We start from the raw sequence: 72,089 nt of genomic DNA on the forward strand, positions 1-72,089 counted from the left end.
TTTATGTCCTCTCCGCTTGTTGTTTGCCACATCTGTTTTTGTTATCTCCCTTCTTTGTCAACTGCGCTTAGGTTGAATCTATAATTCTAGGCTAATCATAGATGTAAATCAGAAAAGAATAAAAGATGATGATGCGGGGGAGAAAAGTATATTTGTTTAATGACCCTGTAATTGGAAGTAAATTATTGATTTATGCATTGCAGTTGGTCCTTGACTATAATGACTTAATGAGAATTCCTGTTGTGAATGATCTTATTCGAAAAAGTGCTGATGACAACGGAAGAGTGAGGTATGTATCTACCTTTTTATGATTGCAGGCTTCTTCTCGTACTTGAACTTACCTCGACTTTTGCGAAATGATGCTTAATATCTCTACTTGATATATCTCAACTTTTGTTTCATTAAATATTACATTTTGTTAAAGCCTAGTGATCACTTATGCTTATTTTGAATTTCAACTCTTGCAGCTTTTTGGCCTTCAAATTGTTGAACAATGTTAAAAATCGAAATAGGTTTCATATTTCAAAAATTTATTATTATTAAGCAAACAGAGATCACAATTTTTTGTCTTGCCTCTAATTTTTTCAATCAATTATAAAGAACAAAATTTTGTTCTGCTCTCTTCTATTTTTATGGGACCCTGCAAAATGAAATTATCATTTATGTTTAATATTGCAACTTGCATTTTATTTTGATATACAGAACCAGTGATGAGGGGGAAGTTGGGAATGAAAACCTCTTCTTTCCTGGACTTTTGCCGAAAATACCCGGTCGCTTTTACTATCTTTTCGGTAAGCCGATTGAAACTCAAGGGAAAGAAGAAATCCTGCAAAATAGAAAGAGTGCAGAAGAAATGTATCTGCAGATTAAATCTGAAGTAGCTTCAAGTATAGATTATTTACTTAAGAAGAGAGAAGAGGATCCTTACAGAAATATTATTGACAGAACCATCTATAAGTTGTTTTCTACAACTGCACAAGATGTGCCATCCTTTTCCCCAGAAACAAAGAGGGAACTATAAGGTACTCATAATTTTGACTGTATGATATAATAATGTCTATATTCAATATTCCATTATTTTATAATATTTAATAGCATTTTTTTCCAAATACTATTTGTTTGCTTTGTTTATTTTTCCCCGAAAGAAAAGGTTATGGTTTGTGAAATTGTAGAATGCAGTAAATCACTGAACAAATTTTAAATGAATCAAATGCCTTGGAGCTGGTACTTCATGGGCTGCACATAGTACAACAAATTAGGGAACTAATCCTAGCCTACCAATTATACAAGAGATAATCAAGGATTATGAATCCTTGAGTTATTTACAGAATCAGTTATATTCTCTAACAACATTACATTATTCTAACAATCACCTCAATGGCCAAATCGTGAGTGTCGTTTGGCCTTGGTGTCCTTGCACCAGATAGAGTCATACTGTCATGGTGATGATGGAAATTCAAACCTCTTGGGAGTTGGGATACATTTGTAAAAATATCTTGAAAGAAGGTGGCTTCAATTTGAATTCTTCTGCCTGAGCTTCATTCGATGCCCTTTCTAAAATTCAGAGCGAGGTGTTCTAACAAGAACCAAAATTTTTGCTGCTGATGGGTCAATACAAAAGATGCAAAACTTTTTAAGGGGACTAAAGTGAGACATGCTATTGAAGATGCTCTATGAGATATGGTGATAATGCATGAAAGTTGCTGATCTCCTTTCATCTTTCTTCCAATTAGAAGAATCAGGTGGAACAGTTCTACTGAGAACCCATCTTACTGACAAGTTGTATGCTGTATTTGATTATATCATGTGTGACAATAGGAAATTAGAGAGATTCTTCAAAAATTCTGGTTGATCTACGTAGCGGAAGTCAGAATCTCTGTTATTTCTTCGAGTAAATATATATTTTCGAGCTTACTATTTAATGTAGAAACTTAACTAGCGCAGTAAGCTAGAGAAAATACACAGAAAATTGTCTCCCAATTAAGGAAGTATCCAAGAAAGATGGCTGGGTTCAATTATAAGAGTGGATAAGGCTGTGCTGAAGGCAGCCACCGTGATTATGTCTCAGGAAGGCCAATCATCAGTTATGATGCTACTCGCAGTAGTCATACATATGTCAGAAGAAGCGGGTTGCGTAGCTCTGCATAGAAGTACCCCACTTCTCAAGTGAAGGTGAAGTAGATCCCTTGATGAACAACTATAGTCGTCCTTGAGAGGTTGAGTAGTTCCTACAGCTGGTTCTTGATGAAGTCAATGGTTCGCCTGGTTTAGCCACCGGCACAAACTGGGTAGCATGGCTCTCAGTCTCCGGTGAAATGGTACCCCACTAACAACTATGTATCTGACTATGAAGCTCCTAAGCAGCGGGACAGGTCACCGCATCAGGCTGTTAAACTGTGATACTTTGTAAAGCTTTCGTAGTCACTTTGGCTCCTTTGGCAGGTAGAACTGTGAACTGTCCCTCTATGATCTTTGTGTATGCTCGAATATGGTATCACTTTTCAAGTTTTGATAAGAAATCACATGAATTCTGAGAAGACAGAAATGTAGATAAGTTCCTGGACATTATCGCTGAATATTAGTTCCGATGAAGCAAGTTTCCTTTTCCTGGTTTTGGAAGGGTACGCCGTATACTTTGAATTGTAGATTAGGTATTGGGGTAAAATCCATAAGGAAGAGCTCAACTGTGGTCTAATTTTGGTTTCAGGTCCTGTAGTCTCATTCATTTCATATAAGGACTTGCTGTAGGGATGTTGTTTATTATTGGTATCGTAGGAATATATAGACGCAAATAGCGCAATTTCAGGAAACAATTTCCTAACATCTATCATAGGATCGCAAACGCAATCAAACACATGAATAATTCGATAGAGATTAAATTACAAATTTTTGTAGCGTGATTTTCTTGTTGTATGCAAGCTTTCAAGATTCGAAAGCCTCAAGTGTTGCTCCTCTAATCAGTTCATGAGCATTAGTTGAACATCAACGTTTGCTATAATGGAAGAGAAGATATTTCTTGCTTTTAGGTGGTATATGCGTCGGTTAGAGAGAATAGATATGGGTTTTATTTCTCTATCTTGTGAAAAGAAACAAATTAATGAATTGATCGTCTAAATCCTGATATTATATCCTATATATAATAGAAAAGTAATAGGTTAGTTAGAAGAACTAATTCTCCTCTATCCCCTTTGGACCGGTCGAATCCTAACCCTAAATGGATTTGGATTGCTTTGTCCAACTTGTGCTACAATGTATGACCTCATAGGAATAATATATTTTAGTTATATGCCCAATCAATAGTGTTCTATTAATGATATTTATTCTCTAGCAAGAAAATACGATTAGTAAAATAATTAACTTTATTATCTTCATAATATAGTTCCTATTATTATTTAGTAACTGCCGGGATGTTAATGACATATTACTTCAGTATCCCACTTGTTCGAAGACAAGAGTGCAATGTTAAATTCCTTAAATCTATTAATGCCAAATTTGATAATACTATGTTATTATCAAGTTTTGTTCCTTGATCGTTGAGTTTGAACTGCTTAAATAAGGATTAACTTTTTAATCCTATTTCGCATGGCCATGCAAATTTCCAGTTCTCGCTCATCAAGAGGCTCAGATACCATTCCTATTTAATAGGATTACCATTTTTGTATGACCATAACTCTCACTCAATTCTTAGCCCACATGATCACTGCCTTTATAACCTTCTTTTACGGTACGACGTTTAACAATGTGAAAGTTAAGTAATTATATTGTGGTTATTAAGACATACTCATGTCTAAGCAATCCACTAACGGCCCGTTTGGTTAGTGGTCATATATAGTGGAAATGATAATGAAATATTGTGTAAATGTGTAAAGAAGTTATCATGTCAATGACCATAAGAATGAAACTTTATCACAAAACATGGGTTTCCCTTTATAAATTTTCATTACCATCCACCACCTTCCCAATTGGTAATGGATGGTAATGAGTTTTTAGAATGAAAATAGATATCTTGGGAATTTGGGATGAAGTGTCATTACCACAGGTAATGACATTGGATTTGTAGTACAAATTTACACTATAATGCATTACCATTCTCACCATTTATGGTCTCTTACCAAACGAGCCGTAAATGTAGTAGTTTGATTTTACTTTTAAAATCTAATTAGGTAAAGTTTCGACGTATCAACTATACATCCATATAATCAATTAGACATCTTTATGTCTCCATAGCCCATGTAACTGCGCTATCAATTAATTACATAATAGTCTTTTAAATAAATCACTTATGTCCAGTTTAGTGATTAAGACTAGGGAGTTTAAATAAATTGTGATTTATGTTCAGTTTATAGGATTCCATTATCAAAACGTCTTCGATAATCCTATTTGAAAACACAAATTATTTGGACATTTTATTTAACACTAAACCAAATAATTAAATAAGAAACGAATTTTTATTGATAAACATCCAAAGCATAATAAATATCTTTACAATTTTAAACATGAAGTAAATAACCTAAAACCATTCTCCCACATGCTTAAGCCCCATAGACCTAGTATGACACTCATGCTTAGGTTGAACAAGCAGTTTAGTCAGAGGATCTACTATATTATCCTCAGTATGAATCTCGCTTAATTTCACATCCTCTTTTCCAATGATCTCTCGAATAAGATGGAATTTCCTGAGCACATGTTTAGACCTTTGATGGAATCTGCGTTCCTTAGACTGAGCAATGACACCATTATCGTCACAATACAACTCAATGTCATTCTCAATGTTCGGAACTATACCAAGCTCACCAATGAACTTTCTTTTTGATACAAACAACTTCCTTTGCTGCATCAGCTGCAATATACTCAGCCACTAGCCACTAGAGGAAAAAACTATAGGGGTTGCGCTTAGCCAAAAACGCAGCCCTTCGTGACCGTAACCCTTTATGTGAAGAGCTGCAGTTTTTAAGGTGACTGTAACCCTTTATGTGAAGAGCTGCAGTTTTTAAGATGACCGTAACCCTTTATGTGAAGGGCTGCAGTTTTCCAAATAACCACAACCCTTCTTAATAAAGGACTGCAATTTAATGACGCCCGCAGCCCCTCACGAGATAGGAGGGCTACGTTTAGCCCAAAAACTGCAGCCTTTCACTTGAGAAGCGCTGCGGTGAAGGGCTAAACGCAGTCCTTCCCTTGACTAAAAAACTGCGCTCACACTAGTTACTAAAAACTACACTAATTTTCCTCGCTCACTCACTCACTTACTCCCTCTCTCTCACTCATTCTCTCCTCTCATCCTCTCACTCTCCTACACCACCGGAGCCTAATTCAACCACCGACGACAACGCACCACCACCAACGGTGCACTCACTTAGGGTTTCACTTACGCCACCTTCACTCTCTCCTCTTCTCTTTTCTTCTCTAAGCTTGTTGTAGGTTTCTAGTATTGCATGTGCCACCACCACGCACCACCACCACAACGTAGTGCCACCTTCACTCTCTCCACTCCTCCTCTTCCGGTAATTCCCCTATTTTTCATTTATTTTACTTTTTAAAACATTAATTATGCAAATTGTTCTTCCAAGCTAAGGGCGCTAATTATTTTTTGTACTTTTATTTTGATTACTAAAAATTGTTCGTTTAAGTGTGTTGAAGGGTGGGGGAGGGCTAGGGAGGGTGGGGGAGGGATGGGGAGGGTGGGGGAGGGATGGGGAGAGTGTGTGGGGGGGGGGTCGGGGAGGGATGGGGAGAGTGTGGGGGGGGGGGTCGGGGAGGGTGGAGGGGTTGGGGATGCTAGGCAGGGGGTGGGGGAGGGTTGAGGAAGGTGGGTATGGGGTGGGGAGGGTATATGTGGTGGCGGGGAAAGTTTTTTTTATATATAATTTGTTTTTCTTAATTGATATTATGTGATTAAATGTGCAATGTGGGTTTTAATTGTAGGAAAAGAAACTAAGCAAGACAAATAAAGTTCCAATATCTCTTCTCTATTCATTTCTCGTGACTGGTGTTAAGAGGTATAATGTTTAATTTCTTTAATTTGTTTGATTTGTTGATGAGCTAGATAATTGTCATGTATTTCAATTTGATTAAAGTTGTGATCATTTATAGATGTATGTATGTTTCTTTATATAAGATTGTATGAAAACAATGTAGTTAGCTATGAATCATCATCATATGCCTAGATACTCGTTCAAGACTTACTCATTAGGAATAATAAGTCTTGAGTAGTCCCCGGGTTGGGATTGTTCTTGGACGTTGATCTCACTTAGGTAGTGAATGTGTGTCTTTTTTTCAATTTTGAGGAAAGTCTTGACTTACCATTTCTCTACATTGTTCTCTGGGTACATATGTAGATAAGCAATTATCTACATTGTGTACTTGAAAAACTGTAGGGAAATGCTGTTCGATTTTCCTTAGAATTGAAAAGTTGGCATATATTTTCACTAGTGACATTAGACGTCCAAGGATGGGTTAGGTTGGAGTGATAAGGACCTTCGGCTGCATGCATACATTTGAACATGTCACTATCTTAGCTTGTATGCGTCTCTATGTGATTTGAATATCTGACTTTATTTCTTGCATGTGTATGTAATTAAATAATGATTGATACATTATAATTATTGGTTATGTTTAATTGTTAGAGGTCTTCTTGAATGATAAGATGGATCGTACTTGGATGTATGGTAGTCTTGAATCGATTGAGTTTGTGAATGAGGTCTCGAAATTCTGTAAATTTGCATTACAATATCAAGCATCCTCTGGAGCAGCCAATTTTTATTGTCCTTGTGTCGATTGTGGAAATGTGAGCAAGATTAGTAGTATACATTTGCTTAGGGAGCATGTCTTTTGTCATGGGTTCAGACCTCAATATCGCATATGGGTTTGGCATAGTGAGGAGAGGAGGTATATAGGGAGCTTTAGAGTAATGATCGATGTATGTGAAGAAAAGAAGGATTTAAAGCTCGTTGATGATGTCGAGGATGAGAATTGGGATGATGAGTATGAGAATGAAGATATGGATCAGGTAGACGAGATGATAAACGAGGTTAAAGATCAGTCTTGTAAACGACCTCTTTTTTTGAGTCTATGTCTAAGGCTGCTGAAAAGCCTTTGTATATAGATTGTACAAAGTACACCAAACTTTCCGCCGTGATTACACTCTTCAACATTAAGTCGAAAGCTGGTTGAACGGACTCTAGTTTCACATTATCGTTGTTCGAAATGTTAGATGATATGCTCCTTAATGGAAGTGAACTGCCAAAGTCATACTATTATGCTAAGAAACTCATGCGTCCTTTCGATTTAGAGTATGAGCGGATACATGTGTCCTTTTGGGCATAAACCGCAGCCCTTCTATATTTGAAGGGCATCAATTTATGAACAAACGCAACCCCTTTGATAATGAAGGGCTATGGTTTTTTTTTCCGAAACTGCAGCCCTTCAGTACTTGAAGGGTTGCGGTTCCTTAAGGATGTTTTTCGCTACAATCCAATGCGCATTTCCTGGATTTGACTGGTATCTGATGCATATACTCAAAGCATATGCAACATCCGGTTGAGTGCATATCATGGCATACATAGTGGATCCTACTGCAAAAGCATAGGGAACATTACTCATACACTTGACCTCATCAGGACTCGATGGACACTGAGTCTTGCCAAGTGTTATGCCATGTTGCATGGGAATGAAACCACTTTTGGAGTTTCCAGCTTGAACCTTGCAAGAACCTTATCAATATAAGTCTATTGACTAAGTCCAATCAACCTTTTTAATCTATCTCTATAGATATTTATTCCCAATATGTACTCTGCCTCTCCTAGGTCTTTCATAGAGAAACAATTTTTTTTTAATGTTAATTTGTTGACAATTGACCAGCAGCACAAGGCTCCACTCAACAGCCAACTCCACATCACACACGAAATATGCTCCCCACCATGTTAGAGATCTCAAAACTAGCGTTCATGATTAACGCTCCTACTGCTTGATGAAACCAACGAGCCACCACCCAACCAGTAGCCTAAATCAAAGCCACCGGTCATTACCCACCGCGTTGCGCACCATCGGCCGGGATTTTCAGTCCAGCTGCCAGCAAGGTCGACAACAACTGCCAGCAAGACTAACCATACGCGCCGACTATCCCAGTTAGCAAGGCCGACAGTTTGCGCCGCCCCTCTCCTGCCACTTTCCGATCCTTTTCCACCAGCCACCGTGGCTGCACTGTCATCGGTGGGCCACCCAACTATTGTTGGTTTTCCCTTTTAATCTATGTAACAATTTACAAAACATTAAACTAATCTTTATTCAACAATTGTTTAAAGATCTAGGATTTAGTTATGTTTTATAAAATCCGAAAATTATGGCAAAATATTTGAATCAATAAACAAATTTTAAACAAACTTTTAGGTTTGTTGAGGTTAGATTAGAATCTATAACCTATATTAAACAATAAATCTGATCAAGAATTCAAAATTAGGACAAAAACTCAAATAATATTAAAAAATTCAAAAAATTAACAATTAAAATCGGAAAAAATCGAAAAATATTTTTATCGTCATCTACTGAATTTTCACAACAAATAAAATCAAATTTTTTAATAGTTTTCCTTAAAATTCACGAATAATCAAATTAAATATAAAATTTAACCAAAATTCATTAATTATATGATAAAATTCAAATATTAGTGGGAAAAAAAATCAAATTATTTCAGCCATCATATCATTCTAAATCTATGTGGGTGATGAATATTAGATTTATTTAGCAAGTAAGAAATCAAATCTTTTAATTGTTAAAAATTCATATGAATGATTAATCAAATCAAACATTATATAATTTTAAATCTAATAATTTATGTATATAAAAATCCGAAAATAGTGAATTAAAATTTAATTTCTTCCATAATAAAAAAAAATTACGGACCTTTATAAATTGTTTTGAGCATAAATCACTAATAAATCAATTGTCTATAATTTTCAATCAATTAATATCAAATATCAATTATGGAAATTCAAGTCATAAATAAATCCTTCGATCCCTTAATTGAATAAAATAATAACTTCGCATACAACTACATGATCATATGAATATTATGAATTAGGAAAAACTGATACCATTGTAGGAACATATAGTTGCCAATAGCGGAATTTCAGGAAAGAAGCATAAGATCGCAAACATAATCAAACACACGAATCATTTAATAGGGATTAAATTTCAAACATTTGTAGCGTGATTTCCCTGTTGTATGCAAGCTTTGAAGATAAGAGAGTCCCAGGTGTTGCTCCTTCAATCATTCCACGAGCACAAGTTGAACACCAATGTATGCTAGAATGGAAGAGAAGAAATCTCTTGCTTTTAGGTGGTATTGGCGCCAGTTAGAGGGAACATATTTGGGTTTCACTTCTCTCTCTCTCTCTCTCTCTCTCTCTCTCTATATTGTGAAAGGAAACTAATTAATGAATTGATCATCTAAACCCTAATATTATATCTTATATATAATAGAAGAGTCATATGCTAGTTAGGAGAACTAATTCTCCTCCTATTCCCCCTTTGGACTGGCCCAATCCTAATCCCAAATGGATTTGGATTGCTTTGTCCAACTTATGCTACAATGTGTGACCTCATAGGATTAATATATTTTAGTTATATGCCCAATCAATATTGTCCTATTAATCATATTTATTCTTTAGCAAGAAAATACGATTACTAAAATAATTAGCTTTATTATCTTAATAATATAATTCCTATTAATATTTGATAATTGTCGGGATGTCTAAAGAAATATTAATTCAATCTCCCACTTGTTCGAAGACAAGAGCATAATATTAAATTCATTAAGTCTCTTAATGCCAAATTTATATGCAAGAATTAACTAGGATATATGTATGGATTAAATATTTTTGGTATATGATCCATAGAAGTGAGAGAGATTTATTGACGTAAAGTATGTTAGAGTTGACTTCGAAAGATTGTATTAGTTCTATGGAAGTAGCATTACAAACTATGTTCAAATATTTGTTATATACTCCCTCTGTATTTTTTTATCTTTCCTACTTTGACTTTGCACGTTTGCCAATGCACTTATTCTACATTAAATATCTTTCATTACATATTAGTAAAAATTATAATGATTGAATATTAATAAAGCAATGATTAAGATGAATCAAACAAGACCTCACATAACTATATTTTTTCTTATATATTGAGAAAATTCTAAAAGATTCTCTCTAATTGTGAATAGTGTCAAGATTCTAAGTAAGAAAGATAAAAAAATACAAAGGGAGTACTTCTTTATGACTTCGATGTATCTAAATTGCAAATGTCTTGTAACATCTTGATTACGATGGTTTCATAAGATAAGTTTAAATCTGTTCATACATTTTTAAGCCACTGAAAATATTTTATGGTTGGACAGTGTGTACTCAGTTTCGCTGATTTTGTTCTTGGAACCTGTCCTGGTGGGGGCAGAGTTCATTGTTAGTGACCTTGCAGGTTCGTGTGTGGAAAGCTCAGAATGGATGAAAGGAAGAATTTGGATATCACGGTTATAATTAGATTTAATAGTCCAAAGGTTGTATTTGGAAGTATTCTAGTTCTTAGTGAAAGATTTAATATTCTATTATTTTGGGAATAAAGTAAATTGTAATCTGTTATTGGTTGTGAAGTTATATTGTTGTGGGCCCATAACCCACAGGTCCAGGATCATTTTAAGGTTTATGTTTCCGCTGCGAGTAATTATTAACTCGAGGTTATTAAGCATTGATTGTGATTAGTGGATGTTAAGTATGATTAGCTAACAACTCGGAAGTGCGGGCTGTTACAAGAAAGTTCTCAAATAGCCATATAAATACAAACAACGCGTTTTGGCGATACGTAGCTCAGTCATTTTAATGACTTATACGACTAACATCAACCGATAAGATCATATCAGTCCACTGGGGTGCTATCCAAACTTTTAGCATGTACTATAACACATATTATAGTGACTTTATTTTAACAGGTATCTCAAGTTTTCCAACTTCCTTTGCTTTTTGTTAAAAGTTGTCAAATAAATCTCCTATCATGCACCCATGTATATTTGGAGAACGAAAGTGTTGGCGGCTCATTGATGGAGTTCATTTTGGACTCCAATAGTCGTATTTTAGTAAAGTATAAGCAGGTATCAAAGCACAGTCAAATTGGTACTAATGTGTAACTTTGGTATCAAGTAAGAGTCACTTTTCCCTTAAAAAAAGTCACTTTGGCATTGGTATATCATAGTGACTATTTTGGTACCAGCTTTTGAGTGATTTGGCATTAACTTACATTTACTTTGGTACTCAAACTTATGAAATTACTTTGGTACCCTTGCTGGATCCAAAATGGACTCCAACAGTGAGATACCTATATAAGCTCGTATGTTTGTTTATGCCAACTAGTTTACTTCGTTAAGTTTTAAAAGTAGGAGGAATGATAAACCACTATTGGATATGTTTTGCAAACATATATCCAGGGTAACACAGTAACTTTATGGGAGAAATAAAATCTGCTACTGAGCTTCTCTATTGTACTCTTCCTTATTTTATGGAACTTGAAAAGTCTAAAGTAGTATATTATTTTAGTGAAAAGAAAAATTTGATAGTGACGTATTAGAAAACCGTTGGGGACATTAAATGCCCTAGAGTGAAGGAAAATGAAAATTTTCAGCAAATGGTGAAGTTGAGGAAAATTGATAATAGAGAGAAAAGAAAAAAAATTACCAGTGAATTTTCGTGAGTTCAAATAAAAATAAGAGTATTTAATTATTCATGATTAAAGGAGGATTATCTGAAAGACAAATAGGGTTTATGGAGCACGGCCAGCTGGAGCAGGCCCAGGCCCATGTAAGAGTATAAATTTGTTGTAAATATAAATAGTTGTTAAAAGATTTTAGGGTGATTGTGAATTAAATTTTTATAACCAATGTATGAATTTGTTGACATTAATTGCACAATGACATTAACTGCACACTAAAAAGTCTATTTGGGAACTGTGTGGTAGGTTATATAGAGTTGAATGGCAATAACATTGAATGTGAAATACTTTGAAGTATTGTGGATGAAGTATAGAAAAGAATGTTCCCATAAATGCTGATGGTGGGATAATAAAAGAAACATTAATAAATTTCAAGTTGTGTATGAAGTATAGAAAAGAATGTTCCCATAAATGTTAATGGTGAGAACATAAAAGAAACAATAATAAATTTCAGGTGCGGGTAGTGGTGAGAGCATCAATAAATAAATTCTTAAAATGCAGTGTTAATACTCACGACTATTACATTATCCTGAAATTTTTGTGATGTGCAGGCAATTAGCCACATAGTGTAATTCCCCGTAATTTTATGGATTTTATAAATATATTTTAGTGTGTATATATATATATATATATATTTATATTTATATTTATATTTATATTTATATTTATATTTATATTTAAACATAATTTAGTTTGAAATGATTTATCTATTTAAAGAAGGTTGACTATTTTAAAAATTAAAGGAATTATTTTAAGAATTTAAAGAAGTTAATTAAAATATATTATTTAGGCATGCTTTCAAAAATATTTGAAATACTAATTGGATTTGAAACGGAAGTTTAAATGGGCTTGACGAACCCAATTTCTAGGTGGATTAGGCAAATGATCTCTATTGATGTTAGGAGTTTTAAATCATCAATTCTATTCATCATTAAAGTTTATTGAAACCCAATTACCTTTTCCTAAGCCCAAAAGGAAAAGCCTACTTCTAAATACCTTAAACCAATTATTTTACGTGGTTGCTAAATACAACATCACTTTACTACTACAACCCTACAAAATATCTAAAATACCCTTTACCTTAAAACCCATTTCTCTCTCTAACTACTCCTCTCTCCACTCCCCTGTCTCTCCTTCTTCCTTCTTCGTCCTCTTGAAGATGTTTCTGATACAATATTATTTTGTACCCAATTCTCCATCATATGGGGTGATTTCCCCATTTCTCTCTCTAACTACTCCTCTCTCCATCTTCCCTCTTCGTCCTCTTCAGATGTTGAACAAATTGGGGCTGATTCAAGAATAATTGTATCTAATTCTCCATCTTTTGGAGCGATTTGCATGAGTGATATGTTATCAGCTTCATGCAATGCGAATTGGGTCTTGATTTTTAACCAAATTTCACGACTTTGGCGCAAATCGGTTAGTTCTAGGGTTTATTTTTTTGAAAAATTCTCGCTGGTTGGCAAATTGATGATTTAATATTTCGTGCAAGGTGTACGAAACAGATTCAATTGTTTCGTGTAGTCTACACGAAACGGAATCATCTGTTTCGTGTAGTCTGCACGAAACGGAATCATCTGTTTCGTGTAGTCTACACGAAACAGACTAATCATGCATTACGAATTTGCAGAAAAAATTCACAACTTGAATCGTAATTGCGAAATTAAATTCACGACTTCAATCATAATTACAAATTTTTTTTTACAACTTACATCAGATTAAAACTCAAATGGATCAAAATTATGGTCCATTGAATATCAATTTAAAATTTCTAGAGATCTTCAATGAAGTTTTTAATATCTAATAGTTAGAGATGAGGAGAGAATATTTTTAGAGAGAGAAAGGGTTTTTAGAAAGAATATGATAATAAGGGTTTTTTGGGCTTTTTTTAAGGCTGCGTTAGTAAAGTGAGGTTGCGTTTAGCAACACCCTTATTTTACCCACACAAGGTTTTCTCTCTCCTCACAAACCCCAAGGCAGCCGGCCCCCTCCTTCTCTCTCTTCTCTTTCACGTGCTTTTGGTTTTCTTCCAATTTTCTTTCTTCTTCTTCAAGTAACACTTTCTTCTTTGCCAAGAAATGTCACAAACACCAAAAGTCCTCCCTTGTCGCTGCCTACTTACTGCCGTCGGTGCTGCTGTTCATTGTCGGCGCCCTTGTCTTTCTTGTTCTTTGATTCGTTGGTTTAATTCTTTTCTTCCTCCTCAAGTTTTGTTTAAAGATTATGTTTTTATGTTTTATTTTAGTACTAATTACGATTAATAACTTCAATTTACTATTTTTATGATGAATCTATAATTATATGAATTATCTATTGAAAGAATAAAATTTCAGATTTGATTATTATATTTAGATTCAGTATTAATTATCAAAGCATGAATTTTTAGGGTGTTAATTCTTGGAAAATCATAGTAGCATGTTATAACTATGAAATTGATTTAACTTATGAATTTAAGAATATTTAAGTATGTTTAACGAGAGTTTTAATATTATATAAGTTGCTGAAATTTTAGAAAGGGTATTAATAATGGAGTTTTATGGTTTTTAATGACTAGTATAATAGTACTATGCTAGGTAAAATAAGTAATTGAAGTTTTAATTATAAAGAAAACTTTTAAATATTTTTAGAGAGGATTTAAAGTATTTTAAAGTTGCTGGAATGTATTTGGAGTATTGACTTTGAATTATATTGGTTGTTTTAGGCGTAGATTTTTCAGTAGGCGATTTTTAAGGTGATTAAAGGTGGCCTACCAATTTATTTACACAAGGTACGTACGTACCTATGTGTTATGTGATGTAGTATCATGATTTTAGGAAGGAAAAGTTGTAGTATCATGTATAGTAACTTTGTAAGTTCATATGTGATTTCTATATTATTATGATTAGATTTTACATGTTCTATGCTTGTGTGCGAACATGTTGATTATGAGTTTATTATCATGTTTGTATGGAATCTTGATAAAATCATGTTGGTTGGGAACTTTGTTTATTAATTCACATGGGGGAATTAATATAATTATTGAGTTGAATCATGTTGAATCATGTGTTCCCATATATTATTATTTTCACTACTTTATGAGGACTGCGGGCCTTGTTTGGTAAGTTGATGATTTATGCCTTTGAAAGGTAAGTTGGATGTTGACTAGGTTCAATAAATAAGAAAGGTTGGAATAAAAAGGAATTAATCTTGGATTGTAAGTTGTATGATCACTTATTTAATCCTAAGATAAAAAAGGAAGTTCAGTTATAAATGTTTGATTATATATGTATGTGTTACTTGTGTGTGTCATAATAAGTAATAAATTGTAAATCACGTAAAGTGTAACTTGGATAGTAATAAACTTTAGACTGGTGCACGTCTGAAGTTGAACAATCCGGAGTTGGAGTACATGGTGGTATCCCATGGCTTTTTCTGGGAAACCGATTGATCACTGTTCATATTTTTCAGAGGTTCCTCAATATCGCAGGTCATTCTAGAATACGAAGTCGCGCCCGTATTTCGTCTTCCTAGGTGAAGGCATGTTTTGTTAGACAACTCGGTCCAATAACTATTCCATTAAAGTAATAAAAAAATGGTTAAAGTTTAGTTCAGTAAAAGTTATCTACAGAATGTTAGATTGTTATATTATTATTTATCCTCGCTTATTATTTATTAGTATCATGTTAGGAATGTTTATGTATTACTATGTAGTACTCAACTTTGCTGATTACGTGCTTTGTTAGTGTATGTTGATCATGGTTTTGCCTTATTGATCCTGTGATGACCCATTTTGGTGAGCAGATTTTTTAGAGCATTAATTGACATCTACAGGTTTGAAGATGTTGTATCATGGGGATCTGGGAATGGAGAGCTTGTGTAACAGATTGTTTTATCTATTGCTTTAGTAGGAACATATTATTAAGTTTGGTTTTGAAGTTGACATTTATAGTGTGTTGTTTTAAGTACTTTGTTTATTTATTATATTTAAAGTATGAAGTTTAGTTATATGTTTTTCACTGCAAAATTCAGAATAAGCCGATACGTTATCACACGGGCAATAATGCTTTGGTAATTCTCTATATTTCACATTGAAAAGGTATTTTTGAAAAGGGAGAAGTATGTGGGTGTTACACATAGACTTGAATGAAGTAATTGTGCACTTGAATGAAGTTACTGTGCACTTGAATAATGATTTATCCCTAGAAAACAATGAATCTGATAATGTGGACTTGAAGAATAAGTTTGATGTAAATGACAGTCAGTTAGTATGTGGGTTTGATTTGAGCAATGAAATAGTTGGAGATGAGGTTGAAGAGGGGCACTGATGTAGACACAATGACATCAATGTCATACAATAGTCCAGTTGCACCTAGTGTAGGTATGGTTTTTGGGTCTTGGGAGGATGTGGAAGATTGTTTTTCTAGGTATGCTAAACGAGAAGGTTTCGCTGTAATTAGGGTATCTAGGAATAGGCGACGTGACGGAGTTAATGAGTGGTGAAACTACACATGGAAGTGTGAATGTTTAGGAGAGGTTGACAACCATGCTTCAATAAAAGGAAAAAAGATTGTTATAGGTAGAAACAGTGTAGAGGTGTCCACTAGGAAGAGTAAAAAGTGTGGGTGGTCCTTTTATGTTGTTTTCTAGTATTAACGAAGAAGGTGCAAGGGAAATTAGAAAGGTTAACCTAACTCATCAGAATCATAACCCGACACCTGGGAAGACAAGGTATATAAGCAAGTATCGAAGAGAGGAGGTAAATTGTGCGGTGAGACAGAAATTGTTTAATGATTCGGTGTTAGGATTTCCAAACTACATCGTTGCCTTGCGAAGGAAAGGAATGGGATTAAAAATTTGTCTTTCACAGAACGGGATCTGTGTAGTGTTGCGAAGGAACGGAAGTTGAAATTTAGGGGAGGGGATGTAAATACAATGATGACGTACTTTGAGAGAATGACGACAGATAATAAGTATTTCTTTCACATGCATAGGTTAGATGAGTTTGGAAACTTGAAAGACGTAGTAAGGGTTGATGTTAGGAGCCGCATGGCACATGGTATTTTGGAGACATGGTTTGTTTTGATGCTACTTACCTAACTAATGATTATGCTCTTTCTTTTGTCAAATTTGTTGGAGTGAATCACCATGGTCAGTCCTTTTTGTTTGGATGTGCCCTCGTTTCTCACGAGGATGCGGAAACATATGCTTGGGTTTTTAGTACGTGGTTGATGTGCATGGGTGGGAAAGCTCCAACCGGTTTTTATTTTGACATATCAAGACGCAGCAATGAGGAAGGCAATGAGGCTTGCAATGCCAAATACTTTCCATCGGTGGTGTATATGGCACATTCTCTCAAAGTTGTATGTATGCTCGATATAAAGATTTTAACGATGTTCTCATTGAAGCCATTTATGAAAGTGTTTCGAAGGAGGAATTCAACATGCACTGGAGTGGTGCGATTGTGGAGTTTGAGCTGGGAGGAGAAGAGTGGTTAAAAGGTAAGTTGTCTAATTCCTCCTTCGTATCTCAATTTCACGCAATCCACAAGATCTTGCCGGTGATGTAACGGTGCTATCAACGACAAAGGCAGTTGCTATTAAACAATGTTCGAACTCGACGAACAAATGGGATGGCATTATAATCCATGAATGAAAAACAAAGGCAATTGTCTATGTAGTATATTGGCTTTTGGCCCTTCTGATTTGTGTTTTATCTATGTAGTTAAATGGTTTATTGGTCTATGAGGTTCCTTGGCTATTGGGCCTTTTCATTTGTTTTTATCTATGTAGTTAAATGGTTTTTTTAGGTTGGCCCATTAATCATTTTTTGATATATGAGGTTCCTTGGCTTGGCTTTTGGGCCTTTTCATTTATTGTTGTCTACGTATTTTAGTGGTCTGAGGTTCATTAGCTTGCCTTTTGGGCCTTTTCATTTTTTATTTTTTTTGCGTATTTAGTGGTTGTAGGACACTATCACTTGTTTTGCCTATGTTGTTTATTGGATTGTTGTTATTGTATTAAATTTCACTTTGTCTTCTTAATTAGGATATGAAAATATAAAATATTGGGTTATGAAATATAAAATATTTGGCTACGAAATATGAAATAACATATGGCTGTGTGCCTCGGCTGCGCAATAATTATAACTTACAACTTTAATTTTTATGTTCGAAGACAACAATGCCGTAACCCATACATCATTTACAAAATAAGCACATATCGATCCGATAATACAACTGACTGCCAACCTCCTTCAATAATAGAAGCGAACAACCTCCAAAAAAAATTATGCCCACCTCCATACAAAATAATACGGCCATAACTATATAATAGATGACAAATGTCACTGAAATTTGCAAGCATTCAACAATGCAATCACGTCCTCTCGTGCTTCATTTTCAGGTGACATAACATCCTCACAAAGAAGACGTGTTCTCTCCTTAGCCATATTTACACTAGTGGAAAAATGAAGAAGGGCTGCGCTGAAAAAGGCCTGTAGGGCTGCGCTTTTTGACAGCAGCCCTTCACTTTTTAAGTAGGGCTGCGCTTTTAAAGCGCAGCCCTTCAAGCACAGAAGGGTTGCGCTTTTTACCTAAAAACGCAGCCCTTCTACAAGTAAAGGGCTGCGTTTTTAGGTAAAAGCGCAGCCCTTCTGACCCAAAAAAAAATAATTTTTTTTTTTTTTTTTTTGCATTTTTTATGTCAAATTTGATACAAAATCAATTCCAAATTGATAAAATTATAACAAAATAACAAAACAAATATTCAGCCAGATAAATATATTATAAACAATAAATATCTCAGTTTTTTCTTTTCTGATTTCAGCATTTTAATTTTGTCGATTCATGATTCAACAATTTATGAAACTTACAAAATGTTAAATAAATTCTAAAACCCTAAAAAACTAAGAGAAACGAAATTAAAAAAAACAAGATCTAAATCCCTAAAAAAATAAGAGAAATAAAAACTAAAAAAACGAACAAAAAAAATCTGAATTACATACATCTTGAAGATATATAATATAGATAATGAAATGAAACCATAAACTTAAAACTAAGAAAAGCGTAACAAGATCTAGATCTGAAGAGAGGAAACGATGAACATGGTGATAAACGAGGAGACGATGAACACCAAGAATGACGTCGTGAAACAAGATATAACATTTCCGCTAATTCAATGCATCGTGCTCCAGCAACAGTTGAGGAGCAATTGATTTTGAATCTGCTATTCCAGCAACAGTTGAGGAGCAAAAATTAATAAAGATGAGAGACAAAGGTAGGAAATTATAGATATATATAGAAAGTTGTAAATGAGTTTTGATTATTCAAAGTTTTGAACAAAAACAACCTGCCGATGTAAAGAAATGTAGAGAAAAGGACCTTGAACTTGTCTTTAATTGAACCGGTCAACAATTTCATGCGAGTTTATGTGTATGCTTTTCTTCAACCACTCATGTACTCATGTACAAATGAAATCTGGGAAGGAGAGGAAAAGGGAGAATATGAGTGAAGGGAGAGAGAGGCAGGTGAATGTGAGGAGAGAGAGAGGCAGGCGATGAATGTGAGGGTGGAGAGAGAGAATGAGACTGAGCGAAAATAAACCCTAGCGCGCGCTCCTCTTAAGTGGCTAAATGTGCTTCTTTTCAAAAATAATAAAAAAAAGCCCATGAAGGGCTGCGCGTGTCCCAAAAAACGCAGCCCTTCATTTAGTAGGGTTGCGCTTGTAGAAAAGCGCAGCCCTTCTGAGTGTAAGAAGGGCTGCGCTTTTCTTAGAAGCGCAACCCTACAAAATGAAGGGCTGCGTTTTTTTAAAAAAGCGCAGCCCTTCTGTTATGTAGGGCTGCGCTTTTTAAAAAACGCGCAGCCCTTCACTAGTAGGGCTGCGCGTTTAAAAAAAGCGCAGCCCTTTCTTTTTTTTCCCCTAGTGTTACCTTGTAACAGAAGGTTAAAAATGATAATAAGATCAATGACATAACTCACAAGGTAGAAAACATGTTATATATACTAAAACATATTCATATTACCACGTGCACTTTATCAACGAAACGATCAACATACCCTTTTATGGCTATCAACATGTGAACACCACAACTCTGACTAAAACACATATATGATAGATTGATTTCTAATGTATAATACACAATTATATTTATATGGATATGTTAATCATACTTATCTTGTTGGATGTTCATTTCTAGTGACACTTTGGGACATTTGTGGATTTGTCCTACTTTTCATGTGGAATCCAAGTACTTGAACAATATGTCCATCACAAAATCTTTAAACAACAAGAAATAAGTTATTAACTTTCAGTAATATGAATATTAACGTACACTTACACTTGTTTCTACAAAATACTAACCAGTTTTGTGAGGCTAAGGTGATGATAGTCAACGGCTTGTCTAGGCTCCATGGAGTCAATAACCAGAACCTCCTCTCGATTCGGAGAATATGCCGCGCACCACCAGTGATTGTTCTCTAGTACCGGAACAAAAACATACACGATAATGTTATATACATTGTCAAATATATAATTTGTTTCTATATTTTTTCCTTGACTTTAAAAATAGAGACAACATTAAATTTATAGACAATACATGTGCAATCCTTTTGCAAGGTGTCCCACATATTGCTTTTGTATACGAACATATAAGCCGATAAAAAGAATTTCAAGTCCTCCTCCAACGACTCCGCTTGTAGTACTCGAATCTATGTCACCAACAATGATAAAGTATGTTAGGGCTCCCACAAAATAATATACATTTTATTAAGGCTGTCATGGAAGATTAATGGCAGAATAAACAGTCATTGCACACTTACCACAAATGTCGCATCAATCATGAAACACTTACTCCTTGATGCGAAGCGTTTTTCCCAAACCGTAACGAATATGAGACCCTCTTTAATCTGACATACTGCACTAAAATTCATTAATTATGATCACTAGCCAAACATATGAAGACGTACTTTATTAAACCAAACTCACATTTTCATTTCATGACCTCAGGGTCTTACCAAAGTGGAGCGACTTTGTAATGATGCGCAGTTTCCTCCACAAGACAACAACACTACCGAATTTAAAGCACTCGGACAATTATCTCTCACATACTTTGCCAATTTTCGATTATATTGCTTATATTCTAAATGGAGCCACATCTTATTGTACTCCATTTTCTTCATGGAAAACATTTTGTATTTTTCATCTCCACTCACACACCCATCCTTGTTGTTTAACACCTCACAATCTCCACACAAGTACTTTGACTCCCGAGACCCAGTTGGTATGCTCATCATATCACTCACCTCCAATCCATATTGACCGGGTAAGATACCAAGAATTGCGTTAACTGGCTCGTCTACAATCGGGTTTTTGATATTCATGACTACCCAGAGTTTGTTTCTCAACCATTTCATGACTACACTTCACTTCATAGGTACATTTGTTTATGTATTCATAGGCTCTCAAATGCAAATAAATCAAGGCCACTCCAAACATAATATTATTACAAATATTCGGTGGTCCTTAATTTTTTTACCAACAATTAACATAGTCAATAATTAATTCAAGCTAACCAACATGATCACATGATGTGAGGGTTGGTTCAAGTACATTACCGTGCAGAGGTGATCCAATCTCATCGTCGTAAACAAGTGAATGTATCGCATCTTCATGCCCATGATTTGCATCTAGCTTCAAGCACAAGTGAACCACCATCACCATCTTCGTGCGCAGGTGAACTTCCTTCTTCAACCACATGTGAATTGTTACTGCTCATAACCATCCTCATCTTCATGCACAGGTGATCCTATCTCATCCTCATAGGTGAATGCATCACATCTTCATGCCCTAGAATTGCATCTTCCCCATCTTCATGTCCAGGTGAACCTCCTTCTTCGACCACGGGCGAGCCATGATCTTGCTGCTCATCTGCATTGTTTGACAAGATATAATATAGGAAAACTTGACAATAGAGGTCTGAACTTCGGGTGATAATTTTTAAAAGGTCTGAACTATTGATTAACCTGTGTAGGTCCCAACTTTAGGGGGTCTTAAGCGGGCCTTAAAGACTTAAAACTGGCTTAATAGGTCATCACTTGTAAAACTTGGGTCACATCAGAAGGGTTAATTGAGGGAGGGATGTAGGAACTAGGTGAGATTTTAAAAAAAAGAAATCTTCAATTTTAAGTCGTCGAGGCCCGCTAAAAGTTAAGACCCCCTAAAGTTGGGACCTACACAGGTTAATCAATAGTTCAGACTTTTTAAAAATTATCACCCAAAGTTCAGACCTCTATTGTCGATTTTTCCTATAATATAAATATACTTATACCAATTAAAAAGAACTCATGTTTTATACAATTGTATAGGGATACGCTTCAGATAGATCACTCGTTTCGTCGTCGACACACCTTAATTGAATCCTTCTTCTCTTTATCCCTCTATGTCTCCCTTTATGTCCACGTCAATAATGATTCATTTCCTTCACATCAATGCTAATATTAATTCACCTTAATCACACTTAAATATTAACAAACATTTTTATTAAATTATTCGCTTACATACCGCAATAGCTTCCAACGATGATATTACACCATTTGCCTCTAAAGGATATGTCCCACCATATGCCACATCAATGAACTAACAAATTCCAAACTAACTATTTCATAAATACACCAATTATTAATTCATTTTGACAAATAATTATACTCAAATAATTATACTTATAACGCACCCCGATGTTGCCAAAATCCCCAGAATCCATTGGCGACCGACTAAGTCGATAAAGATATAATATCTGTTAACAACCATTACAACCTCTTCTTAAAACTTTCAATAACAGACTTCAAATGTAAACATATAATTTATAATCGTTCATAGGCTTACCTCTAAAAACAAAGTGTTGCCACCACACCCCCTTTGCAAAGCCATCAGAATAAAATATGTTTGCGAAGCAATTTAACGAAGTGAATACATTAGATGATCGAGCAAAAATGTGCACCAATCATACTTCTGCGCATTCTCAACAATAGCAATAGTAGGTAGCATGGTCACGGACACGCGCTGACATGTACTCGGACATATTATGTCGCTCAAAGCCATCAACAGAAACGCTTTCACATGTCAATTCTCCTTTCACTACTTTGTTAATGCTCCCACTTTTAATACCCCTAGACCTAGATAGGGTGGTATACCCAAATGTTTCCCACAATTTCCTTACCTCTTACTTCATCCACCTCCCCCCTATCATCCCCATCTTCATCATCATACAATTGGACTACTTTTCTGCCTATCGGAATACCTAAAACCCAATGAATTTGAGTTTTACTTAAAGGTAATTTATTTCCATCAGGTGCCAATAGAATTCTATTCTTCACATCCACCCAAGTACATAACCAATAACATAAGTTTCTTGGTAACCTTTTACCTTTCAAAAATAATAAACCCCAAATCCCATTTTCCTCACTATTTCACGCTTACGATCATCTAACTTCTTCACCACCTTCCCAAAAGCTTGTACTCGACAATTAACATTAAATTCCTATTTCAAAACATACAAAACATACATAAACTTTGATATTTCAATAACATACATAAACTTGCCTACTTCAATATGATACACAATATACTTAAGATTTCACATATTTACTTTCGCTAAAACCAAACCTTCACTTACCTTGTTGTGCATGAGTAATTGAGTCCACACAACCTTCCCAGTTTCTTTCAATTTACCGCCTTCACTTACACCATTATCCTAATCAATATATCAACTCATTACTTAGAATCAAATTATGCAATCTATCTTTACTTTTTTAGTCAACCAACATTAGTCAACCAACATTACCCAGTATACTATGTCCTCCACTTCCTTGCGCTGTCCACAATTTCCACGAGATCTAACAGATTTTGCCTATATTTCAGTATATTTGTAAATACCTTTCTCATCCAATTTTTTCATACATCCAAAATTTATATACATACCTCTTCTTCATCCTCCTCATACTGCTCTTCATCTTCCTCGTATGCTTCTTCATCATCCTCCTCATATTCTTCGACCACCTACATTACCATCAAATGCAGAGTAATTTTTATTTTATCATACAACCATTTCAAATGCAGAGTACTACTGTACATTCACAATTTTGGCTTACCTTTTTCTTCCTCGCCTGTCCTCGCCCTATTCCTCGCCAATTACCAATTTCACAGCAATTCAACTGCCATTCCATATTTATAGTTACTTTTAACATTTTCATGCGCTTAATTAAACGCTAATGGTATATATGAAAAATTTTAGTTTGACAAAATTACACTTTATTCCATTTTGTCACCCCCAATTTATATATATTAAGCATAAAGTTTAGTTTTTTCCTTTCTTTTGCGACTATTTTCACAACTATTACTACCATTTCAAAATTTGCAATACAAAATTTTAAATATTAATACAAAATTATACATAATATCTGGTTTTTTTTGTCGAAATACTTCCAACTTTCGGGTTGACAAATCTAATTTTTCACCTTCAATGACAGCAACTAGATCCTTCTTTTTTCTTCAATTTTAATTTTAGTTTTTCACCCTCAAATCTTCAATTTCCTTCTTTTTCTTCAACTCATTTTTCTCTTCAATTTCCTTCTTTTTTCTTCAATTCAAACCCCCCCTCTATTTTTCCCTTACTTTTTACACCTTTTCTTTACATATTTTTCTTCACCTCGACCTCCAAATTTTTCACCTTATTTTCATATGTATATTTTCCTTTTCTTTAGGTTGTGACAGAGGGGTACTACAATACTACATAGTACTTTAACTACACAGATATCGAAATCTTCTTCAAATAGGCTTTTTACTTTGTACTTTATCTCTCCCATTAATTACCTCATTATCCTGAATATATGTTTGCAAAATATATATCCAAGAGTTGTTTATCATTTTCCTTAAAATAGTATCCAAGACTTAAAATCAAATTTTATATACATTATTTAAACATTAATGATTTACCTTTGTGTCTCTTCATAAAAGGAAAAAAAACCACCCATGTTTTTTTCCTTTGGAGGACAACTCAAGGAAGCTAGCTCAAGACCTAAAAATGGGGCTTTGTTTTGATATGACGTTGATAGACCCCATCAACCTTATTCACCCATATGGCCATATGGTACGAATATTCTTTCTCATTGTATTTTTCTTATTTCATTTTAATTTTGTAACTTTCTAGCAAGCTTCTGTATATTGATTTTAATTTTGTAAGTTTCTACCAAGCTTCTTTATATTGGTCTGAATTTATACATATTTTTCATCAGATTATAAATTATTTTTCATTAGATTATACATCTTTTTTACATGTTTATGCTTACTTTATATCTTTTTATACATATTTTTCATCATTTAACAAATATCTTTTTTATTAGTTTGTACATATAATTAATAAGTTTATTGATAAACTTCATTGGGCCCACACATAAGCCCATGTTGGAGGAGAGAGTGACCACATACAAGGTTGGCAGGGTTCCATCTTAAAACCAATTGGTGATAGGTGGAGTAACCCACCAATCTATATGTTAGTCATTCTCTTTCTAATTCTTCAATGTGGGACAATTATTTCTAACTCACATGTGGGCTTTTTACTCTTAACACTCCCCCTCACATGTGAGCCACCTTTAATCTTGCAATTTGGATAGGTCACAACATCCTCGTTGGGTTCTCTCCGGACTTCCAACATGAGGTCAATTGGGCCCCTTCTTGGAGCCATTACAATTCTGTTGGGCTTATTTTGCTCCAAACAGATCTTCAACACCTTCCATCTTGCATTTCATAACGGGCCAAGATCGTCCGCTCTGATACCATGATAAACTTCATTGGGCCCACACATAAGCCCATGTTGGAGGAGAGAGTGACCACATACAAGGTTGGCAGGGTTCCATCCTAAAACCAATTGGTGATAGGTGGAGTAACCCACCAATCTATATGTTAGTCATTCTCTTTCTAATTCTTCAATGTGGGACAATTATTTCTAACTCACATGTGGGCTTTTTACTCTTAACACTCCCCCTCACATGTGAGCCACCTTTAATCTTGCAATTTGGATAGGTCACAACATTTATACATATATTTTAGATCATTTATGCATATTATTTATTAGTTAGGGTGCATTCTCTTCAACTTATTAGCCCTGAACTTATTTGAACTGAACTGATTAGAACTTATTAAACTTGATTGAACCTGATTCAACTTATTGGACCTGATTGAAACAAATTGGAACTTATTGGACCTGATTGAAACTTATTGACCTTATTGAACCTGATTGAAACTTATTGACCTTATTGAACCTGATTGAAACTTATTAGACCTTATTAACTTTTAGCAATTGAAACTTATTGGAACTTATTGTACTTGATTGAAACTTATTGAATCTGATTGAAACTTATTGCACCTGATTGAAACTTATTGCACCTTATTAGACCTTATTGAAACTTATTGTCCTGATTGAACCTGGTTGTAACTTATCTGAACTTATTGGACCTGAAACTTAATTTTTTAAGTTGAAGATAACGCACCTTTAATGTGCATCCTTCATCAGCTTAAATATTTATATCTATTTATGCATATATTTTGTTTGATGGTGCATGTTGCAAACCTGTCTAGTTCAAAAAGGGTAGGGACAAATGTCACATGTGGCCAACGTTACAACATAGAGTAGGTAGTTAAATACTTGAAGGAAAAGCTACACATCACTTGGCAACTCTCCACCAAAGGTGGAGAATCAGATCAGCATCGGCCATGTCTTTATCTTCAATACTACATCTACATCCCATTTATCAGGTATTCTTTCTTCCCTTTTTTGTCGTCTACTTGCTAATGATATTGACCCATACCAGAACTTTCTGTTCAATATTCAACACTTTCTTAATTCAATCTCATTTTTGCTTTTTATTTCACACCCATCAATTATTGTCTCAATCATTATTGGTCTCCAAATTTGTTTCACTCTTCCCAGAACATAAATATTTCATCTTTCTCTTGTTTGAATCTTCATCTTTCTCTTTCAGTGACATTGTAACATTAGATATTTCTAGTTTTGTAGAGAAACCATTCAATCTGCTGTAATATATGTCATTTTCAGTATATAGGCTTTTCTTGAATGGTAAGAAAAAGCTACATTTCTAGTGTGAATTGCTATTTAGTTGGAGAGGTGTAGAGAACTTGGTTACTATTAACTATTATTGTCTTTAGATTAGGCCATTTTTTTTGCAATAGTTGTAGTTTGTTCTTGGTTATTGGCTGATTGTATGAACCATGACATCAGTACTTTCTTTCCGGGTTTGTCCTAATTTTCCCAGAAACTTAGATTTCAAATCCAGGTTTGGAGGTAGGATTATGTGTAATTTAGATGGTGATAATCCAAGAGCCTTATATCCAGGTAGTGTTAGTGTGAATGGTGTTCCTGTTGCTAAGGAAAGTGAGAAAATTGGGTCTTCAGTTGCTGGAGTAAATGGGCATGTAGGCGGCATTGGTGGAGAGAAAGATAGGGATAAAAGAAAAGATTCCGCGCAATTAGAAGTACTATGGGATGATGGGTTTGGGTCTGCAAGCATGAAGGATTATCTTGATATTGCTAAAGACATGACTAAGCCTGATGGTGGACCACCTAGGTGGTTTTCCCCGGTAGAATGTGGGCGTCCTTTGAAGGGTTCTCCTTTGCTTCTGTTTTTGCCTGGTAATTTACACCTGACCCTAGCTGCGTTCGCACTTTGTTTAACTTCTGTTCAACACTTAGGTTGGAGCATGATATTTATTCTTTTGTTCTGAACACAATATTATTTTACTTTGAATGATATGGGCTTTCGGGAGTATGATGCAGATCATACTCCTTTGTTTAGGATCGAAATTGCAACTTTGGCATTTGACTAAGAGATAATACGTCTCAATATGACAGAGGGCTCATTTTTTTTTTTCTTGATTTATAATGCATAAATTTGTACATAGCTGTTGAGTAAATGGCTATATTCAGCTTTAGCTGATTCTCACAATTTCTTGCAAACAGGTATGGATGGTGTTGGGCTGGGTCTCATTATGCACCACAGAGCTCTCGGCAAGTAAGTCCCTGAATCTGGTTGTCTCTTGCAATTATATGAATGCTTTGAGTTTTCGGTGCAAGATAAAGATCAAAAGCAAAAGGCAATTAATTCAAATGATAAATCATAAATGCATCTATATTCATATTGGTTGAAATATTTTTCTGTATATATGCAGTGGAAAATGTGTAGATGAACTAATTATGATTCTTTAGTCCAGTTTGATGTGTAAACTTGTTGGTACATCCTGTATTTGCCTTCAAAGCAGAAATTCTGAGAATACTCACTTTTACATTCGTAAATCAATTCTGGAAAAGACCTGTATTTGTCCTGCTTCTAACTTCTGGTGTGACTTGCGTGGCCCCTCAAAAAATAAATATTTATGTTGTGTGCCTGTGTACTTTTCTAGTGTACTTACAGTAGCATTTTCAATTTTTCTGCTTCTTGTTCTAGCCTCAGAAAAAGACAGTGAAATATTTGTACTATTTAGCGAGATTTTAAACCTACTAAAGAGATCATTATGCTAGGTATTAAATTGGAGTCATGGTGAAAAAAACAAGACAAAGAAAAAACAATGCTTTTGGGGTTTTTCCGTTCAGGGTGCTTCAGTTCTGCTGCATATTACCCATTTTTGATATTCTTCCTGGTTGCAGGGTATTTGAGGTTCAGTGTCTGCATATACCTGTTTATGACAGGACACCTTTTGAAGGTATGTCTACATTCTTAGAAATTTGGTCTCCTTATTATAAGACGAACTTAAGTATTAGCTTAAAATCACTACTGTTATATGCCTTCCATTTCTAATATTTCCTTGGAACATGGGTTTGTTATGGAGTTTTCAAAGTATAATAAAAAATTTGAAAGTAAGATGAAGCAATGGGATGGAGGGACAAAAAGTGTTGATGTGATGGAGATAGAATTTTGGACAATATAATTCAACATGTTATCTTTCACAAAATAGAAGTGTGAGGGCTTATCTTGTTCCCTGTTCTTCTGCATATTGCTTCTAGCTACCTTGTAGCAATTGTATCTTCTTAGATCTTAGTTTTTTATCTCCTTTTCCTGTATAAGCAGTCATTGGTCAATTTTTACTTTCTTTGTGTTACCAGCCTATTGGTCTGGAATTATTATTACTTAGTGAAGGTCATTGTGTCTTTCCATGTTGAACATGTTTGACCTTAGTTTAACCAACACTTATAATCTATAGGATATGGAGATAAGACTTGTATTGCACGTGCTTGGATGCTATCTCATTTTCTTAGGGTTCATGAGGTACTTTCTTGTGTACTTGCGGTGTAAAACTATTAGTTTTTCTGGGGAACACAATTGATGGTTAAAGTAATCCAGGAGCTTTAAGAAGGAAATATGTTCTTCATCAGTGTTTAAAGTAAAACCATTTTAAATGCAGTCGTAATCTGTGACGGGGTTATGAAACTCTGATCGAAGGAGTTCATGATGAAAAATAAATAACTTGCAGCATTAGTTTCAAATTTTTGGAAGTTGTCAGGGATAGGGGAGGGTTATGACTTAGCAGTATAATCTGTAAAAGTCTGCTTAGCATGGTGCAATAGGCCATATTCTTGCTCTTGCCATTGCTCACATTCATGTCAATGCAAAACACTTTATGTAGAAGTTGTTTGCGGATACTGCAAGCTTGTGAAACTCAGATGTGCTTAACACGTGGGATACATCCTGTGAGCTGGAACATTTTTAGTTCTTAAAGTTTTCTCTTTTGTTGTGAAGTGCTGGTGGACATTGTTGAAGAAGTAGTTCGGAAGGAGCATGCTTCATCTCCAAATAAGCCTATTTATCTGGTCGGAGATTCCCTTGGAGGATGTCTGGCTCTTGCTGTTGCTGCTCGTAATCCAATGGTCGACTTGGTTTTAATACTTGCTAATCCTGGTTAGTCAGCAGGGATGTATGGATGCTTGCTAATTTCTCATTATTGCTTCTGTTTAAATACCTCTGATTGACAGCTTAATGTGTTCATGACATGTGGTACTCTATAGCAACATCACTGGAGATGAGCCAGCTTAAACCATTGTTTCCTATTTTGGAGGCATTGCCCGATGAGCTTCACAACACGGTTCCATATCTCCTTAGTTTTGTAATGGGTATGTCTCACTATCATTGACCTATCATACGTCCAATTTCCTAATTGTTGTAGATAAAATCACATTGTGGGCTAGTTTTGTCAATCATGCTTTACATAGAGCCATAGGGTCCTTAAGAACTTGGAATGTCCTTGTTTGCTTGTAAGGTACGACCTCATCTAGGTCCAATTTATGATAAAATGAAAAATCTCGTAACATGAAGAGAAAACCAAAATTCAGAGGGGACAAAGCAGAAAAAGATGTTGTCCAAACTCCAAGGGCTAATAGTTCAATACCAAGAAAATAGCAGAGTTGCTGCATGTTAGTTAGGAACTTAGGATAATATCTTTGTTGTTGCAACCTGGTTATGCTGTGTAGATTTCAGCATGCGGCAGTCTTTCTGAAGGCATTGGGGCGGTTGATATTAATGTTTCTCTAATCTATTTTGTTGTCATTTCCAAAATCTTATAGAGATACAGATACATAAATATAGTTGTAGAAGAAAAAAAAGTGACGCCTTAGCAGCTCGAGCATTTTTACCTAATCTTTAGTATCTTTGGGAGGAGAGGAATGATAAAGTTTCCTAGCTTAAATTATAGTGGCCTTGGTGGGGAGTATAGATTAGTCAATGTTTCGCTTTGTTGCTACTCTTTTGGGTGCTCCATATCCCCTGAGCTATTTTTAAACATAAAAAAGTGTGTTAGCATGCTATTTTCCTTCAGATCAATTTTTTTCTCTAACAAAAAACTATTGGAAAAATTGTTTTAAATAAGTTAACCTTTGCGTGGTCTTCCCATTTTAAGTCTATCTTTCGGTTATCCTTGATTGAGTTAGGATTGTATGTTTGTTTTCTTCTATTGAGTTTTAAGCTGTTTGTGGCTTGTTTAGTAGGTTCCTCATGATACGTGTTACAATGTCCCACCCCCACCCTCACCTGTTTTAGAAGAAAAGACATTGTAACACGTATCATAAGTAACGCAATAAACAATTCACAAACAGGTTAAAACTCAATAGAAGAAAACATTCATACAAGCCTAACTCAATCAACGATAATCGAAAGGCAGACTTAAAATGGGACGGGCAAAGGTTGACTTATTTAAAATAATTTTTCCAAAACTATTTCGACTTCTTACCCTGCAAAACTGTGGCTATGATGAAGATGTACATAGATTGAGATTAATGGTTTTGAGTGGGTAGATGAGGCTGTGTTTAAATAGTCTTTGACATCGAACTTAGAGAAGAGAGTAAGTCTTGATACAATGGGCCTCCACATGGCAATATAATGCAAATTTCCAATCAAGATATAGAAGTGAAGCTAGTTTTCTGAGGCATCATACATTAACTGTTGTATCTCCATGTAGGCAATAAATTACAACCTGTAGGGCCTAGCTTGTGTATGTGTAATAGGTATACTTTTTTTTAAACAATTATCGTAGTAAGGACTAAGGACATTATACATCGCCCAAGACATTCTCTTTTGGGGGGAGGGAGAGGGGAGGGAGAGCAGCATTTAGTTTTGGTTTGAATGATTGAAGTGGGGAAGAAAATTGTAATCCTGTTAACATGTAAGGCATTTGATACCAACTTACAAGGCCTATACTAATCACAATTAGTTGCTAAGTATGACTATCTTAAAAAGTTAGTGCTATGTGTTCCATCCTGCAATGAGGGAAAAAAGGTACCATGCTGAGTGTAATAGGTAGTTATTTTTTTATAAACAATTTTTAGAACATTTATCATAGTAAGGATATTTTTCTGATTCTCTTTGGTTTTAGTAGCTAACAAACCATACCATTAATCACAATGTCACAAATTTGGGGTGCAACTCTGATGCTAAATAGCATCGTCTCTCGTCATCTGTAGGTTTTGGCATATGGTCTTCCTCTACTACGTCTTTTTTCTTTCCTGCTCATAGTAGTGATAATTTTCTAGTATCATTCTTATCTGGGCCTCTGGTTTCAGGAACAAACTTGTGGCTTTTGTCATCGTTGAGTTTGTACAAATTGACTGACAATGTGTACATTCACTAATTTTATGTTAAACATATACATTTTAGTTAACTATTTGTACATCAACTCCAGGTGAACCTGTGAAGATGGCCATGGTCAATGTTGACCAGAAACTTCCTCCTAGTCGAATGCTTAGACAGTTGTCTGAAAATCTCACTGCTTTGCTGCCACGGCTGTCTGTAAGATTCTTTTGTTAATCTTTCTTAAGTACTGTTTTACTGGCCTCCTTATAGCCTTCCCACACATACCCGTACTTTGCTTGTAACATCCTGTAAGAATCTTCATGTCGATTACGTTGCAGGAAACTGATACAGGAAAAGAAGATGCAGAAACAAAAAACACTATCTGCAAAACTCATAGCGAAAACAAAAATAATACATCACTAGTTTTGCTGAAAAATATAAAAATCTTTTGTTTGTTACAAAAAAAAAGGTGAATACAGAAGTTACTAGAATGACATGAACCAGACATGAGATGAGCGAGTTAATGTTGAAATCTTTTCTGCCCATTGTTTTCAGCAGGTCAAAATGGGTTAGATTATTTAATAAATGGGTGAACTTAGTGTTGGCACTTTAAACCCAAATCTGGCATACCTATACCATATAGATTATTTTAAAATTTGAGCACAAAATAAACGTCAAAAGCTAGCATAATCTGAATTCCTTTTTAAAAAATTCCAATATATAATAGAATTATAGGTTATCTAACATTGTAAACCTAAAATGATAAAATTGTACAACAAAGTCACAGATTGAAGAAAGTTAGTTATTGTGAAATTTTCTTGATCTTGTACGTCGGTGAAATGGGTCAGCACCACTAATGTGTTTAATTCAACATGTTGGGCTAGTTTCAAGTGTTTTAGACCGTTTAACTAAATGGGCCGGGTTATGTTAAAGGTTTTCCACCTGTTTATTTTCTTACACAAACTCAAATTAGACATAGCATGGTTGCCGGCTCTACTTCTAGCTAGGACATAATAGAGTCCGACCTTTTACTGTATGAAGTTCTCTCCTTGCACTTTCTAAGCAATCGTTACATTGCAGAGAATAACCTATAATCCCATCAAGCACTGTGTTATACTGTTATATATACTGGCATGCTACAGACGAATATCTTGACTGTGAAACATCATGTGTTTAGAGAAACTTATTTTTAGATATCTTCTCTTTTAATTAGGACATGGTTATGTATCTTTTCATGATTTCAAATTAAAATTGTTGAAGAAATAATTTCGTTGTTTTCATTTTATATGGCATAGTGTATCTATTTTGAGTCAAAGTATCCCCCGAGGGGTTAGGGGTAACGTTCTGCTTAATAGGGGGGTCCTAGGGGGGGATTTCATCCGCAGCCGCCTCCCGTTCAATTTCCGAAAGGAAATTAAATGAGGGCGTCCCTATTAACATAGTTTTTGTTAATAGTGTTATTCTGATGGAACACTACAAAAAGGGGGGGGGGAATGAATTGTAGTGGGAGCTTGTAATCAAAATTCTTTGATTCTCTTTGTGGAAATATAAGCAATAAGGAACTGGGAACTCAAATGTGCAGAAAGGACTTTAGCGACGAAACTTCTGGTTTCAATATAAGAAGTTGTTCCTTACAGGAACTTGATCTGGAATTTAATACTTGAAATTGGTTTATCTTCGTGATACTTCAGATCTTTAACATGTGCTGGATTATACAATCAAGACGTGTTCCTTCTCTGGAACTCCAAGTGCTAGTTCCACTTAAGAACTTCTAATGCCAACCTTTCTTCTTGAATCAGTTCCAACTCAGGGACTATTAAGTCATAATCTCTTCACACAAACTGAAAACCATCAACTTATAAGTTTGTTTGTCATCATCAAAACATAAAGAGGAAACATATATTATGAGAGAAATTGGTAGAGTTTGAAATTGAGAAATGTGGATGCCTTGAACCTTATTCTCCCTCTGTTCTCTAATAGAAGTGAACTTTGACCTTATTTTTCTCCTAATATAAACCATATCGATCTTGTTAGATTCATTTCGATGTGTATTTTCAAAATATCAATTTTTCGTAATACTTTCAATTACAATAATAGAAATATTGATGGTTAGATACTTAGATATGTGCAATAGAGACCGTGAAAAACCAAGTGGAATAACTATTAGAGAACACAGGGAATATTCAATATAATGTAAAAAAGGAGTACCCAATAGTGACATATGACATGGCATACATTTAAGAGAAATATATGTTAAAACATATCAACTCATTCTTTTTTAAGAGAAACATATCAACTTATAAAACTGTACTACATATTGAATTGGAATTGCTACACTAAATCTTTCTTTGGCTATCAACTTCTTTCCAAAATTCCATCTCTTATTTGACCATCATCTCTTAACTTATTCTCAGGTCATATCTGATATCATTCCTAAGGATTCACTTGTTTGGAAGCTTAAGCTGCTCAAATCAGCTGCTGCATATGCCAATTCTCGACTGCATGCTGTCAAAGCTGAAGTGCTTGTGCTTGCTAGGTTCGTTGAACAATTATTCATGGAACATTTGTTTTACTTGAGAGAGACACTTTTTGAAAAGTTAGAGAAGGACCGTTTTTTTGTCTTCATCACAAATAATTTAATTATAGTTAATTAATTACTTATTCAAGATGAGAGACTTTGACGCTTTGACCCCCTGTAAATTGACAAAATGATCCCCCCCCCCCCCCAAACAAATGCTGGAAGCTACAGGGAACCTACACTGTGCCAAGTGGTGTCACTTGGCACTTAAAGAAGTTTTTATCTACCTTTCTATGGGGCCATTAAAAAATGGTGTTGATTGTAGATTCCGCAACTCCAAGTTACCAATTGCAAGACTGGTTGACAGCCTAAAAAAAAAGAACATAAGAACCACCACAGAAATGCTGGTAAAGTGAGCCGATGAGCCTGATCATAACTGAGCTGCTACTTAAACTTTTTTCCTGGTTTTTCACTGAGATAAGCAGTATGGGTTTTTCAGTGCTATCTTTATTGTATGTAATTGGTAGGTTACTGTTTATCAATTATTATTGAAAGAGGACTCTTGTTTATCACACGCCTAGCTAAGTAGCTATGTCATGTTCAGTTCTCTTATCAATTAAAATTTAAACTATACATATTTTTACCAGATTCCTATACTCAACTGTAAAAAGAACCATTTTGTACTGGTGCAAAGTTGCTAACTAGTTATAATGTAACTTGGTGCTTTGTTACATCTTAGCAATAACATGGGAGCCTCTTAAATACTTATACTTCAAGATGTGTAATAATTGTGGGTCTATTTGCCATTTCAGCTTAAAGGATAACATGCTTCCTAGCGGTGATGAAGCAAAAAGACTTTCTAGGATGCTGAAGAATTGTGAAGTTCGAACTTTCGTAGAGAATGGGCATGCACTTTTGCTGGTAGATTTTTACTATGTTGGCAAGCGAGATAATTTATTTAATGTTTGATTTACGGCTCCGTTTGGTAGGGCGTAAAACATTTTCCTAGAAAACTGTTTTCCTCTATTTACAGTTTTACATTGTTTGGTTCGCAAAGGAGTGTGAAACCATTTTCCCTAGGAGTAAAATTGCTCTACTAATGATGGAAAACCATTTTCCTTTCAAAATGAAGGGAAGACTATTTTCCTTCATTTTCCTTGTCTCTCTTGTACACTCCTCTCACTACCTCCTTACCTTCCCATTCGTTTCATCATTTTACTTACATGGAACCAAACAACGGAAAACTAATTTTGGAGTTATGTTTTTCATTGTAAATTGTTTTCCATGAAAATCATTTTACACTGGAAAGGTTTTACACCCAACCAAACGGGGCATACGTGCAAGATTAACACAAGCCATGTTGGAATATTAGGAATTTATCATACGAAAAGGAGCAAATTGATTTATGTTATTAGACTTAATAATTTGATCATAAATTATAGCCCTTGAATAAAATGGTTGTTTCGTAACACAATGTCCTGCTCCAAACTACACTGCAATTTAGTAAAACTTAATTCTGATTATGCACTTCTAAAGGTAATGTAGCTGGGCATTTTATGTTTGATGTATAATATCTTGCTTTAAACTAGACTGCAACTTATCTGCTCACTGTCATTAAATGTTGACATTAAGGTTTTAAATCAAGTTCGACATCGGCAGTACTGAAAATGCTGCATTAATAAAACAGGAAGATGGAATCAATCTACTCACTGTCATCAGAGCCACTGGAAAGTATCGTCGATCAAGGAGGCTGGATTATGTCACTGACTTCTTGCCTCCAAGTCTTTCAGAGTTAAAATTTGGATTCGATCAAAATAGTGGGTAATGATATTCAGATTAAACTTCCTATTACTCTATACAAAATGTAGTTATGTTTTGCTTAACATTCTTTTGTGGATCTTCTGGGAACAACCTCCTGTATTCTTTGACTAGTAGGGGCTGGGATGCACACATCATGATCCCCCTAGACTCTGCCTTGATGGAATTAATACTAGGTCGTTGTTATTTGTTATATATTTTAAATCAACCAAGATTGTTAACACTCTTTAGCTTGTTTGTTAATCTTAACTTAGAAAAAAAAATAGAATTCAAAGAAAAGTAAATGGTATGGGGGAATGGTGGTTAGATAAGCAGCAAGATAGCACTACAATAACACCTGATATGGATCCTGTAGCTTGTGACTGGGATATGATAAATCCTGTTGCATTTCCACCACAGCAAGCCAATAACTCTTTAAGTGTGGTTTTTTTTCCGCTTTGAAAGGTCTACATGAAAGGTATGAAACCACTCAAGAAGTCCTGATGTGCATGTGACACACATACCTGCATGCAAACACATGACCCCTTGAAGCTTAGTTCTGTTTGTTCGGATCAACAATCTGACGTTAGTGTATATTGTGTTCACGTGCTTTCATACACATACATAGTACATACAGATATCACATGATTCATATACAACCGTTAGAGCTTAGATCTATTTGGTCTTAGCCCTTAGGACCTATAAGCCATCAGTTCAGTACTCATAGATCCGGAGCTTTAGTCAATAGAAATGCTTCAATCTCTTGTGGACCTTTTATATTTATAGGAAAAATGAACAAAAAGGCAAGGTTTCGAACATCCTGCACCTGCCTTGTATAGATCTATCATGTATGTTATCCTTTTGGGGAAACATCATTATGCAAACTCTTCATGAAGTCTGTGCGCACCTGAGCGAACATTTGGGGGTCAGGTTTTAGGAATTTTACTTGGAGATCAAAGTTCCTATACAAGCCATCTCCTTGTGCAATTTGTGGTCAAGTTGAGACCTATCTTGGTATCCCTGTGGATCTTGTATATCCGAATTGACACTCATAATATCATGGAGGTGGCTAGGAGCTCATTTTGGGCATTTTTTGGGCTGAGGTGAGAATGTTTCTTTGACTGGACAACCAACCTTTTTGATATGGTATTCACCTTCTCCAAATTAGCCAATGGGTCTGTTTGGCAAGTTATTTAAGGTGACTTAAATGAATAGGTGCTAGAATTTTAAGCTAGCTTAAATGATTAGACTTGTTTGGAATACAACTGAAATATAATTTCAGTCTCTAAAACCAACTGAAATTGGAACGCTACTCAAAGTAGCGTCTGAATTTCAGCTACTGAAATTCCATAATTTACATGTATACATTTTTAGTTTATTTTCAAGCCAACACACATAATTCTGAGAGCCATGAACATTGATGACGCAAGCCGCAAGTGTATGTAATTGGCGCCACCAACCACACCTTCGAGGCTTTGACATTCACTTCCAATTAGTGATTACTGATTAGAAAAAGGAGCTAACAGGTTTAAAACATATCCTAACTAGTGATGAAGATTTTAAGGCATTAAAGTGATCATTTTTTTACAAGCATTATACGTATTTTAAAGGTTTCGTTCGTAACCGTATTGCTAGTCAAATATGGGACAAAAAATGATTTGTTATTATATTTTACAAGTATTGTATTTTTTTTTATTGTGACGGTTTCTACACATAATACAATAGTATAAATTTAGAGAAATTTGTTTCATATAATTCTTATGGAGAAGTAACGAAATAGATTTTGTTCAAGTAAGCTATAATTTCAAATATAAATATTGTTATTTTATTGTTTAAATACATCGAAAAAAATTAGCGTCGAAATATATTTAATAAAAAAAATTACAAAATTTAAATAATTAATAAACTCATGCAACTAGTTCTGCCAAACAGTTAAACTAATCAGTTACCTTATCAGTTTCAGCACCTTATCAGTTTCAGTTATACCTTATCAGTTTCAGCTACCTTATCAGTTTCAGCTACCTTATCAGTTAGTATTGCCAAACAGAGCCTGACATTGTTTTTTAATATATTGTTTTGTGATAGACAATGCCTTGCTTCTTTTTTTTTATCATATTAATTTCTGCTGCGTTTTTTATAGTGCTCCCTGCCTTTTCTCTTTCTTCTTTTTTTGTAGTTTTAAGTGGAAACTAAGAAGGGGACTACTGGAGTACTGGTTGTTCTTTTTAGATTTCTGCATGCATAGTCAGCATTCTCCTTTTTAGTTAAGCTTCTTTCTTGATGCTGCCTTGGCTTTGTCAAGGATTTTCTTGAAAGTCAATGCATAAATTGTCAGTCTGCGTAATCCGGAAGCGCTGAAGTTACTTCTGCCGCTTAATTCTTTCAGCTGCTATGAAATTACTAGCTAAAAAGTTATCTTCTTTACTTACTGGTTGCCTATGTGTTGCAGATTTTTCAGATGGGTTCCAAATTTTACCAGTCCTGTGATGCTGTCAACTTTAGGAGATGGAAAGATAGTGCAAGGCCTCAGTGGGGTGCCCAGTGAGGGTCCTGTCATACTAGTAGGTAATCATATGCTGATGGGTTTTGAGCTCCCTGGCCTTGTTGAAGCATTTTTAAGGGAGAAGGAAATTATGGTTCGAGGTTTAGCTCATCCAACGTTATTTGCTCCAAGCTCCTCAAACAATGAATTGTCATCTTTTGATTACGCAAGACTATTTGGTGCAGTACCTGTGACTGCTAGCAACTTCTTCAAATTGTTTTCAACAAAGTCACACGTACTTCTTTATCCTGGTGGAGCACGTGAGGCCCTACATTACAAGGTAAGTAGAATTCATTTATTTAATTTCTACTGCTTATTGGATATCAACCTCTTGCTTTGATATTTGTGAAATTTAGTTTTTTATCTTTCATTCAATTTTTGGTTTCGGTATATCAAGCTGCACTAGTGTACCTTGTTACTTTGTAGTTACCATAAAATATTTAGCATTATAGCTTTTGACTAGTTATTCACTTGCAGGGTGAAGAATACAAGTTATTTTGGCCTGACCGACCTGAATTTGTGCGGATGGCTGCAAAATTTAACGCCACAATTGTACCTTTTGGAGTTGTCGGAGAAGATGATTTAGCAGAGGTAACCTCTCATAAAAACTTTTAGAATCTCAGTAGAAATTCTTCCATAGAAGCTCTAGAGAGTTGAGGTTTAGGAAGAGAGAAAAATGTAGAGAGAAGTAATTTTATTTATGTATTGTATTAAAATGAATGAATTATTACTATATAGCTTCCTTATATAGTAGAGAAAGATTGAAAAAACTAATATGAAGTGGTCATAACACACTCTGATCTCATGACAAACTATGCTGACTAGGATCACAGAAAATCTAAAAGTTACTAGAAAGATCTAGACAGATTGCTTTACTTATAAGCTATCATCATCAGCCATTAGAACCAACTTGGAAGCCATATTGCTATGCTTCCCCTCTTCAAATTTCTTATCACTTATTGGATTTCTTCCTACTCCTGATGTTTTGAGTTGGTCAGAAGTATTACAAAGATTGGACTGATTGTAATGAAGGAGTAGGACACGAAACTATCGTTAACCTTAATCACTATGACTTCTATGAGCTATGATTGGGATTTTTTTTCTGGTCTGTTTTCTTCGTAGTTAATTTTGTGAGACTATGCTGCATTCTTTAGTACAGTGGATTTTTTTATGTCCTCCCCACTTCTTGTTTGCGACATTTGTTTTTGGTCTCTCCCCTTTAGTCAGGTGCGCTTAGGTTCCTGTCTAAAATCAAAATGTGTGCTTAGATTGAATATATAATTCTAGCTTACGGTGGATATAAATTGGAAAAGAAAATGATGAGGGGAAGAAAAGTATATTATTAGAATAATCTTGTAATTGGAACTAAATTATTGAATTATGCATTGCAGTTGGTCCTTGACTATGATGACTTAATGAGAATCCCTGTGGTTAATGATGTTATCCGAAAAAGTGTTGATGAAGCTGTAAAAGTGAGGTATGTATCTACCTTTTCATGCTAGCATGCTTGTTCTCATATATGGACTTATTTCAACTTTTGTGAATTTATGCTTACTATCTATACTTAATTTACCTTAACTTCTATTTTCCTAATCCATCTCGTTTCAATGAATATTACATTTTGTTGAATCCTAGTGATTGTGTATTTTCAATTTTAACTATTGCAGCCTTTTGGCCTTCTAATTGTAGAAAACTTTAAAAGATCAGAAATAGGTTTAATTTTTTAAAAATGTTTTTTTTTTAAGCAAACAGAGATTATAGTTATTATGTCCTGTCTCTAATTTTTTCGATCAATTATTAAGAACGAAATTTTGTTCTGCTCTCTTCTATGTTTTATGGTACAATACAAAATGTAATTGTCATTTATGTTTAATATTGCAACTTGTATTTTATTGTCATATACAGAACTGCTGATGAAGGGGAAGTTGGGAATGAAAACCTCTTCCTTCCTGGACTTTTGCCGAAAATACCCGGTCGCTTTTACTATCTTTTTGGTAAGCCAATTGAAACTCAAGGTAAAGAAGAGCTCCTGAGAGATAGAAAGAGTGCAGAAGAAATGTATCTGCAGATTAAATCTGAAGTAGCGTCAAGTATAGCTTATTTACTTAAGAAGAGAGACGAGGATCCTTACAGAAATATTATTGATAGAACCATTTATAGGTTGTTTTCTACTCCTGCACAAGATGTGCCATCCTTTTCCCCAGAAACAAAGAGGGAAGTATAGGTACACATAATTTTGACTGTATGATATGTATACATGTCTTGGTTCAATATTTCCTTATATTATAAAATTTATAGCATCTCTTTGTTTCTAAATACTATGTATTTTTGCATTGATTTTTTATTTCCGTCAAAAAAGGTTACGACTTGTGAGATTATAGGGTTTTAGTAAAGCACTGAAATGTTTTTATTAGAATCAAACTGGCTTGGCGTTAAATACTTCACATATGTAGCATATAACATCACCTTGATGGCCAAACCGTGAGTCCTGTTTGGCCCTGCACCTGATAAGAGTCATGGTAATGATAGAAATTCGAAAAGCTTGATATATTTGAGAAAATGTCGACTAAAAGGTGGCTTCATCTGAAGTCTTCTGCCTGAGCTTAATTCGATGCCCTCTTTAAAATTCACAGTGAGGTGTTGTAACAAGAACCAAAAATTTTGCGGTTGATGGATCAAAACAAAAGATCAGAACTTTTTTGGGGGACTAAAGTGGAGACTTTTCATTGAAGATGCTCTATGAGATATGGTTATTACGCATGAAAGTTGCTGATCTCCTTTAATGTTACTTTCAATTAGAAGAATCAGGTGAAAAGATCCTACTGGAAAGCCAGCTATCTGACAAGTTGTATGCAGAATTTGATTCTAACATGTGTGATAATAGGAGATAATAGAGAATCTTTAAAAATTCTGGTTGATCATCTTAATGGAAGTCAGAATCATCTGTAATATCTTCTAGTGAATATATTCATGAGCTTATTATTTAATGAAGAAACTTTACTAGTTCAGTAAGCTAGAGAAAACAGTTAACACACAGAAAATTGCCTCCCTAAGAAAATATCCAGAGTATATGTCTGGGTTTGGATATATGAGTGGAGCAGCCTATGCTGAAGACAGCCACCCTGATTATGTCAGAGGAAGGCCGATCATCAGCTATGATGCTGCTCGCCGTAGTCATGCATATGTCACAGGAACCCAGTCACAGTTAGCTACTGCATACAAGTACCCCACCTCTCAAGTGAATGTGAAGGTAGATCCCTCAATGGACAAGTACAACTATGGTCGCCCTCGAGAGGTTGAGGATTTCCTACAACAGATTCTTGATGAAGTCAATGGGCCACCTGGTCTAGCCACTGGCCCAAATCCAGGCCCGAACTGGGATCGGCATGGCTCTCCGGGGAAAGTGTATCCCAGAAGAGACTATGGATATGAATATGAAGCTCCGAAACAGTGGGGTAAGCCATCGAGTTATGTTTATGATCATGAAGCTCCGAAGAATCAATGGGGCAACTCTTCTCCCAAGTATGATACTTCAGATCATGATGTCCCAAAAAATCAATGGGACAAGTCATCTAGCTTTATTTATGATGATCGCTTTCCACAGTATCAATCTTCCAAGATGTTCAAGGACCGGGGAGGTACCAATAGCCAATCGGGAAACTCTCCTCGGAAGCCTCAATCTCCTAATAGCTATGGAATTGTTGGCAATCGTTGGGATAGGTTGTCATTGTATGATCAACCACCACCGAATGAGAATATTGGTGGAGCGCTAATGAGCTCCGGAAAGCCTCAATCTCTTTGGTATTATGGTGTTCCTAACAACCAGTGGAATAGATCATCGAGCCTCGTCGATGATCACACACCACCAACTAAGAACACTTATTATGGTGTTCCTAACAACCAATGGCATAGATCATCGAGCCTCGTCGATGATCACACACCACCAACTAAGAACACCGGGGGAGTTTCCGGTGTTCCAAGCAGCCGATGGAGTAACTCGTTGATGAAACCTAATTCTCCCAAGGGTTATGGATTTCCCAATAGCCAATGGGATAGATCATCAAGCCCTCTCCGTCACACACCATCAACTAAGAACGATGGGGAAGTACTTGGTGTTCCGAGCAGTGGCTGGGGTAACTCGTCGAGGTATCCTCAATATCACAATAATCATGGAGCTCCGATGAAGCAATGGGAGATATCATCGAGTCCTGTCCATGATCAACCACCGACTAAGAACAATGGGGAAGTTCTTAGTGTTCCGAGCAATCAGCGGGATAACTCGATGTATCCTCAATCTCACAATAACTATCATGGAGTTCCCATCAATCAATGGGAGGGATCGTCGAGACCAGTCCATGATTACCCACCACAAAGCAAGAACAACGAGAGAGTTCCTGGTGTTCCGAGCAATCGATGGGGTAACTCCTCGATGAAGCCTCAATCTCCACAAGACCAGAGAGCTCCCAACAATCAGTGGAATAGATCATCAAATACTAGTCATGATCTTCCACCATCGATAATAAACACTGGTGGAGTTGCAAACGATCAATTGGATAGCTCTTTTGTGAAGCCTCGGTTTCATGAGGATCATGGAGTTCTTAACAATGAATGGAATAGGTCACCAAGCCCTATCCGTGATCACCCGCCGCCAAGTGGAAACACTATTGGAGTTCTAGATAGCAAACGGCCCAACTCTCTAGTGAAATCTCAATCTTATAAGGATTATGGAGCTCCTAACAAGTGGGATAATCCATCAAATCTTGTCCATGATCACCCTGCACCAAGTGAGAATTTTAGTGGAGTTCCAAATAGTAGAGGGAGCATCTCTCCTCTAATGCCCCAGTCTCCCAAGGGTTATAATCACGAGAATAGTTCATCAAGCCCTATCCGTGATCATCCACCACCAAGTCGGAATACCATCGGAGTTCCAAACAGCAAATTGGGCAGCTCTTCTGTGAAGCCTAAATATTCAGCTAAAGTTACAAGCAGCCCTTATGATGAGTCAATAGGTAACAACAATAATATACAGGTTAATAAGCCAGTTGATTATTCTTATGGTCACCAACCAGAAGAGTATGGAAGCAGCAACGATACGAAACCAATTAGATATACCTCCAGTTCTCCTAGTCATACAAACGCCGCACTGGGCAAGGTAACTAATAACATAGAAGAGACTCTGCAGAAGCCTAAGATTGGTGCAGGAGATTTACTTGAAGGTGCAACTCGTAGGTCATCAGCTCATGATAATCTTGCAGGCCCACAACCCAGAACTTCACTTCCCGCTTCAGATGTGCCTGTGTATATGGATAGTGCAGAAGGTGAAACACGTTATGGTGTTAAAAAATTACCAGCAAGGCCATCCACAGACGAGGTCCTGAAAAGCTATATCAAGCGATGAGACAACTGAGAATAATTCTGGCACTATGATCCCTAACTAGTAGAGTGTGATGGATGCATTCTTCAATTTCTTGAAGTTCTAAGAAGAAGAAACATAATGGATGGAGAAAAAGGAAAAAAAGGTTAACCCTTTTCAAGTGTGAGTTTTGAGTTATGATGTTGCATGATTATGAAACTACATACAGTAATCTTATTGTTGTGTGTGCATTTATTTAGAAGTACTATATCTCTTCATATTTAGTTATTGCTGAGGTAGGGGAACAACTTAAGAAGATCTAGAATACTCGATTGAAGTTGCAATATCAAGTGTTATAGTGGTTCATAATCCAAGTTCAAGATGAATTCAAACTATTATCTTTTGAAATTACTATCTCCTCTTTTTGTTATGATATTGAGAATGGAAGGGCTTGAAAAACTAATCTCTTTGATTTTATGGAATGTGTTATAATGGTTTATAATCCAACTTCAAGAGAAATTCAAACTATTTTCTTGCAATCTCCACATTTTGTTATGATATCGAAAATGGAGGGGTTTGGAAAACTAGTCTCGTTCATTTTTATGAAAATGTTGAATGCAAAGACTATAAATTTCATGGGTACCAATTCTTGAAGGCAAAGTACTATATAGCCTCTACGTACATAAACAACTTCATACTATTTGAGAAAATCAAACAAATGTGAGATTCTATTATTTATGTCAATTTTTCCTAAACTCTAAAGCAAATTATGAATGCAACGAGACTCTTATCGTAATGGCTATCGAGATGTCCACAGTAAATATTGGAAATCTTAATGTTACCAAATTCAATCTTTTATAGATCTCAAATGTCAAAGTCTATCTTAGGGAGACTCAAAAGTACAAGGATGGTTTAAAAAATGGGTAATGTTATATGTAGCCCTTAGAGTATGTACAATGGGGCTCTCCAACTAACTCTCCAACTAGCTCTCCAAGGAGAGAGAAAATGGAGAGTCATGTCTTACCCAACAATGGGGCTCTTGGGTGTGTCTTGGGTGTCTCTCCATGGAGACACTTTGCAAAGTGGCTCTTGGGGGAGATACCATTTGGGTTGATGGAGAGATAGCTCTCCATTGTGTGGGACCCACTTCTTCATACAATTACTTAAATTCTATTTTCTTCATACAACCATTTAATGATCTTTTTTATAAAAATAAAAAAAAGATGGTAATAATTATTATGCCAACCACTATAATTTTCCTTTATCTATAAAATGAGCCTAATATTGGATATTTTACCATCTTTTTTATATCCCACCCATCTTTAATTTTTTTAAGTGTTTAGGAAAAAATGAATACCAACTCAAACCCAAATTTTAGAAATACCCAAGTGCTAGCAAGAAATCAAAGGAATCCAAATGCTAGAATGTCCATACCTTGTGTCAATTATATTGATGATTATTCACAAAATAATTATCCAAGAATTGTTAATAATCCTCAATTTCGACCCCACATTCAAACCCAAATCCAACCACAATTTCAACCTCAACAACAACCTCAATATCAACCCCAGTACCAATAAGTATGAATATTAGCTTTTCATGTTGTATGAACGTATAAAAGTGTTGTATAAAAAATTAGTTTTTCATGTTGTAGGTTAATTTTTCATTCCAAATTTATGAAATTAATTATTAGCACTCATAATTAATATTGTTTTTTAAAAATTCTACATTGCATAAATTATGAAAAAGATTAATTTGTAATTATATTTAATTTACATGAATAACTTTATTTATATAACTTTGATCATAATATGAAATGAGGTTCATTTATTGACATGGGGACCACAAAATAATGAAAAGTTGAATGGAGAGCCCTTTAAATAGTTTTATTGTTGTTGGGTATTTTTAGACATGGCTCTTGAGAATAGCTTGAAGAGAGATAATAGGAGAGAGAGTATGGAGAGCTAGTTGGAGAGACACCAACCATTGTACATGCTCTTAGGGCTACATATAAGCATTAAATACATTTCTTTAAATGGAAATAGTTTAAGAATTCAAGACACATTTTCACATCAACTGAGGTAATAAATGTTTGATTCAATATTTTATTTCCATTTTAAGCACCTCATACATAGCCCTAAGGGCTACATATATCATTTTCCTTAAAAAATTCCTAAAGTTATTGCGAGGTGCGAACCTAGATAATAGATATGATCTGCAAAGATTTTAGTAGTTCTTTATAGGAATTGGCAAAGCTGAGACGTTAGTATTGGACTTCCTCTACGCCTCATTGCTCAAAACATAAGATGAAAGAAATTTTCACACTATTAATCTCAACTATGGTTCATATACTTTAATAGGTCTCATATTCTAAGTATCTCACATCAGTTCCAATTTTGGGAATTCACTTAGTTTCCTATAATGATCCTTCAGCTTAATTAACCTACTAGATTGGCTAAATTATGATGCATTAAACTCTTTATTCATTGTAGTTATTTAAATTAGGGGTTATTTGATGAGTGTCGTGTTTTTTTGATTAACTGGTTTCACAAATTAATTAAGTTCAAAGATTGTTATGAGAAGCGATCTCTCCAAAGTTGGAATTGTTGTGATATAATAGGTAGTAGGGACCTTTAAAATAAACTTATTGTAGTTGAGTGATTAATGATGTCAATTTTTCCTAAGATAAATGTCATGGATTTAGGTTAATTAGCTCTATGATTTTATTGCTATGTATTTTGATTGAATCTTATGGAGTTCCTTCTCTGCAACAACCAATCGAAGTATGATTTAATGGTAAAGATTTATATTTCGCAACTTCAAGCTTATAAAATTAGTTAGACCGACCCTACTACGGCCCCTTTGAAGATGAAGGCATGAAGCCGAGGTTCTCCTTCTATCGGTCCCGCTTGCAAGGGGGTTGGGGGGGGGGGGTTTGGTGGGGGGTGGTGTTTACTAGTTAAGTTGGGTCAAATTAATTTGTAAAAGGTTCACGTATAATAAGGTCTATTCTCCTTGTTAACTTAGATACAAAAGCAGGGTAGAATTTCTTTCTTTTATTTGGACCATTGCAACTTCATCGTAAATCATCGTCATAAATACAATTTTAACACTGCAAAATTTATAGCAATTCTAACTTGCATCTATACTACCTATGCTATTATATGCCACTATTCTATAATTGAAGATTTCCCAACTTAGAACCAACAATAGAAACATCTCTAGTACTTCTATTCCTCATGTCATCACTTGATTCTCCCTCCTGAGTCGAGCTTGTCATTCTTCTTGGCGGGGCTGCAGAACACACCGGCACAACAGACCTGATTTGTACAGCAGGTGCAGTAAATGTTGAACGGAAACCCCCAGCTTGCATTCGTCCAAACCTAGGTCTCACTGAAAACGAATCCATGCCACTTTGCATTCTTGGAGCACCGACGGGGTGTCTAAATCTTCTTTGGGTGGGTCCCACTGGAATACCTTGTGAGGCTGTTGGCAAAGCCTTTCCTGTATTTCCATGGTGGCTTGAAGTTGCAGCATGGCTAAATCTGAAGTTTGGTGGCCTTGAAGATTCAGAAGCAGATGATGCTCTTTCTTGGACTTGAACTGAAGCTGATGCGATATTTCTAGCTTGAGGTAGGTCTTCCTGTTTGGCTTCTTTTTGAAGCTTCTCAGTCAACACGACTTCAGCACTATTATTGCTGTGAACACGAGCTTTAGGAGTTAGTGATGGAGATAAATTTGAAGAATCTACAGATTTTTCCTCTTGTATCTCTTGAATAGTAACCATAGATCTAGTCCCCGTAGGATCTGGCACTAGGTGGTTTGAGAAGTAGAAGGGAGAATCGGCTGTACACATAGAGATCCCAGGAGTAAGAGGAATGGGATGTTGTTCCCCAGTCAAGCAGTACGGATGATGACTTGGCTGCAACATAGAATGCATCCAAGGGAGGACTTGATTGGGCACAGGAATGGATGGGATTGGAACTGGAAGTGCCATAAGACGTCGCTGCTGCTCTGCTGCCTGTTTCTGCAGCCACATATGGTGACTTGCCATTTCAGGAGAAATACTGGAAGATACCCAGTTTGGATAATGGATGCTGAATGAAGTCGGAGTTGATGGAAATGAGGTTGTAGATGCCGGTGGCCTATGAATCCCCTTGTGCTGATTATTTTGTGGGGAATTACTCGACTCTGCTGGATTAAGGCTAGCAAGAAATCGAGCAACAATAACTTGTTCCTGCTCTTCGAGACTTCCGGAGCTAGTGGTAGAAGAAGTTGAACTGCTTTGAGACACTGCATAAGCAATACTAAATTAAATTCAAGATAGAGGAGATTTTAGTTTAGAAAATGAGTATTTAATTGAGCAGAATAAACTTCAAGACCAACTATCATGGATTTCTATGCAAAGGCAGGGCCACAATATGTTTAGAAGCGGCAAAATTATGGCCATTACATACAAAAATTGTTTTCGAGTCTCATATGCAAACATAGAAGCATTGCCAACTCATTTTTAGCTTTCAGCACCCAACTTTCGTTTCCCAAACAGTAGTGCAGTACACTAATGAGTTCATGGTTGTGTTTATAGTTGACAAAGGTATGAATGTAGATTAAGATATGAAAGAATCTCAAAGTCAAAACCTGGGTTCATTTGACCTTATATTGGACTAAGACAGCATGCCGACATATTTGTTATTTGTTTTCCTTATTGGAATTTTGGTTGTTGTGGCTGTTCTTCTATCACTAAACGTTTTTAGAGTTTCAGGCTTTCAGCACTGATGAGGATAAGATTGAGCAAAATAGAGCCAAGAGGAGTAGGACGCACTAAAAGTTCCATATGGAGAATTTTAACTTGCATATTGAAGCATCTATATTTAATACATACAGAATATTTTCACCATGGTTCATTTTCTATTTTGTACCCACATTCAGGGCCTAAGTCATTTCTAGTCATTTCTAGTCTGCAAGCTCTTAACCAATCTTACAAGTCATATTTCTCACTGAATCCAGAAAGCACCCAGGTGCCCCTCTTTCTAATTACATGAAGTGAGAACACCAATTAACATGGTCATACGATCAATCACTTTGATGTAAAGCAGCTGGATAAGATAGATGAAGTGTAAAGAAAAAAAGTAATCCACATCTGCACCACTTGAAGTACAGCTTATTTTTCTTGCTTCTTAAAGAGCTACCTGCGACATGCTACTTAACGAAGCCAGCAACCATGTATTGTTTTGCACCAACATTAAGCCAAAGCCTTCGCTCTATGTTGGATTTTTCATTGATAGCTACTCGTGATCTTGCAGCACATTATAAACATTGGCGCACACATATTGACCAAGAACCCTAAATCTATGTCATGTGCCAAATACTCATTAACATAAAGCTAAATGAATAGAAATATGTACAGCGCATTTTCTATTGTGCTGCAGGTCCAAGTGAACACATGAGAATACAGGTGACTGGCCTGCCACAGAAAAGGGAATTTCATTTATATACTCAGAAGTAGAGGGCTACAGTCTCCAGTTTTCTCATAAAAAGACCTCAATCCATATTCAACGCAAACAGATTTCAGCAAAACAAATAAAATTTGAGATCATGCCTCTGATTCTCTTCTCTACCCCACATTTCTAGCTTTGCGCAGGAACGGACATTCTCATTATTTTTCACGTGGCTCAGTAATTTAATGACAAGGCATTTGGATACTTTAAGAAGGTCACGATTAATCTGCTGGGTAAAATTTCTTTGCTTTTGACAAACAGAGCAGTGGGTAGAACAAACTCCCTGTACAATGGCTACCCAGAAGGGCAGGACAAACTCACCATAACATATAAAGCCCCAATTCTTGTCTTCCTTTGGTATGGTCAGTGAGCTACCTCTCTTGCATTGGGTATAAGGACCAGAAATTAAGGGTAGGAATTAATTATTGTAACAGAATTTTGCTTATATGTGGTCTAACCTGAAGTTCCCCAAAAACTTTATCAATCTAAGTGCACGAGTGGAGAAGATAAGTAATTTGGAAGTAAAGAACCTAAAATATCCCCTGCATCCCATAATTAAGTTATCTTTCGTTTAGGGATGTCCGGATTTTACTATATATCTACTTTTAGTATGTTTTCTCTCTTTATATGGACAGTTGGAACTTATCCACCCAAATTTTCACTTCCATATTTTTACGCTCTTTACTCTCCATGCAAAGAGTGCATGTCAGCTTGAATACAAGACGATGTATACTTAATTCACACTCCAGCAAAATTTCTTGGGTCAAAAAAGCAGACCAATGCAAAAAAGTCCACATGTTATGACCTAATGCAAGGAATCGGAAAGAGAAAAGAATTCACACACTTTGTTTCAAGGCAGACCAAGCAGTCAGAGCTGCATTTTTCTGAGCTTGTTTCTTGGTTTTAGCTACCTCTCCTGTGAATGTCATTCCTGCTAATTCAACTGTGCATAAGAAAATAGGTATATGTCCTGGTCCAGAACGGATAGTGGTGTACGCAGGGAGGTTCAGGCCAGCTCTATGAGCAGTTTCTTGAAGCAAGTTCTTGTAAACTCCAGTTTCATCCTGCAGCACAGGAAAAATGACACATCTTCAATAACTTCGTACATATAACTGAATGCAAGCTGTAATGAAAGGTATAAACTCGTATAACAGAAGTAGAAGAAAGTAGAAGTAATCCACTCATTATGTCAGAGATCAATATAAACAGCCCATCTTTGTGAACCGTTGCATTCGTCAGCATATTATGAATAAATACCCTTTTAAAAAAATTCAGCTTACAAGAACCTCAACCCAGCAACTCGAAAAATCACATAAACAACAAGCATTTACTTTAAGCAAACATTTCAAAAGTTAGGTACCAAACCTAGTAATCCAGGTATCCTGGATACGGAAAGCAGGTGAATCACTATCATTGATACTCGATCCTTATCCGCCGACATAATAGATGTTTTCTGGAAATTAAGAATCTAAATAACATTCCACATACTCTGATCATATATCCTCCAATCCAGGGTCATCACAAAAATCCTACTTCTTAACTAGTCTTCCAATTAAATTATCATAACAGCTGTGTCATATTGCTCCATCATAATCATCATAACTGGGAAAACATCCATCTGCAATCTACAATGGAAAAAGAAAACCCTAATAGATGCAAGTTATACATAGGTTACATGAGTGACTCCTCCAATAGGAAATTGGAAGCCAAATATCTCCATCAAAATAATAAAAAAGGAAGAAAAGAACTGATAAAGGAGCCCAGAACAAAAGGGAGACTCTATAACAAAAAAATAATCTGAACTCAATCAGAGGAGGAAAAAAACAAAGGTGTGCTTACCAAAACTTTAGCTGCAAGTGTTTTTGATGGACCTCTTTCTGCCAGTGTGTTTAAAGCTACTTCTGCAGCTGCATGCTCAGCCTGCCTCAGAGTACAGAAGAAGGCTGGGCTTTCGAATTTCTCTCCGTTAAAGTTAACAGTAGCCTTGAAGCGTGGAGCGTGATCTGGTCCTTCACGGATACAGGCATAAGATGGCAGGTTGAAACAGCTGCGTTGAGCTAACTCTTGCAATTGGTTTTTATACATAGCTAGACCTGATGCTGAGGAAATAGATAGGCAATCCAGTGAGCATAATTACGCAATACAAGCATGTAATTTCCAATGGAGTATGCTATATCCCCATTAGAGAAGAAACAACATGAGGATGGAGGTGACTCAAGATTCATGAAACTAACTCCAGATAAACAGTTGAGAATATATAGCAAGACCAAAGCAGAAGTTAAAGCCCATCAGAAGAGCCTAATGATTTTCCCATTCAAATTGACCAACCAAAAGCTCACTCAAGTTAATGTTGGAAAAACCCTTGTTTAGATATAAGCTTATTACATGGACTCTTCAATTCACCTCAAGTACCAGTTACATATCCTTGACACTCAAACGTGGACACGGACACTTGGACACTTCATTTTGGGCCAAAATCATTGAAAATATAAAAAGATTAGCCGAGTCTGACACTTGGACAAGTACCCGTGTCAGACATGGGTATACGAGTCCACGTAACATATGATATAAGTCTATCAAGAAAATCAACTCATGCCCTTAACAAAAACAAATATCTTCCACGCATTCATCACCTCCAACACAAACTATAATGCTTTGTATAGTGAAGTGCAGATTACACCTTAAGAATCAACATGCAACAAGAATTGGCATGGTTAATTGAAGATGTTGATCCAAGCATTTGAGTGGATGCATTTTATGGTACAACACTACAACATATCTAAGCTGGGTTCCTACATTGAGGGCCCAAGACGCATCAGAGAAGATAATGTTGTCAATTTTCTGTTGCACTGATCTAGAGAGAATGAGAGGAAATTTTCCAGGGATATGAGAGAAGTACGAGCAAATTGGAGTTTCGTTGTTAACTCAGGTTGTAATGCATGTACTCATATTCTCATATAGTCAAGAGCTCAATTTGTTCCATATGGTTGTCAGGCTAAGCCGCTACACAGGGGATCCATGTTAAAGCTCTACCTTGTGATGACTTATGCTGCTTATAATTCTTATCCAGCCGACAATCTGCTCCCAATAACCTCTACATTAACGTCCCATTTGGTAGGCATAATATATGGAGGTAATTTCCATGAATCAATAGGTAATGATATGAAGAAAGTCCAATACCAATGTCCATAATAATGCATGTTTATATTCAAATAGCTATTTTTCTTCATAGATCTTCATTATCATCCATTACCTCTTTGAGGGTAACATTGAGAAGTAATAAAAATGTATAAAGAAAAACACATGTTTTCAGATAAAGTTCCAGTGTCAGGGGTATAGACATGGGACTTTCTTTGCCAAATTACATATAAAGTCATTCGCATTACCAAAAAAAAATAATCGACTACCAAACTGGCCTGAAGGACTCTCTCTTATATGAATTGAACGTTAAAAACAGACCTAATAAACAGCTGAAGCCAAATTACACCATGTCCAAGAGTCGAGAAATTAAATTATGTAAGAGCCACACATCAAGAAATAACTATTTAAACAACATTCTTGAATAGAACACAACATTTGGCAAAAAAAAGGCATATATACTATACAGGAAAGAAAAGAAGTACTATTTGAGCCCCAAATAAATCCAATCATATTTCTCAAATCCAACTCAAAACAATGCCCTTTTTTGGCTAAGACAAGACGACTTTGATACAGTAGAGGACTAACCTTCAGGACCTAAATCTCTCTGGCTTGATTGGTTAATGTCACACCTAACCAAATCATCGAATGAAGGATCCTTGATAGAACGGGTTAGGGAACCTAAAGGCCAAAGGGAAACTACTTGGTAGCGTCATAGGGAAGAAAAGTATGGAGGGAACTAATACAAATTTCCAAACAAGAGAAACAATTTTGCTTTCCCATGTATGAATATTTTATTACATGCCTTCTCAGGATGGATTTCCTCCAGTTAGGCCTTTAACACAGAAATCTCACTCACTCACACATCTAATGTCAAGCCATCGACAAACACCCGTGAAATGGATTTCACACAGATTTTAAAGCTTTTATAATCAAATAACAATTGGCCTTTATATGCCAATGAAACAACAGCAGACAGCATCATACCACCTGCAACAGATGCTCCATAAACCCTCCAACTTCCTGTCCTCCTTTTATCTACTTATTTCTTTGACCAAAGTGAGGGTTACATTCAGTAGCCAACGACTCGAATTCCTAGCACCAATGGGGACAAACCACTTACACAACATCATGAATCGCCAAAACTTCACTGCATTTCTTTTTCAATTTAGTCCAGACAACCCAATAACGCGATCACCATTCAGCATTGACCACCAATGAAACAGCCCAGTTGACACCATAAGTAATACTTCAAAGTTCAATCCTATTCCAACTCACCTAGAAAAAATATCTGATATAAATCACATTTACTGCCACCATTTTCATACCCAAACAAAAAATAGATAAATCAAGTAGAATAAAGAATAATTCAACCCAATATTATAGCAATCAATCTATATATTTCACTCACCAACTTAAACAGCACTAAAAGCTTCATAATCACAGACTAAAACCCACCAAAGCAATCATCATTTAACAACTCAATAAAATGAAATACTACAAATAACAAGTTAAACAACCTATATTATTCAAAGAAAGAATTACCGACATTCAAACCCCATTTCAATCAGATCAAACAAGACAAAAATGACAACAAAGAACACTAAAACATACCCACAAAACCAATTTAGCAGAAAAATAGAGTATTAATACCTTGAGTTATTGAAAAACTCCTGTGTAAGAATGAACTAACTGGCGGAAAAATTAAGCTATAAAATAAATGGAGATTAACCCAGAAAGCATAAATATTTAAGACAAAGGTTGTTGCAAGTTCACGTCATTCTAATTTTGTGCACATCACTTGTTCACTCACTGTTTCACAATTTTCCATTTTCTCTCTCCTTGTTTTTCACTTTCGTATCAACTTTCACAAAAGCATAGACTTGCTCTTACTTCAGGAGTTTTGATAGCAACACCTAACTTTTGGCCTTTGGGTTTTCAATCTTTCCAATTTTGTGTCTTTTCCCTTTCCTTTTTCTTCAACTCATGTCAAAGTCGCTTGTGCGTATCAAATATTATCAATTAGCATAGTACTACACTTTGGGATTAGATAACCTATGCACAACCTTTTTTTTAGGAGATCTTGTTCAAAAAGTGTTTGAATCATGTAGAGTTCTAAAATAACTCTACAAAGCAAAGTGTGAGCAATATTAACTATTGAATAAAAAATTAATAGCTCATATATTATCTTTTCAAAAAAATTCATATTTTTTCTCATTAAATTCACCCCCTAAATTCTCCTTTTCACCATTATGAGCCCTTATTCTCTACCATGTAGGATTGTATTATTAAAACTCTAGAGGATCCAAACTCATTCAAAACTTACTCACAAATTAGATTATAAACTCGTTAATAGGGTTGTGTGATGTATTTACATAACTTAGGGCGAAACTCGAGAATCTAGTAGTTGTTAGTTGTTGCGGTAGCTGTTGGGGGGTAGTTGTTAGCTGCTGGAGTGGTTGTAGCTGCTAGTTGTCTACTAGTAGCGATTAGTAATTAAATAGCTGTTTAATTAGAAGTGTTTGGCAAAAGTACCTCTCAAAATTGTAAAAGACAATAAATAAAATATATTCAAACATGAAATGAACTAAAACAATTTCAAAAAACTTATATAGTTTCAGGACTATATGACTTTTCAACAACTCAAAGTAATTTATAAATCTAAGATCATATTTAACACTCAGAAAAATAATTACCTATATAACTAAAATGCTTGTGGAATTTGGAGCATAAAATATTGTGAAATTTCAATTTTATCTTCTCTTTAAAATAAATATTAAAATTACATCCTTGCTATTATAAAAGAAAAAAGATATTGTCCTAAAAAAGCTATTAATAGATAGAAAAAGGAAAAATAATTAAAAACATTGATTCAAAAATTTACCTCATACTATTATATAGTATTTATTCGCTAGACCACTACCTATAAATCTCAAACGTTACTTGTAGTAACATTCTACAACCGCTACCCATAATCTACTCCAACCTCTATCCGCTACAACCAATATCTTACCAAATACTCGTAATTTTCTTAAGTACATCGTTTTGATCTTGTCCAACCGCTACCCGCTACCTAAAAGGCTAAAACGCTAGTGTCAAACAAGACTTTAGTAAAGGAGGAGATATCTAGAGTAGAACATGGTAAATAAATAACATCTTGTTCATTCATAAGAACATATATTTTACATAAAACTAACATCGGTAAATTTTTTTATTGTGGTATAGACAATCGCTTAATTATTATATGAGTGTACCATTATCAATTTTTTTTGGAAGGGAATAGGAAAATTATCATTAATTAATCGAGGAATCTACAATAACAATAACACATAAATAAATCTAAAACATCAATATGAGATTCTTCATGTAATTTACTAATATAACCGCTTCGTAACTGCTTCTTTGATACGGTAATATCCCAACCATAAGCGACATCCGATAACTCTACATCTTTACGCTTGAAGGAAGAGTGAATTAAAATTTTGTCTCCATCCCGATGTTCTTGATCTTTGACTAACAAATACGAGTTCCCACATTTTCAAACTTCGAAGCAAAACAATAAACCAGGACTATCAAGATGAGAGTATATGGAACCATCGGATTGATGGAGGCAACCATCACAACAGAACGGAGAGACAACCCTCACACTAGGAGGAAGAGTTCTTAAAAATAAACTAGACTAATATTAGAATTACGAATAAAGGGGTGAAAATAACAAAATTTAGGTTTTCGACCAACTTAGATACTGGCAGAAGCCCTTATTACAACAACACTAATGGAGTCTAGGGGGTCAGAAGAGAGGAAATTTTTTTATTACAGCCAATTTTTCTCGAATGTACAATATCTCATTGTATCATAATCATGTTTTTGATAAACAACGATGTTTATGATGCATATTAATGCATGTGAAATATATATTGTTATAAATATATATATTGTGAATGTCCATTATACCTTTGACTTATATACTCTTGTCCCTATTAAGATAACTACCATTTTTCATTCTACAGTTTCTCTCCCTTTGTTCTCTTCTCATAACACGTCGTTATCAGTACATTGCAAATTGATTGAACAGAAAAACAAAAGCAAATCCTTGAGAAAACAAAATATAACAACAAGAACGATGAAAGAAAATAAAAGAGAATAACTTACTCATTATTTGATTATTTAAATTTTTGGATTTGAGATAATTAGCATTTGACATATTTGCATCAAAGTAATTGAGTTGCATCAAAGTAATTGATTTGCCTGAAATTGTTCAAAAATTGAGAAAAATTCATAAAACTACCTTTTATAATCAAAAATTTTCAAAAAAATTAAACTACCTTTTAAAAAATTTCTTTCAAAAAACCACCTTATATAACAAATTTGTTTTAATATACTATCTTTTTATCATAATGGGGTTTAATCTAATTGATTTGCCTGAAATTGTTCAAAAATTGAGAAAAATTCATAAAACTACCTTTTATAATCAAAAATTTTCAAAAAAATTAAACTACCTTTTAAAAAATTTCTTTCAAAAAACCACCTTATATAACAAATTTGTTTTAATATACTATCTTTTTATCATAATGGGGTTTAATCACTAATTATTGAGTCACCGTACATTACTTTTGTTTCTTGCCCTCTCGTTTCTCTCTTCTTTTCTCGTTACCCCATCGGCAGCAACACCTACGACGACTGTCATCTATTGATTAGTATTAAATATAAACGTAAGATGGTAGTATATTGAAAGAAATTTGACAATTTGTTATATAAAGTATTTTTTTAAAATAAAATCTTAAAAAAGTAGTGTTTTTTAAATAAGTTGATTATACAAAATAGTTTTTTGAAATTTTCCCTCGAAAATTCTTCCATGTTTTCTCGTTTCGGTAATATCGGTATTTGTGTTGCACACTTTGGTTAGATTAGGTTATAAAAATGTCTTACACGATTTCGTTCTATTTCATTTTCCGTTCCATTTTGTTTTCTTCAGCCCCTATGAGCCTTCATAGGATTGTAGATGAGGATATCAGAGGTGTTGTTGTACCTCGCTTGTTCCTCCTTAGTATTTTGTTGCTTTTGGTTCAGTAGCTCTAGTTTTTGTTTGCGTGTTTTTCTTGCTCTTTGGCCTTCTGCCTCCTTTGAGCAAAAATAAAAAAAAAAAAACACTTTTGTTCTTATATGTATAGCTAGGTTCTTCTATGATTTACATGATAAGGAAGAAATAAAAAAAAATTCAAATTGTCTTGGTGCCGTGATTGTATTGCCTTCTTGTTGAATCATGTACAAGTGTGGAGAATAATTGTGTTAACCTGAATGCGGTTAACCCTGACATTCAATATATACAGGTTTACAATACATGCATATGACTAGTTAAAGACTATTCTATTCTTTTACATAAAATGTTATCTAATAGATCCCCTCGATCTTTACGGGGTGAAATAACGGATAGATTAGTACGATGTCTAGTAAACAAGTCATTAGAGAGACCCTTAGTAAAAATGTCTGCAACCTGACACTGAGTAGGAACATGTCGAACTATAAGACCTCCCTTGGCAACCATTTCTCGAACAAAGTGATAATCGACATCAATATGTTTGCTACGATCATGATGAACTGGATTAGCAGTGAGATAGGTAGCAGAGACATTATCACAATAGACGATCACAAGACGACGGAAAAAATGGTCAATGTTAGCAAGAAGTTGCTTGAGCTAAATAGTTTCTGCAGCTGTGTAGGCAACAACCCTGTATTTAGCTTCAGTGGAGGATTTGGAGACAGTAGGTTGCTTTTTCGAACGCCAAGAAATTAAATTCTTCCCCAGAAAAATAGCATAGTCAGTCGTAGAACGCCTCGTGTCAGGACATCCTGCCCAATCTGCATCAGAATAGGCAATAACAACAGTAGGAGAGCTGCTGCTATATGAGAAAAGACCAAAGTCCAAAGTGCCCTGCAGATATCTGAAATTCTTTTCACAGCATGAAGGTGAGTAGTACGAGGAGCATGTATAAACTGAGACACCATATTAACAGCAGACGAGTCATAGTTAAGTACCGCAATGCACCGATCATACTACGATAATCTGTGGGATCAGCAAGAAGTTCTCCATCAAGCATAGACGATGTTACTCTAGAGACAACAGGAGTAGCAACTGGTTTAACAGTATGAAGATGGAATTTACGAAGTAAGTCAGAAACATACTTATGTTGAGACAAAAATAAACCAGAGGGAGTACGCACAACCTGAACACCTAAGAAATAATGAAGATCCCCTAAATCCTTCATAGCAAATTGAGAAGAAAGAACAGAAATAAATTTGGCAACAAGAGGAGGACTACTACCAGTAAGGACAATGTCATCAACATATAAGAGAAGAATAATAAGATGATCACGATATTTGAGAGTGAACATATAAGTGTCACAACTGCTGCACTTGAAACCAATAGATAAGAGGAAGTTGCTGAACCCAGAGAACCAAGCTCGAGGATCTTGTTTCAAACCATAAATTAAAGCGTTATATTCATCAAGCATAGCTTGATGCCAACGTGAATCTTTAGAAGCTTGTTTGAAAATAGTAGGTTCAGACTCTACAATTTCAGTGTTTAATTAAGACGTGAGGCTTAGACACACCATCTTTTAGACGAGTAACCATGGGATGATTATTTAAGACTATAGGAGGAGACATCGGATCACTAGAGGGTGGGGACAGAGAGGCCAACGAGGAGAAGTGTGCGCGTTGGACGAGCCCAACATCAACATACGAGGACGGAGGGCGGGATATGGGAGAGTCAACCATGGGGCCTGCACTGGATCCAGGGCACGCTGGAATCACAGTGGGCCGCGTAGAAGTGGGTGTGGGCGAGAAAAACTGCCCATTTGTCGTGGACGGACCTGGCAGGCCAACGCTAGACCCAACGTGCGCTGGGTGCCCAGCAGGCCGAGCAGTGTAGCACAGAGGGGAAGGAGGAGAGCCAGCAGCTGCTGGATCCTCAATGCTGCGAGCCGACGCGGGGGACAGGGAAGACTCGACAGAGGTTGGACGAGGCGACGCGAAGGGCGAGACAGATGAGGGGTTGGGCGCAACATATGCCGCGGGCTGCGACAAGGCAGAAGAGCTGCGTGTGGTAGTTGGGGCCAACACGGACCGAGACATAGAAACCGAGGAAGTCTCACCGGCAATGTTAGTGAGATGCCAGTCAGCAGACAGGACCATATGTGAGGTGTGGGACACGTGAGACGCAGGACCAACAAGAGCACGATACGGAAAATTATGTTCATGAAAAAGAACATGACGACTAGTGAACACTTTCTTGGTAGTAGGATCAAAACACTGATACCCTTTATATTCCAATGCATATCTAATAAAAGCACAGGTTTTACACTTAGGTTGCAGTTTCTGATTTTTAGAGTTCAGAAACAAAGGAAAGCATTCACATCCAAATGTTTTAAAAAAATGATAGGAGTGGGGACGATGAAACAATTTTTCAAAAGGAGAAACACCCCCTAAAATCGAGCTGGGTAATTTATTGATAGTGTAAGTGGCAGTATGTGATGCAACAACCCAAAATTCAGTAGGAAAGTCAGAATGAATAATCATAGTACGAGCCATTTCAATGATATGACGATGTTTGCATTTTGCAACACCGTTTTAATTTGAGCTGGAGTATGGGGACAAGATTTTTGAAAAATTATGCCATGATTAGAAAAATGTTAGAGAAGAGGAGAATTGTCAAATTCCCTTCCTACATCACTTTGAAATATTTTAATTTTGCAATTAAATAGATTTTCAACCATCTTTTGGAACATAAGGAATTTAGAATAAGTTTCCTATTTGCGACGTAAGGGATAAATCCATGAATAGCGCGAAAAAACATCAACAAACACAACATAATAGCGAAATAATTGATTGGACAAAACAGGAGATTACCAAAGATCACTGTGAATTTTATATAATGGATATGTAGAAATATGTTCAACTGAATCAAAAGGTAAACGATGTATCTTTCCTAGCTTACATCCAACACAATCATCATGAAACTTAGAGGTACATGTGATATATTTATTTGAACATAAAGATCCTAAAATGCTAGAAGAGGTATGCCCCAGACAAGCATGCCAAACGTCACCCGACTCCTTAGTGGCTAGGAAAGCAGGAACTGAAGGCTCTGAAGAGGGTTGACACCTTGCTTACAGGTCCCCGAAGCAGAACCTCCCCCGTTGTCTGGTCCTTAACATAAACAGAATTTTTATCAAAACTCACAACACAATCATTTTCGTGACACAACTTTTTAACTGATAACAAATTATGTTTTAAGTTAGGAACATGACAGATGACAACTGGAGGGGACGACTTGTAGCTTTTAAGGTAAGATTTCCAGTAATTTTAATTGGGAGTAAGGTACCATTACCAACTACAACAGAACTAGACCCAGTATAAGGAGTTTTAACAGAAAACGTACCATCCTAAGAATTCATGTGAGATGCAGCTCCCAAATTCGGGTACCAGACTGAATCATTAGCTTCACCACCAACAGACAGTGTAGCTAAGGCTCGAGTGACACTTTCAGAGGAAGAGGCAACAAAGCTGTAATTGAATCGTTGAGGACAATAGGCAGCTTGATGACCTGGAAACCAACATAAACCACAAGTATCGGAAGTAGGGATAGAGGTTACATTACTACTTGATGGATTACTCCCTACAGACGACAAATCATTAGTAATATAATCTAGACAAGTTAGAATATTTACTCATACCATTGGAGCGTCCTCGATTAGCATTGTTGTTGTTGTTTCTAGAGCCACGAGAATTATTATTTCCCCCATTGCCATTACCACGATTATTCTGATTATTGTTACCCCCACGATTGTTGTTACCCCCTCGGTTTCTGTTTTTTCTTCCCCTATTTCTCCCTCCAGAATTAGACTTGGAGGAGGAATTCGATCCAGAACCAGTAGATTGAACATCAATTAAGGCATGATGGGAGGAGGAATCAGATCCATCCTTCGAGTTTATCAATCGTTGTTCATGAAGGAGCAACTTAGGACGTAAATCATCAAAACTAAGAGGGAAGGGATAATGCAGCAAGGTAGTAACAATGTGATCATACTCTGAATCACGATCCAAACCAAAAAGAGTATACTGTACTAAATCCTGGTTCGACACAGGACACTGAATGGCCAGAGAATCAGCAATCACCTTTATCTCACGTAAATAACCATCCATAGACTGGGAATCAGTCTTTTTAATACGAGACAAACGTCCCTTCAATTCCATAGAACGAGCCATACTTGCATGCATAAATTTAGATTGCAATCTATTCCAAATATCCGCAAAGGTTTGCAAATCATGGACATCAACAAAAACATCACGAGATAAGGTAGCAAAAATCCATGATTTTACTTGTTGATCAATACAAAGATATTCATAAAAGTGCACATTAAGAACAGTATTACCAGAGTCGTCAATCACAGTAGTAGGAAGAATAATAGCAGTACCATCAACAAGGCCAAGTAATTGATGAGAAAGTAAGAGGCAAGTAATTTGAGTTTTCCAAAGAAGATAATCCTCAGGAGAGGAGAGAGTGATAGTTACCAAGTTCGTGAGATTAGGGGCAGACAACTGCGGAAGGCTGAACATCTGGGAAGGAACATATTAACCGACCATCGTCGAGGAAGTCGACGGAAATTGTAACGCAGGATGCGTGAACCCAGGCGGGCATTGAGGGGTAGACCGGTGTTGTGGGCTGGGCGCCGGCGAGCTCGTAGCGGCAGCGAACGGCGACGAGAACAGCGGCGTGAAGGCTGTAAAATCGGCGGCAGCAGCCGTCGTGATCGCTGGCAATGGGCTGGGGAAACTGACGGCAACAACGAGAGACGTGGGCGTCGTGGAGTAGTACGACGGATGCTGCGACATGGCAGTGTGGGGTACCGCCGGCGAAGACAACGGCTGAACGGAGGTCGACGCCGGCGGTGGCTGCTGGACGGCGGCCGGTTGGGCAGAAGAGTGGGTGGAAAAATCCATCAGGAAAGAAATTTTTTATTTTTGGTGAGGGAAATTTTTTTTTTTTAGAAAAACCTAGGCTGTGATACCATGTACAAGTGTGGAGAATAATTGTGTTAACCTAAATGTTGTTAACCCTGGCATTCAATATATATAGGTTTACAATGCAAGCCTATGATTAGTTAAAGACTATTTTATCCTTCTACATACAATGTTATCTAATAAATCATTTATAAAGTAAACATAAAGAATCTGATGTCTACGATACTAATATTGCTTTGTTGCCGAAACATGTGATTGTAATTTCATCATATGATCGTTTTTTTTTTGTTGTTTTTCATTAAGTAATTTGATTTTAGAAATCTAATGCTATATGTGAGAATGTTAGATAGAAATTAATAAGATCGGATGAATATAATGTGCAAATATAAGTTGATGATATACAAATTATCTGTCAATTTCTTCTTCCCTTTTCTCTCTCGGTTTACAACTAAAAGAGATTTCACTATTGACTCTATATTATGATTTTGGCATGAGTAAGCCTATTCTCTTCAACATAAAACAGCTGAATTGAACTGAATTGAATTGAACTAAACTGAAAATAAGCTGGGGAGAACAAGCCCTAAGAGCATATTGAACATATTAGTTACTTCTATAATTATGTAACGACGATCATATTATTGTTTGCTTTGATATATATTTTATTTTTATTATTTAAGTTGGAAATGTAATTGATCTTCATTTTGTGCCTTTGAATTTGTCATTTGTGTGAATGTATGTATTAATATTTCGTTGATTAAAAAGATGGAAACAAAATGGTGAGATAGCATTGATAATAATTTATAAGATTAAGATCTTTTGTTAGAATTTTTATCAATTGTTTATATCAAATTTGATGCTCCTGAAAAGTAGATATTATATATCTTCAAGTATAATATGCTCTGGAAGAGCACAAGTTCTCCTGTAAGGAGTTAAGAATTTTCTAGAGGTGTCAATCTGGGTCATTGGCTGGGTTTGGGTTGACCCAAGCTGGGTCGGAATGATTTGGGTCGGAATAATCTGGGTGACACCGTGTCATGGGTCGAACGTGGGGGTCGGTGAACTTGGGTCGGGTGAAACTGGTGAGAGGAGTCGAACTGGGTCGGAAATGGGTCGGTGAGACTGGGTCGGCCGGTATCTGGGTTCGGTGAATTTGGGTCGGAATGGAATAAGGTGAAGTCGGTCCAAATCGACTTTTGGAATGACTTGGGTCGGAAAAATCGGCTTTCGGAATAACTTGGGTCGGAAGAAATCGGCTTTCGGAATGACTTGGGTCGGAAGAAATCGGGTTTCGAAATTACTTGGGTCGGAAGAAACCGGCTTTCGGGTTACTTGGGTCGGAAGAAATCGATATCGAATATACTCGGTCGAATAATTCGGCTTTCGAATTACTTGGTCGGAATAATTCGGCTTTCGGAATTACTTGGTCGGAAGAAATCGGTTTTCGGGTTACGTGGGTCGGAAGAAATCGAAATGGAATAACTTGGGTCAAGAAATCGGATTTCGGAATTACTTGGGTCGGAAGAAATCGGCTTTCGGGTTACTTGAGTCGGAAAAAATCGATATCGGAATAACTTGGGTTGGAATAATACGGCTTTCGGAATTACTTGGGTCGGAATAAATCGGCTTTCGGGCTACTTGGGTCGAAAGATATCGATATCGGAATAACTTGGGCGGAATTACTTGGAACGACTAAATATCGAACCGGCGGCTCCGTGCGTATTGATTTAGGTCGAGATTGTTATAAACTTATAACATGTGGATGTGGTATTGAGTATTGTGATATTGTGGTATAGATTATAGTCATTATACTTTATACTTATAGTGTATATTATAGTAATCTGTAATTATACTGATATTGTGAATTGTGATTGAGTCATTATTGTGAATTTTTTAATAATACATTGAATCATTAATACTTTGATACTTATATTACTAATTTGAAATTACTAAAGTAAGACTTATAACTTATAAGTTATACTTATAATCCTATATTATTGGGCCATTCACCATTATTGGCTATTGGTAATTGGCCTATTGCCTAAGTTACTAAGTATCACTCATTAGTTATTTACTTATTTAGTTATTCTCATTCATGATTGCATATGTATTCAAGTAACAAGTAACAACTAACATCTAACAAGTAAGTGAGTAACAACTAACAACTAACAACTAACAACTAACAACTAACAACCATAAGGATTATTGATTATAGACTTATAGTGTTAGGGTTAATAGACTATTAAACTTAAACATTTTGTTAGTTAGTGACTTACTCACTCTCAAGTCTGAATCAGTACAGTTACTATTAGTTATTCACTTATTTAGTTATTCTTATTGATGATTGCATAAGTACTCAAGTAACAACTAACATCTAACAAGTAACAACTAACAATTAACAATGATCAACGTTAATCACTTATCACTTAATCGAATATGTCAATATATCATATGAAAATGATACATAATCAAACACTATTTAGTAGAGATGAACATGATCGAATTTCATGTAAATGTGACTATGTTTTTTTAAGTTAATCGTCTCTAAGTTAATCGTATAACTTAGTAGATTGGTTCAATATAACAATGTTTCATTTAAGTTAATCGTCTTTAAGTTAAATTCATATTAAACTCAAAACATCTAATTTGAATAGAAACAAGTTAATATTGGATTAGATCGATGTATCGATGTAAGTCGATTAGCTAATTCAAGACGGCGTAAGTTCGTTTAAGATAATGGATATTGGATAATATCAACAAATGTATCAATGTAAGTTAAGTAATTAACTTAATAGAAGATAACAATACTCTATCTAAGGTAATCGTCTTTAAGTTAAATTCATTTCGAAACCCAAATCATCTAATTGAATTGAAACAAGTAGTTAATTATTGTTACTATGTCGTAGTAAACCTTATTGCTTATCAGTAAGATACTGATATGAAAAGCGAAAATTCGTATATGTAGTATACTATAAGCTACGGTCTAGTACTGATTAAGATTTGTTATAACTTATATAAGTTCACTTAACTGAATACAATCAAATTATAGCTGAGTAAAATAATTGTATAAGTAAGGTTATAAGAAATATACCTTAATAGAAGAAATAACCATATATTAATATAAGTTTATAACCAATAACTTAAGTATTAATGTAAGACCTATACAAGTAGTAGTAGTAGTAGTAATTGTTATTGTGTCACGTCTTACATGTTAACATTTAACTAATCCCTAATCACCGCATCTAACGTGTTCACATATTTCTAATTTATAAATTTAGAATAATAATTTCTTAAAAATCAATAATATTGGACTAATTGGAGTATTTAATTTCGAAAGTTTTTTTTTTGTTTTTTGAGGAGTATAATTTCTAATAATACAACTAATTTCTAAAGTTAGTAAACTAATAATATTAGAATTAGAAATTTAGAATACTCAAATTAAAATAATATCAAAATACAATATTAGTTCATTAGTAGTTTAGGCCATTGATTTTGAAAAGATGAAAATCCAACCATTAATTAAGTTAGCAATCCATGTGATTGGCCACTCTCAATTCTCATTGGTCAAAAAATAATGCCATGGATTCTAAATTAAGACCATTGATTTAAAAATAGATCAAAATCCAACCATTGAATCCCTCCCTAACCCTAAACCCTCCCTCTTTCTCTCATAATAATTCCTCACGCAGTCACGCCTCATAGGCTCATATCCTCCCTCTTCATCTTCCTCAATCATCTTCCATCTCTCTCGTACATCTTCTCTCTCCCCTGACTCCTCTCGCCCTCTTTCTTCACCACCACCACCACCACCACCACCACCATCAGTCTTCTCACCCAAAACTATCATATATGACTTTCTGTTTTCAAACTCCAACCCTCCAACTACTCTTGTCAGCAAATCACACGGATACTTCAACCTTTATGTTTCTCCTTTTCTGATAAAACTATCATATACTACTTTTAAGCAACTTTTATCTCCATTTCATGATCTTTGAGATTCTTGAATGATATACCATGGCTTGCTAGTGCTCGAATCGCGACTCGCTGCTCAAGTTCCAAGTTCCAACAGTGGAGGGATTACACCCGAATTTGCGGCTTTATTATATACTAGTTTCTGATATACAAGCCCGTGTTCATTGTTCAGTCAAGCTTCTTAGGCAGTGATTTGTTGTTTATCAAAATATATTTAATTTTCGCTAACTATAAATTGAAGTTTGTCGAGAAAAAATATGTGTAGTTTGTGCCTATTTAGAGGTTAAATTTGTCATGTATGAAGAACATAGTAGGAGATGTTTTCTGGTTAGCAAATTCTTTACAGTAGAATATACTTTGTGATGATGTGATATTGTGTATACTCTTGCTTTTTTTTTCCCCCTTTTGTGTTCTTATTTATTTTTCGTATATGGGAGACAAGAAAATATATTATAGGTTGAAGGTATCACCTCCTTGGAAGTGAACTGGCCATTGTCTAGTATCATAGCTGGATATAAATTGTAGTGATAGCAATTGAAGTAAGTATATACTGTATAGTTTCCCTTGTTTACACCTTTGTAAAAATTTAACATTACTTTACAGATATTACAAAATAGTAAGAATAATTTATCAGTGGTGAAGGATAAGGGAGTGGGGCGGTTGTTCGACGGCGGTAGGTGGTGCTGCTGTGATTTTGGGTGACTTGTAAAAATAATTGACTTGTGAATTTGAGTACAATTTAATCTAAATAATAATAAATTATTTTGGTTACAAAACAATTTTGGTTGAGTTAACTCAATTTTTGTTCATTTAATTCTAATAAAAATAATTTACAATAATTGAATTTTAATAATTTTATAGTGTTTAGTTGTCCAAATTGGTTGGTTTGAAAAATTGGATCAAATAAGGCAAATCTTATTTTATTTAGTTAACATGAATTAAAAGAGTAATGTACACAAATAATTCAAAAATAAATGAAAATAAAAATATAAATCAATACATGATATTGAAAGTGTAACTCTCAAATAGTCAAATTGAATGTAATTTAAATTTTTTATTTAGTTATTAAATGTAAGCAAATTTATAAACTAACATATTTAAATGATTTCGTAGATATAAAAAAATAATTGAATTTTAGTAATATCTTGTTGAGTACAGTCGGGTTCGGGTTTGAAAGCAGGTCTGTCTGATCAGGTCAGGATATAATCTTGCCGGGTGCCGGTCAGGTCTGGGTAATTCCAGGTCAGGTTTCGGTCAGGTCTGGAGACTGACCCTCACAGGTCGAACCAGGTTCAAGTCAGGTCAATATCAGGTTGACCCAGCGGTCAGATCTGTTTCTGACACCACTAACACCAAGGTCTTTTTTTTTGCTTTTACTCATTCCGTCCTATTGATCAATTTATCTAACGCTGCTATTGTTTTTGAGCCCTTCGTTGGGGATTAAATAGTCTGATTCTATCGTTATTGGCAGATAGAAAAGTTATTGCTTTGATTTTTTTTTCCTATTCAATTGTTTGATTTTGACCTTTGCACTATTGCTTTTCGAAACTGGGTCGGTGATAGCTGGGTTGGGTCACAACTGGGTCGGTGATAGCTGGGTTGGGTCACAACTGGGTCGGTGATAGCTGGGTTGGGTCACAACTGGGTTGGGTGGTAACTGGGTTGGGTGATAACTGGGTTGGGTGATAACTGGGTGGGTTTAACTGGGTCATTGGCGGGTGAAGTTGGGTGCGGGTCATTTTGGGTCGGAAACGGGTTGGGTCTGGATCGTTATTCACGGGTGCAACTGGGTACGGGTACAACTGGGTCGGCCCAACTCAGGTTGGGTTACTAATTCCACGGGTTAAACTGGGCATGGGTGAACACTGGGTCGGAATGGGTCGGCTTTCCAACCGACCACTCTCGGCTCGGAACAGGTTGGGTCTGGGTCGCATGCGGGTTCACCCGTGGGTCGGCCCAGTTTTTGACACCTCTAGAATTTTCTAGTCTTTAAAAGACACGTTGGTGGTGTCAGATGTCATATCACTATCTGGACAGATTGATAATCTATTGTTTAAATTCAAATGTTATCCGACTGGTTGGTTAAGGAGAAGTATGATCATTTGAAATTGACCAACCAGAAGTTTGGCATGTACAAAGTATTCATAATGAAATATCATGACATGAGAAATATTCTTGATGTGATAAAATAGGCCATTTGGGTGTAACTTATCCATTTTGAGAAATTTGAAAATTTTCTTATGGAAAATGTGCTGAAAACTCTCTCGTGTTGTAATTATTTTATTTTAAGGGCAAGACATGCACAACATTGAGATTAAACATGATATTGGAGATCTTGACAATCATTGATATTATACAAGGTTTATATAAGTGACCAAGACATATGAGTATGTTTATGAATAGTTTATGTATTGAAATTGAATTTATTGCATAAGTTAATTGATCTACCATTTGGGGTAATTCAGTACAAGAAAATCCAACTGTATAAATATATTTAGTCCTCAAATTCTTTTATTCTCCTGAAGAGAATCAATACAGAGAATTAGTCGATTAGAGTTTATAAAATAGGATATGAGAAAATGAATATTCTTGATTTATGACAAATGGCCCCGTAACTCTATCCATTGAAGATAGTTTTTACCATATTAGGGAACGAATGATGGGAGAAAGCTGGTAAAAATATATGTTTGACCCCCCAAATTAAACCAGAAGTTCAGAATTGTTATGTATATGAGATCCATCAAAAAGAGGTTCAGAATATCGAAGTAATATCGTATATTGATTTATTTGATGATGTATTAAATTATTTGATTATGTATCATACATACACTAGCTATATCTTTCAAGTTATTAAGCTATGTACATAATATTAGAGTTTCTTGCTGACATGAAGTGTAGTATGAAAGTTTGGGTCCACTATTGTAATCACATCGTTCAATTTATAGCAAGAAAGCTGCGATTGGTATATATCTTACAGTTTATGAAGTGTTTAAGAAAAGGACTAGATATAGGAAAGAAACTAGATAGCCTATATGGAAAAGAATGGTACCTCCCAAATAGCTATTCATATATCACTGAACAAATACCCATTATACATATTTGAAAGGGTTTTTTTATAATATTTACACTGGTACATACATGGAACCGATATGAATATATGTGCATGATACAATGGACTATGGATAGGGATCAGATACTTGAGTCCATTTTGGTGTCGATATGATTGTGATAAATACGAGCTCGTGGACCTGAAGTGCGATCGATCCATGAGTTTTAATTCAAATTATATAATTTGCATTACTGAGTCAATCTTCATGTACAGATAGATAATAGGTTTATCATGCATAATATTTTATATGGATCATATGCATTAGTCTAGTTTTATTTTCATATTACGTGTGCATGATTTATTACTAATACTATATTATGCAATACATGATCTTTATGAGTATCCCTACTAGATGAGATTTCTCCTATGATTTGATAGTCCTAAAAGGACTCCATAATTATATGATGATTAATCATATTTATTGGAATGAAAGTTCCTAAAGAACCTGTATTAGCAATACATGAACCTCTAACATGACTTATTATTATGAAAAATAATATTATATATGTCCTTTTCGATATGATTGTGGAAGTGCCACAAGAGTACCGAAGAGAACGATTAATATTAAACTCAACCTGAAGTTTGAGTATGTGTATTCAATTGGTAAAGTAATATTATGTAAATTGAATTTTATTTTATCCTGAAATACCGTGATAAGATGTCACTATGGACAAATGGTAATTGTATAGTCTTATTTGGGTGCTCAAAGTATTATTCCATGCACTTATAGCAAGCTGGTGAAGGCATATAACTCTATCCTATGAAATAGAAGGATAAATGGACATACGACGTATAATGATGTATGTGCGCATGATATTTCGATAGTAAAGTTTATGATTAATTGTTGCACTCTTTTTTCCTTCGACTAGGTTTTTGTCTCAGTGGGTTTTTCTTAACAAGGTTTTAATGAGGCAACATATTATGCAACATAAAGAAGTTATATGAACTTGAATAAAGAGTTTTCTTATGATACATTTGGTGTTCAAGATGATATATCACAAGCATATATAGAGATGTGCAAATTCTACAAATCCAGTCAAGTAGCTTACAAGATTGGAATATGTCAACTCAGAGATTCTAAGTGATGTAAACATCAAGGGGAGTTACTACGTTGTACTCTTTTTCCTTGGTCATGGTTTTATCCCACTAGGTTTTCCAGGCAAGGTTTAAACTAGGTCACATATTATGTGGATTGAGGCATTGTACGTATTATTTTAGATAATGAACATTCAAGGAGGAGTGCTAATTATACATATATATATATATATATATATATATATATATATATATATATATATATATATATATATATATAATATTGTTTTTCTACGTAGTGTCCCTCTATTTAATGAAATTCAATGTTATACCCGGCCTTTTCGAACTCTCCATGTTGTACCCGTAAACTTTCTAAACATCACACAAAATATCCTTACTAATAGAATATCCCACTGCAAACCTCACTTAGCCTCCAGTTTATCCCAAACACCAGTCAATTAACAAGGCTAAAAAATCCTACTTTACGCCTATAGGGTAAGAAAGTCCCAAAAATTATTGTTTGATACCGTGTATAAGGGTATTTTGTGTAACGTTTAGAAAGCTTAGGGGTACAATGTGAATATTTCAAAAACGTCGGGTACAACATAAAATTTCGTAAAACACAGGGGCAGTACGTAGAAAAACCATTATGCCTAGGGGTGAGCAGAAAAATTGGGTATCCGATTCGATACCCAAAACCGGTTGGGCCTGGTGGGTCCAAAACTAGAACTGGTCATGCTGGGATCGGGTCTGGCTCCAAATCTGAGGACCTGGTTGCAAGTGGTTCCAATACTGGGTAGTAAAAATTTTGATCCGGTACTCATTGTGTACCCGATAAATCTAGATACTTGATGAAACCAAGTTCGGACTAAGAACCTAGTGGAATTTTTTTATGTATGACGAATGATTTAGTCTCAAAACTTATTAGCTTGTTTATAGAAGTTTGGCCAAAATTATATCAAGGGATACTAATACGTATATGCTTTGGTTCTTATTTTAGTTTTTGTTAATTAAGCTTAACATTAAAACAATTTAGCTTTTGAATGCCATTGGGTATCGGATACCTAATACTTAAATCGGTTCCTGCCGATTCCAATGACCAATTCTAGAAAGTCACCTCCAGTCAAAATCGAAATTACATCACACTTCCAGAGAACCGGGTACCCAATATTAGAATTAGTCCCAATTGCTTCCAACACCAATTCCAGAAAATGAGGACCTAGTCCAACCAATTCCAACCCCGTTTCCAAAT

The 72,089-nt window shown here is 35.4% G+C and overlaps 3 protein-coding genes across 9 annotated transcripts in view; 2 read left to right on the forward strand and 1 right to left on the reverse strand.

Moving 5' to 3' along the window:
- LOC104890991 (phytyl ester synthase 1, chloroplastic) overlaps positions 1-1,109 on the forward strand; it is a 15,246-nt gene extending 14,137 nt beyond the window's left edge. For both annotated transcript variants that reach the window (XM_019249028.3, XM_010676619.4), the window contains exons 12-13: positions 204-289; positions 703-1,109. In XM_019249028.3, the coding sequence (XP_019104573.2) occupies positions 204-289; positions 703-1,021 (405 nt within the window). In that variant the 3' untranslated portion in view covers positions 1,022-1,109. The remainder of the gene's footprint in view (positions 1-203; positions 290-702) is intronic.
- A 25,297-nt stretch (positions 1,110-26,406) lies between these two features.
- Positions 26,407-41,012, forward strand: LOC104890990 (phytyl ester synthase 1, chloroplastic). Of its 2 annotated transcripts, none has more exons than XM_048643245.2 (13): positions 26,407-26,537; positions 27,760-27,811; positions 28,444-28,499; positions 29,534-29,692; positions 29,800-29,904; positions 31,965-32,071; positions 34,270-34,391; positions 35,186-35,294; positions 36,061-36,194; positions 38,620-38,992; positions 39,190-39,303; positions 40,104-40,189; positions 40,618-41,012. In XM_048643245.2, the coding sequence occupies exons 2-13, from the start codon at positions 27,762-27,764 to the stop codon at positions 40,934-40,936; spliced, it is 1,734 nt and encodes a 577-aa protein (XP_048499202.1). In that variant the 5' UTR covers positions 26,407-26,537; positions 27,760-27,761; the 3' UTR covers positions 40,937-41,012. The 2 variants fall into 2 exon arrangements, with proteins under 2 accessions (XP_048499202.1, XP_010674920.2); XM_010676618.4 differs by lacking the exon at positions 26,407-26,537 and adding an exon at positions 26,601-27,432.
- Positions 41,013-47,103: 6,091 nt separating this feature from the next.
- On the reverse strand, positions 47,104-54,714 carry LOC104890994 (double-stranded RNA-binding protein 2). 5 transcript variants are annotated; one of them, XM_019249031.3, is made up of 5 exons: positions 54,355-54,714; positions 53,692-53,979; positions 51,403-51,662; positions 50,408-50,627; positions 47,104-48,358 (listed from the first exon to the last, which is right to left on the reverse strand). In XM_019249031.3, the coding sequence occupies exons 3-5, from the start codon at positions 51,646-51,648 to the stop codon at positions 47,241-47,243; spliced, it is 1,584 nt and encodes a 527-aa protein (XP_019104576.1). In that variant the 5' UTR covers positions 51,649-51,662; positions 53,692-53,979; positions 54,355-54,714; the 3' UTR covers positions 47,104-47,240. The 5 variants fall into 5 exon arrangements, with proteins under 5 accessions (XP_019104576.1, XP_019104575.1, XP_048499203.1 ...); XM_019249030.3 differs by having other exon boundaries at positions 53,689-53,979; XM_048643246.2 differs by having other exon boundaries at positions 53,290-53,979.
- Positions 54,715-72,089: the final 17,375 nt, after the last annotated feature.

Source organism: Beta vulgaris, chromosome 4 (genome assembly GCF_026745355.1).
Source record: "Beta vulgaris subsp. vulgaris cultivar EL10 chromosome 4, EL10.2, whole genome shotgun sequence".
NCBI classification, from domain to species: Eukaryota; Viridiplantae; Streptophyta; class Magnoliopsida; order Caryophyllales; family Amaranthaceae; genus Beta; species Beta vulgaris.

Bases quoted from the DNA above. Each gene is read 5' to 3' on its own strand.
- LOC104890994 (XM_010676622.4), bottom strand. From the start codon at position 51,648: ATGTATAAAAACCAATTGCAAGAGTTAGCTCAACGCAGCTGTTTCAAC. The intron at 50,628-51,402 runs GTAAGCACACCT...CCTGTGCTGCAG, and splicing joins CACTTGCAGCTAAAGTTTTG to GATGAAACTGGAGTTTACAA. The intron at 48,359-50,407 runs GTGTGTGAATTC...TTGCTTATGCAG, and splicing joins TTGGTCTGCCTTGAAACAAA to TGTCTCAAAGCAGTTCAACT.
- LOC104890990 (XM_010676618.4), top strand. From the start codon at position 27,012: ATGACATCAGTACTTTCTTTCCGGGTTTGTCCTAATTTTCCCAGAAAC. The intron at 29,693-29,799 runs GTTAGTCAGCAG...GGTACTCTATAG, and splicing joins TTTAATACTTGCTAATCCTG to CAACATCACTGGAGATGAGC. The intron at 36,195-38,619 runs GTAATGATATTC...TATGTGTTGCAG, and splicing joins GGATTCGATCAAAATAGTGG to ATTTTTCAGATGGGTTCCAA.